At 45.7% G+C, this 70,403-nt stretch overlaps 5 protein-coding genes and 1 non-coding gene across 20 annotated transcripts in view; 3 read left to right on the top strand and 3 right to left on the bottom strand.

Annotated features, from left to right (window-relative positions):
* Positions 1–7,914, top strand: part of LOC120617018 (zinc finger protein 501-like) — a 39,967-nt gene extending 32,053 nt beyond the window's left edge. For 4 of the 11 annotated variants that reach the window (XM_039880576.1, XM_039880575.1, XM_039880574.1 and 1 more), the window contains 4 exons: positions 2,417–2,455; positions 2,909–3,024; positions 3,760–3,886; positions 5,005–7,914. In XM_039880576.1, the coding sequence (XP_039736510.1) occupies positions 2,953–3,024; positions 3,760–3,886; positions 5,005–6,338 (1,533 nt within the window). In that variant the 5' untranslated portion in view covers positions 2,417–2,455; positions 2,909–2,952 and the 3' untranslated portion in view covers positions 6,339–7,914. The remainder of the gene's footprint in view (positions 1–2,416; positions 2,456–2,908; positions 3,025–3,759; positions 3,887–5,004) is intronic. The other 7 variants (XM_039880580.1, XM_039880581.1, XM_039880579.1 and 4 more) reach the window with 2 other exon arrangements.
* Positions 7,915–18,695: 10,781 nt separating this feature from the next.
* On the top strand, positions 18,696–18,798 carry LOC120617075 (small nucleolar RNA U13). The gene has a single exon (XR_005656767.1). It is a non-coding gene; the product is annotated as a small nucleolar RNA U13 (small nucleolar RNA).
* A 7,170-nt stretch (positions 18,799–25,968) lies between these two features.
* ZNF772 (zinc finger protein 772) lies at positions 25,969–31,978 on the bottom strand. 5 transcript variants are annotated; one of them, XM_039880588.1, is made up of 6 exons: positions 31,825–31,978; positions 31,684–31,722; positions 31,074–31,112; positions 29,638–29,764; positions 29,030–29,152; positions 25,969–28,402 (listed from the first exon to the last, which is right to left on the bottom strand). In XM_039880588.1, the coding sequence occupies exons 2-6, from the start codon at positions 31,714–31,716 to the stop codon at positions 27,255–27,257; spliced, it is 1,470 nt and encodes a 489-aa protein (XP_039736522.1). In that variant the 5' UTR covers positions 31,717–31,722; positions 31,825–31,978; the 3' UTR covers positions 25,969–27,254. The 5 variants fall into 5 exon arrangements, with proteins under 5 accessions (XP_039736522.1, XP_039736524.1, XP_039736523.1 ...); XM_039880590.1 differs by having other exon boundaries at positions 29,638–29,758; XM_039880589.1 differs by having other exon boundaries at positions 31,684–31,964.
* A 2,169-nt stretch (positions 31,979–34,147) lies between these two features.
* LOC120617021 (zinc finger protein 773-like) lies at positions 34,148–43,680 on the top strand. The gene is given in 6 exon segments (XM_039880586.1): positions 34,148–34,468; positions 35,910–35,996; positions 37,862–37,988; positions 38,491–38,589; positions 41,423–42,116; positions 42,118–43,680. Coding segments are annotated over 6 exon segments (1,488 nt in total). The 5' UTR covers positions 34,148–34,378; the 3' UTR covers positions 42,509–43,680.
* A 5,212-nt stretch (positions 43,681–48,892) lies between these two features.
* LOC120617024 (zinc finger protein 599-like) lies at positions 48,893–62,640 on the bottom strand. Its single transcript, XM_039880592.1, has 4 exons — positions 62,136–62,640; positions 58,027–58,153; positions 55,508–55,603; positions 48,893–52,747 (listed from the first exon to the last, which is right to left on the bottom strand). Exons 1-4 carry the CDS (start codon positions 62,169–62,171, stop codon positions 51,720–51,722), a joined length of 1,287 nt encoding a protein of 428 aa, XP_039736526.1. The 5' UTR covers positions 62,172–62,640; the 3' UTR covers positions 48,893–51,719.
* Positions 62,641–67,076: 4,436 nt separating this feature from the next.
* LOC120617025 (vomeronasal type-1 receptor 1-like) lies at positions 67,077–68,821 on the bottom strand. The gene is given in 2 exon segments (XM_039880593.1): positions 67,077–68,257; positions 68,259–68,821. Coding segments are annotated over 2 exon segments (942 nt in total). The 5' UTR covers positions 68,820–68,821; the 3' UTR covers positions 67,077–67,876.
* Between the last annotated feature and the right edge of the window lie 1,582 nt (positions 68,822–70,403).

Raw genomic sequence — 70,403 nt, 5'->3', positions numbered from 1 at the left:
TCAACATATGGCCTATCTTCGAGAAGGTACATTCTGTCACTTTGGTGTAGAAAATTCTAAAAATACCAGTTAAGAAGTGCATAGGGTTTGATGTGTCATTTAAGGCCAATATTCCTTATTGACTTTCTGTCTGGATATCTAGCCACTGCTGTCTCTGGGGGCAGTCAAGTCAGTTTCTCCCTTTAGGTCTGTCAGTACAGGTTGGGTGCATATCTGTTGATAAGTGTCATGTCTTCTCGATGAATTGTTACCTTCATCATTATAAAATGTTCGTTTCAGCCTGATATTAGGTACAGCTACATGTGTTTTTCTCAGGATGCCGTTTGCATGAAATCTCATCTTCTATCCCTTCACTTTGAGCCTCTGTTTTGTCTTTGGAGCTGAGAGGAGTCTGCAGGCCACATGCAGTTCATCTTGTTCATCCATCCTGACACTCTGTGCCTTTTCAGTGGGGACTTCATTCCATTTACATTTAGGATGATTACGGCTCTGTGAGAACTTACTTAAAATGCCTGGAATATCTTGTGTTTTCTGGTTACTCTGTATCTTTTTATTTTTATGACTTCATGTGCCTTTTATAGTTTGGCGGTTTTCTGTTTTTTTTTTTTCCTCCTCCATATCCTAGCTCTAGGTTTTTGTTTTGTGGTTTACCATTTGGTTTGTGTAAAATGTTTCCTACATACACAGTCCTTTTTCTCCTGAGTGCCTCTATCTGCATTTGCTCAATCCTTTTTTCTCCCTGTGTCACAAATTATTCCCTGATGTACATTCAGTACAAATTGCAGTAGTTAGTTATTTTTAATACCCATTTCCGCCATCACCTTTACATCAAAATTAAATGCCAGTGTTCTTTGAAGTAGAGTTGCAATTTTCTGCTTCTGTCAATTCATCTTACTGAAAAGTTTTGCATACTTTTGTTTCAACATTTTTTATAATGCAGGTCCCGTGCTGGTAAATTTTCTCCACTGCCATTTGTTTGGGAAAGCCTTGATTCTCCTTTAGAGTTCTCCTTCATACCTAAAAGGGTAACTTTCTTGAATGTATTCTGCTGGGCTGATGGTTCTCTTTCAGTATTTTCTTCCCCCTCTCCTGAAAAATCTGCTGATAACAGTGCTATTTCCTTTATAGAAGATTACAGTCTATTTTTTTCCTGGCTGCTTTGAGAATTCTTTCTTTGTCATTAATTTTTGACAGGTTAAATAAAAGTGTCTGGGAGAAAGATCTTGTTGATAAAATTTGGTGTTTTTGATAGTATCTGCTATTCTAAAGTCCAGGGTTTTTTTTTTTCCCCAAGATCGTTAGTGCCCATGGCATCAGATAGTTCTCATAGAGTTCTTTTCATTTTTAAGTTTCTCTCTTCATGCCCACTCCTTCTTTCTTCCAACTGTCTATGTTTCTCATGTTTTCTCTGATGCATTTCCTCATCTCATTTATTGAGTTCTTCGGCTCCAGAATTTCTGTTTGGTTGTCTTTTTATATGATTTTGGTAAAATCTTCTGTTCATTAGCTTTCTTCCTGAGCTCATTGAATTTTGTCTTTCAGGGATCTCTCTTGTCTGCTTGAGCTTCATAACTAGAATCTCAAATTCTGTCATATAAATCACAGTCTTCGCGTGACTTGAGTTCGGTTTCTGGAGTCTTCATTTTCTTTCTGTGTTCCCAAGTTACCTTGATTGTTCATGCCTTTAGATGTTTCTCTGGGCATTTCAGGTTGTATAGTGAGCTCTTTTCTTGCTTAGGTACCATTTTGCTCTCAATGACTCAGCAAGAGGGTACTTCTTTTGATTTTCCAGTAGATGGTTCTGTAGGCACAAGGTTTTTCGCTTCCCAGCACTGTTTGCAGCTCTGGGATTGTGTGGAGGGACGTCGCTTCAGTTAAGGAAAATGTCACGGGGATAGTGGGTATCCCTCGGTTACAGGCTGTGGAGAATTGGTTTTCCAACAATTCCCAGAGCTACCTCTTTTTTCTATTGTGTTTTTGATTTACTGGGTTGTGCCAGGTGTGTGGGGTAGAGGAGGCAAGTACACGATCTCACAGCATTGTACCCCTTCCTCAAGTAAAGGTGGCAGCTTCCTAGCCACCTCTGCCCAGCTCTGACATGATGCGGAGGGGAAGGAGTAAGGAGGGGGAGACAGATCTTTTCCCATGAAAGAAGCAGCTTCTGATCTCCTTTTGCTTGAGGCCGCAGTGGGCACTAAAGTGCATCTGTAGTTTCTCTTCTGGCTGCTCATTGGGATCCAGCCACTGCAGCCTTGTGGATGCTACTACTTGGCACACTGAGTATTCTGACGCAACTCCATAACATGTCTTCCGCTCTCCTCCATGTTTTATTTCCCAGTCACCTAAAATGTCAAGTCTTTTAACACTTCTGTTCCTGAGGGGGAATTAAAATGACATGGCCTTGATCTTTCCCTAGGTTCCGCTGTCAGCAGAGGCACTTATGGACCCTGCACTGGTGAGTATTGGGGGTCCGGCAACCCCCAAACCCAGGTTTTAAGTCAAGGCCAGAGTTTCCTGTTTTGGCAACCAGTGGAACAAAGTGTCTTAGGTACACAGACTGGAAGATGAGACTGAGATGGGCATGTTTGTTGTAGGACTTCTGGGCTGGAGTCAGGCCCGGAGTGTTGGCAGCCATGGACATTTTGGAGAGGAGAAAAGTGATCTGTCTTCCACCTTAGTGCAGAACACAGTAGGGAGAATAGGAACCAAGGAGGTGGGAGAAATGTTTGGCATTTGGACTTGTTTTGAAAGTCGGGCTCGGGTTGACCACATTTTACTTGTGGAGGGTGACAGAGAAGTCACAGATGACTGGAAAGATGGAAAGTGTCATCAACTAAAATGGCAAATCAGTGGTGGGAGTACCTTTCAGGGAGATAGTAGGAACGAGGTTTTGGCCATGTTGTCTCAGATGTTCCAGAGACACCCAACTACAGAGGATGAGTGCACAGCTGGATGGAATCTGGAGTGCTGGGCAAGCTTCAGGATGGAGACAACCAAACTGCAGCATCCAGCATGTGGGCCAAGGTGGAACTTGGGGTCTGATATAGAGGGGGCTGTGTTCAGATCATGGTGGCCTTATCATTAGGGGACAAGGGAAGACAGTTTTTTGCTAAGGTAAGTGGTGAGGGTGGTGAATGTCACAAAGACAAGACTAGTTGGTCACTAGGGAAGGGGAAAGTCTAGCAGGTGGCCCAGGTCTTCATGGGGGATGGAGATGCTTTCAAACGCCGCTCTGCACACACCAGGCTTTGGTGTCAGAACATCAGCTTAGCTTACTTCATGTGTCAGGTGGCTGTTACGTGGACATAGATTGTAAAAGACAGGACCAGAATGTGTGGACCTGCACAGGGTCATGAGTAAGGTTGAAGTCAACCTGGCACTGTATGAGTGCCACGTACAGGAGGGTATGTGAGGAGGCTGGGAACTGCTGCCTTGTGGGTCAGGTGTGTGATGCAGCCTGGTGCATGATGTGCACACAGAAGAGGAATGTGAGCCCCAGGGCCCTAGACTGGGAGCTGTTAAAGATGGGACCAACTTTGGTCATGTCTGGAAGGCATGATCAGGGACTCTCAGGCTGTGAAGGAAAGGGACTCTTAGAGAGTGTGGAGAGGGATGGGGGCCCCATCTCTCGGGTGCAGAGCTTAGATGGCACCCAGGCTGGCCCCTTGTTGCTTAGGTTGGACCCAGCAGTCAGAGAGCAAATGTCAGTAGGGCTAGAGTAAGAACTGCTTAAGGACACAACTGTCCCCCTCCTCACAGGGCTCTGTGACCTTTGAGGATGTGGCTGTCTACTTTTCCCAGGAGGAGTGGAGGCTTCTTGATGAGGCTCAGAGGCTCCTGTACCGCGATGTGATGCTGGAGGTCTTTGCACTTGCTGTGTCGTTGGGTAAGGCCCTCACCTCCCACCCCAGGCCTGTCTGTCTTTCCCGTTTTCCAGGGACGGCTCTATTGTTTTCACAGCTGGGCAACATCCTGGTTCCCTGTTGCAGGTTCTAACTAAGGCTGGCCACGTACCCTGTGCCTCTTTTTACAGTATCCCTGGTAGCAGCTGCTCTGAGACTTTTTCAGTGCAGTTGTTTTTTGTGGGTCGAGAGACTGTCCCACAAAAGGTTCTATCTGCTTTAGCCACTCCCTACACCCCTGTCACCTGTGTGCTCCAGAGTCTTCTTCCTTCTAGCTGACGTTCATGGGGCCTCAGTGTAGCAGGAATTGCAGGGACTCAATGTGATCACACTATTTTTGGAGGTCACCTGGCTGTTTGGCTTCTAGGAGACCCTCCTCAGAGAGCTAAATGTGATATTTCTTCCCCTGTGGTTGTTTTGGGGTTGGATTGCCCTGACCCTGTGCTGACTCCATCTTGTTTTTCCCTTAGGACTTGCCTCTTCCAGGTCCCATAATATCCAGGTGGAGCTGGGAGAAGCCTGGGTACAGGACAGAGTAGACAAGATTGTATGCACAGCAAGAGGGGCTGAAAGTGGGCCTGGCAGTTGGTATCTCAGGGAGGATGTGGACATGGTGGGGCTCAGGGCATGTCAGAACCATGCCCTGCGCCCAGCGCTGTTTTGGTGCCCAGGCCAGGACTGTCTCATTATCTTCCCTCACCATTCTTGACACTCTGCCCACCTCTTGTTTTCACTCTGACTTCTGACCCAGGATTCACTCCCTTCCTCTCTTCCTCCACTCAACATGTCATGGGGGTCTGCATCTCCCTAAAATAGCCCTTGAGACACCATCTACAGTGGCAGTTGGGTCCTCCTGGGCCCTGGACCCACCTTTCCCCCTAGCACACACATGTCCCTCTAGCAGCCCATCCTTGTGTCTTTTGCCTGACCCCTATCCTGTGACATTTACATGTCCAATACTGCACAAAGTTTTCTCAGCCTGCCTCCAGAACCCTCATTGTGGAAATCTCATGGATTTATAACCTTGGTTGTATGACACGGTTGTGATGGGGCTGCCTCCGCACTCACTTTACATGAAGTTCACCTGCAGTTCCTCTTTCAGGTACTTGGCATGGAACAGAGTCACCTTCTGAGCAAAATGGTTTTGAAGAAGAGTCACAGGAAAATACTTCACAGGCCTGTCCCTGGAAACTGTGTGGCCTGGCCTTGGAAAGTGACCTGCACCTAGCTGATAACCTGAGAACAAACCCTGGGCAGAAACTGTCGGAGGCACGTGGGAAATTTCAGCGGCTGCAGAAGCAGCACTGTAGAGAGAATCTGTCCAGCAGGAACACAGACAAGGCCTCCTGGTTGAAGAGCTGTGTAGCCCACACACCAGAGAAGCCCTCCATGTGCTCCAAGGCTGGGAAGGACTCCACTAGTACCTTGGGCCTTTGGTGCCAGGGGAAGCCACCCAAGGACAGTGCGGGTGCAGAGGCCTCTCACCATGGGCAGTACCAGTGCAGTGACTGTGGGAAGGCCTTCTGCCGCAAGTACAGACTTGCTCAGCATCAGAGAGTCCACACTGGAGAGAGGCCATATGAGTGCAGTGAATGCAGGAAAGCCTTCAGCTACAAACACATACTTGTCCAGCACCAGCGAATTCACACAGGAGAGAGGCCTTACAACTGCAATGAGTGTGGGAAAGCGTTCAGCAACAAACCCACACTGGTCCGCCACCAACGCATCCACACGGGAGAGAAGCCTTACCAGTGCAGCGAGTGCGGGAAGTTCTTTAGCCAGAGCTCCAGCCTTAGTGAACATCAGAGGCTTCACAGTGGGTCACGGCCTTACAAATGCAGTGAGTGTGGGAAGTTTTTTACCTCCAACTCCAACCTCGTTAAACACCAGAGAGTCCACACAGGAACGAGGCCTTATGAGTGTAGTGAATGTGGCAAGTTCTTTAACCAAAGCCCCAGCCTGATCAAACATCAGAGAATTCACACTGGCGAAAGGCCTTATGAGTGTGGTGAGTGTGGGAAACTCTTTAGCCAGAGCTCCACTCTCATGAAGCACCAGAGAGTTCACACGGGAGCCAGGCCTTACAAGTGCAGCGACTGTGGGAAAGTTTTTAGCCAAAATTTTGGCCTCACTCAACACCAGAGAGTTCACAGTGGGGACAGAGGCCAGGAGGAGTGCAGGGAATGCAGAGAATTCTCTTGCCTGAGCTCCCAACTTACTCAGCACCAGAAAGTCCATGTCAGAGATGGGCCCCCAGAGTGGGGCAGGTGCGGGAACGGCTTCACTCACAGCTCTGGCTCTTCAGTCCCTCAGGGCCAGCCAGACCTACCTGATGAGTGGAGCAACTGTAGAAAAGGCTTCAGCCTCATCCAACATCAGAAAGTTCACAGGGAACAGAATGTGATGGGGCAGCAGGTACATGAGACCCATGTTTGAGCATCAACTTGAAGTTGAACGTCACATACTGTGGAATGTGGACACTGCCTCTGAGTCCAGCTTCATAGGAGATTTCTCCAGGCTCTCGTCAGCTTTCTGTCACTGAGAGTTTTGTGGTAGAAGCCATCTTGCTCTATAAGCGGCACCACTTGGTGCATCAGTCACCTCCGTGTGATCAGGGTAAGTGACCTCTGTGCTCTTCCCTCCTTCCAGGCATTGTCATCTCTTCCATCTAACTGGCCAGGACTGGCCCTAGCACCACTGACCCAGAGGATCCTGGTGGCATACAGACATTACCTTCTCATGTCCCAAGTCACCCTGCCTGAGTTTGTGTGAAAGACTTCAAGCCCCCTTACATGTTGGGGTTTCTGTTCATGGATATCATTAGGTTGAGAACAGTTGAACAGCTTGTGTGGCTGTCTCAAAACTGTGCCTCAGTGGGGATATAGTCTCACATAGCAGACACTAATTTTGCTCCCCTTTTTGGCCTGAGATAAGACTAATCGTGGATGACAGCAGGCCCGGGCTTTCAGTGTCAGAAAAACATGCGGGAGCAAAGCAGGATCCACACTTCCCAAATTAGGGTTAAAAATGGGTCACCACCATTTTATGGATCACAAGCTCACCCTGAGATGAAAGCAGAGAGAAACGACCAGTGTGTTGCCCCAGCATTGGTGAGTTGTTCTCTAAGGCCTGTGTGTCACAAGGTCCTCATATCTTGCTACAAAATTAGCTAACCTGTACGTCAGGTGGAAATAGAAACACTTGGACAGGAAGTGGACTAATTCTACATGGGATGTTGTTCTGTTTCTCAGCTTTAGGTTTTTGCCAAAATCCTGGGGAGCTACAATAATGCCTAGCATCTCTCCAGGCCATAGCTACACCAGAACCGTGGGGAAAGATGGGGTAGGCGAGAGCAGAAACCCAATCCCTGTAGTTCCAGCGTCTTTGGCAGAGCATTATGAGTTGGGAAAATAGACTTTCACATGAACCATCCATTTCTGTTAAAATTTTATTGTGTAGTGTGCAGTTTGTTGAACATAGCACCCACAATCTCGATCCCTTTCTCCCTGCATCCCTGAGCAACAAGTTTACTTTGATTTTTGTTTTCTTAAATTGTGTCTTCAGTTGCTTTTTCATGGAATGTTTATTAATAAAAAATATTCTGTCTGCTTAGATGTGTGGTTTGCTTGCAGTTTGGCTGTCACCAATAAGCTTACATGTACACAAAAGCCCTAGAGTGTTTCAGCGGGAACTAGTGTAAGCCTGAGTGAGTCCAAGGTACTTTTGCCAAGAATGGCTGTACCCCATTCCCAAACAAGGGCATAGAAAGTTCCAGTGCCTCTAAATCTTACCACTTACACACTTTTTAAATGGCCATACCATACCAAAGATTGGTGTACTCTAGGGTTTTAAAGGGTTTTTAAAAAGTGCACTTTCCTAATTAATGATTTATTATCACGAAGACATGCTCATGCTATTTTGCAAGTTCTTAGTAATGAATGTTGTCCAGTGTTCCAGTGTAATTCCATGCTTTTACTTTGCTGAGTGGAATAAATGTTTCTAAATCCTGGAAGCATGTTTCAATTGTTTCTGCTCTCACACCACACACCCTTTTAAAACTTCAAGTCCTCCCTTCATCACTTATTCTCCATCACGGCTCTCCATCCTTGCTGGACATGACAGTCCCCAAATGTAGTAGGGCAATTAGGGACAAAGTATCCTTGTGCAGTAAGTCAGCTGGCATGACTTGTCCAGCCTCTAAGGGAAGGTTTGACACTTGCCAGGACATAAACACCTCTAAAAGCCCTTGAAACATTCTTTATAAAAGTTACAAGTCTTTGCTGCTCATGGGCTTTGGCCACATTCCAGACAGTTCATACTGATAAATGAGATCTATAGACAAAGTAACTAAGGTGTTGGCCACAGAGGCTGTCTGCATGTAGATATGAAGAGAAAATCCAGCAAGGTTTGGTGGGTTGCTTAACAGTAATGCTACTTAAAGTATGTGACTCCACTGGGGGAAGACAACTGGAAGGAAGCTGCCAGGTAGTCTCTGTCATTTTTTTATTTGGCTGATTCAGGAGTACCCTTCAGTGGTAAAATCCGGGGTTGTATGTATGTAATAGGGACAGAGAGTCTTTGGGGAGAGGTTGTAGGTTCACCTCTCACCTTGTTAGAGCTCCATTTCTCATGTTCACCACATGCTTCATTTTCAGATGCAGCAGTACAGCATCCTGTTTCAGTCATATCACATTGCCTTTCTTCTATAATATCTCTCTGCCTCTTATACAAACACTTGGGATCAGGCCAACTCACCTCAAAATATACACCACACTTGCAATCTTTTTGCTAATTTGTAAGGTGCCACCCACAAGGTCCAGGAGTGAGGAAGCAGACATTGTGGGAGGATGACATTTGCTTTTTAAAATCAACTTTGTTGCAATCAGTATGCAAGTGTGTTTCATAAGCTTTTTTTACCCTTACAGTTTGTTGGAAGTTACTAGGGTCATTTAACTACCCTATTAGGATGTCGCTTATTAGGTTTCTGTTAGATTTCTCTGATACTGTTTGACATGCTGACATCATTGTTGGGGAAATGATTAAACTCTCCCAAGGCAGAAAATTTCCACTGTGGTAGAAATTTTATTACTGAATTATATAGCATGAAACTAGTGAACATGATGATTGCACCTCAGAAGGTAATCTGCTAAAGAGATTATGGGGAAACCTCACCCTTTATATATATATATAAGGCAGGAATAAAGCCCATTGAAGAGTGGACTTAATAGCACCATTCGTTAGTTCTAAATGTTACATTTTATCCTAAATGTACCTAATATGGATTATCCTCACTGGTAGCTATTTTGCCTTGATCCAAAGGAATAATATTTCTCTAATCTCTGTGACAGGTGGGTTGTTACAATTTAGAGCCAGAGCCTAAACAGGACTGGGGACACTGCAGGTGCTATCTCCCTTGATTTTACTTTACCAAAGAGGGGTGGTGGTTACTGGGATTTTAGATACTAACATTGGCTACTTGGCATCCAGTCATTCTCTGGACCTGAGCAATAAGATACCTACACTAAGAAGGTCTTGGTGACTAACAGGGCTCAAATTTAAAAGCAGAGCCTAAGCAGCCAGCCATTTTCTACACAGGCTTCTCAGACAAGCTGCACTTCAGGGAGAAGCAGCCTGTAGTAAGGTGGCCGTCTCCTGCACTGTGTTCCTGCCATCTGAGCCAGCCCTTTCCAAAGGAGTTCCTAGGACTGAGGCTCTCCCCATCCAATCAGAGCTGTGCATCTTTATCCCCAATTAGCATCTTCACAACCAATCAGAGCAGCTCCATTCTGACCTCAGACAGTGCTATTTGGTCCAATCAAACTGAGGATTTGGCATTCTCATTTGCATGAGGACAGACCCATCAAGGACTAGGGGACAGGGACTTCTCTCCTTATGTAAGTCAGCTGTCATCTGACTCAGAGAGGGCACTTTCCATTTCCCCTGAAGACTGGTTCCTGGATTGGAGTAGAGGGGGACCTCAATGGGCCACCTCCTCCTAGCAGCCTCCCCTGCTTTTTTAACTGAACTGGTTTCCCATGAACCAGTATGACAAATTGGTGATTCGTGTTGGTGTTGAATTGGCACCAACGACCATCAGAGTTAGCATATCCTCAACTAGGTAACTCTGGTGATCACCAGAACCATACTAACTGCAAGTCAGCTTCTGTCCAATGGGTGGCAGCACCAGGGCTGCACCTAGGCAGTGAGGGTCCAGTATTCAGCCAAATCCACCCAACAACCACCCTGCTAGAGCAGGTGACAGAACATTCCCCACCACTCAGGGGCAACTGATTGTCACCTGGGGAAGTGCGTGGAAACTATTGTCACAACTTGAGTTTCAGTGGTCGCGCCACTGCGTGGGAGCTGAAATCTGAGGAGAGCTGTGGCTCCTCAGACCCCAGCAGCCCAGCTTTAGGATTCCACACTGGTACCTTGACAGACATGGGAGGGATTCGCCTCCACACTAACCCCCTCCCCCCGTCTGCCGCCACATGCAGGACGAAAACGTCAGTACTGCCCGCTTCTGAAAGGTACCATCATCCACTTCCCCCAGTGTTGGAGGACTTACTTCTCAAGTCTAAACCATTCTCGTTGCCCCTGCTTGTCCCTCCTGGCAACCACAGCCCCTCGCCACAGAGGATGGAGGCTACAGAGGGAGGCAGGGAGCCTGAGGCATCTCTGGAGAGTAAAGTAGGTGCCTCTGCAGGAGCCAACAGCAGCACACCATCCAGCGCGTTCTGTGTGAGCAGAGGCCTCAAGGCCCCCAGGGTTCTGATCCCAGAGACTCTTGTGGGGCCACCGAGCAGCATATCCCTAGATGCACTGGGATACAGGGCAGCAGTCTGGAGGAGGAATAACCAGCACTCAAGGCACAGAGATGAGGCGGCCCTTGACCCACATTGATGGAGATAGAGAGACTCTAAGGCTGTGGGGAGACAGGGACAGAAGCGGCAGCAGTGAGGCACTGAGCCCCTTGTTGCTTCGTGACCACGCAGCCTCCGGTGTGCTCCTCTCTCCACACTGGTACCTTGACAGACATGGGAGGGATTCGCCTCCACACTAACCCCCTCCCCCCCATCTGCCGCCACATGCAGGACGAAAACTTCAGTACTGCCCGCTTCTGAAAGGTACCATCATCCACTTCCCCCAGTGTTGGAGGACTTACTTAACCCAGGCTACACCAGACGGTGAGGGGCCCACTGCTCTGTGTCACCGCTGCTCCTGTAAATGATCCTCTTGCAGGTTCACACAACTGGCCCAAACTGACTTGCCCTCAGGCACACACATCGGCAGGCACGGCACACCCACACACAGCGCTGCTCTCCAGCAGACACCGAGGGGCCACAGCGGCCTGGGAGGTGACGCGCACAGAGGGTGGCCCCAGGCTCGCAGCTGGAAGGAGTGCACCAGATGGCAGGCGGCGAGGGAGGCGCCGGGATGTAAAATCTCACAAAAGCCGTCTATGGAAGAAAGATACAGGTCTCACCCCAGGGGCCTAAGCATAGGTCATGTGGCACCAGAACGCGGTCTGCTCTAGGCGACTATGCTGATCCTGGAACTTTCCCGCCCCGACATCGATGTCGTGCTCTGTTGTGTGGGGGCTCCATTGGTTTCATAGCACTTCCCCAGGCACACTACAGGCTGTGAGGCCCGGAAACGACATGTCCCCTTCCAGAGAGACCGGTTTCACTCTGGGGGTTGGGGGGTACTCCAGGTGCATGCAGGTGAGGCTGCAGTTGGGGTTCCAGAAAAGGGCTTCGAGTGCAGTCAGTTCACCTGGACCCACCACCACTAGGGCGGCCCTGTGACACCTGGGAAACAGCACCTTGAGCCTCCCGTGCCTGCTGTGAGGCCATTGGCTTACTCACCATCCCAGTTCATGGGTCGCATCTCTGGGACAGTCCTGAGCGAGAGAACATGACCTGCACACCCCTACACCGCGACTCAGGACCGAGGGAGCAGGGAGCTGCCTGTGGCAAGGACGAGGTTGGACTGTGGCCTCGCCTTGGCGAGTGGTGGAGAACCGCGCGCACTCTCAGAGGCGCAGAACCAGACGCGGGCCCAGCTGACCCCCTGACTCAGCGTGAAAGGCGTGGCCCTGGGCGGCAAAGAGAGGGCCAGCCCCAGCAGCTCGGTCCCCGCCCACAAAGGACAGCACTGTGCCCACACACCATGTGAGCCTCAGCGCTGGTCATGGGGCCCTGAGATCACCCTTTCTGATCACGGCCTCTTAGGCGGCCAGACCGCAGGGCCGCTGCTCGCGCTGCAGGGAGCACCTGGCTGTCTGAATGCCCGCAGTGGGGTCTGGAGCCCGCGCGGCCTCGGACTGTCCCCTCCACTAGGGTTCTCAGGTTGCTTGTGAGTAGTGCTTTCATTATGAAAACACAAAGTTGACTCATAAGAATTGGCAAAACAGCAATGTCTGAAGATGCCTTTCTCCCATCAGTGCCTAACCGCCACGCTTGCTCCCGCAGCCCGCACACTGAGCACACTGTCAGTCTTCACGACGGGTGGGGGGGTGGAGGGGGGAATTGTGCGCTTCCCTCCCTGAGGTCTCATTCCTCAGACGCTGCTGTGGTGGCCGGAGAGGGTTGCTGGAACAGAAAGGATGTCGGCGCTCGGCCTTGGTAGCTAAGGGGCTATCTGGAGCCTCCAGAGACACCACAGAGAGCCCAGCAAGGTAACCTGACCCTTGCGGGGAGACATGACCAAGGGCCTAGCAAGGGACCACTGAGTCAGGGAATTCCATCTGCTGAGGGTGCCAACCGTTAATGCCATGAGCATGAGGCCCAGTGTGGGAGAGAGAAGTTGCCAGCTCTGCAACCTGCCATCCACTCACCGTCACCGTTGGCACCAGGAGAGGAGGGGACTGCAGAACAAATAGTGCCCGGCAGCCCACTTATTGTGAACGCCCATCTCTGCTCTGGCGCAGTTGAGGCCCAGGGAGCACAGCTGTTTGGGGAAGCCCTGAGGAAAGCAGGGAACACAGCGCCTAGAGATGTTGTGTTGGCTTCACCACCCCTTTTTCTCAGAGAAGAACTGCTGAAAATCTCAGGAGGTAATGCCTGACCAGCAACACGAAGTTCCACGTGGTGGGGTCGTCACAGCCCCACAAGATACCTGTGGTGTATAGCACACTGGGTGACAATAGTGCCACCACTCGATTCTGGAGACCAGAGGCAGTGCCACTGTCCGGGACCTGAACACAAGAGATCCAGCGTACAGGCCCACGCAGGCAAGTTCCACCAGCAAGAACAAAGCTGGCCATGAAGTAGTGGTGAACTCCACAGGCCTACATGTCCAAAGAGCCAATCTCTTCTTCCACAGCCACTGGAGACCGTGTCCACATATCTGGTGACAGAAAATACCAATTTCAGGTGGAAAATTTACTGCGCCTGATGACGGGGCCAACTCCATTACCCTATAACGGCAGCCCCACTTGGCTCCCGTGGGCAGAAGGGCACTGACAGGTGCTTGTGTAACAGTTTGGGCAGCCCCTACACATGCATGGTGAGTCGAGGCAAAGGCCATTGCCCCACATATCTTTGACTCCATATCTAGCAAATGGATGATGACACACCAATGGCCAAGAAAGGCCTGGAAATTTCTTATAGAGCCACCGGCCTCCTGGGACTCTTCCACGCACACTGTGGCCAAGTCATATACCTTTCCAATTTTCCCTGAAGCAGGAAACAAAGCAGCCACCAGGTAGCGCTCAACAACTCGTGAGAAAGTCAGCAGGAAGGACCCGGATGCAGCGTTAGCTGCCAGGTCGCCCAATATTGACCAGGCCCACATTGGAGAGCATTGCTTGCCCCGCCCAGGTGGGAGGGGCCATGGGCAAAACGATTGTTCCCGGTCTCCGTGGGTTTGGCCCGGCCAGGGGGAGTACAGGAAGCCGAGAGGGGATACTGGGTGGACAGCAACCAAAAGAGCTGCATCATCACCACCATCCCCCTTTTTCTCAAGTGAGGTCAGTAAATGACAACAGGACACCTGACACACGGTCCAGAGCCTGCAGAGTGAAGTTGCAGAGTGATCACACCAGGTACCTGCTGCAGGAAGTGCATGGGGTGGTGGCACCCTGCTGCTCTTAGGTGCCGGTATCTAGACAGCACCAGGGTAAGAGTCCCCGGCTTAAGAAAGCCCGAGCGCAGGTCCAGGCCGAATATTCGGAGCAGGGGCAGGGTTTGGTTTCGGGTCACGGTGGAACTCGCAGGACCTGGAAAGCCTGGAAAGCCAACCTCGACCTCTTCAGCCACATTCACCACATAGTCCTCTCCTATGTACCTGGAAGCAGAAAATATCAGTTTCAGGCTCGCTTGCTGAGCGAGCCAGTCCACAGGTCGTGGCAGCCTTTTGGAACTGCAGCCCGTCCACCAGCCCCACCCACCTGCTCTTGGGGCTCCCGGGGCCATCTAGTGGACTCTGGAGCTTGGCGGCCGAGGGGACTGGAGCTGGGAAGGCCAGGTCCGCTCTCGCCTGCCACTCTTGCGGGCGGGGCTCAATCCATCCATGTCTCTGAATGCAGACTTGAAAAAATTCTATGGAGGGGCCTCCGACGACAGGGCCTCACAAGAGACCGTGGAAGGTCGATGGCTTGGTCTGGCCTCCAGCTCTACAGCGGGCTTGAGTTCGGATGCGGCCCATCCTCTCCCGTTCTCTGCGGAATCCCGTTTGGCTCCTGCGGGCGGAAGGGCATCACTGCTGGTCGACGTGCCCGGGAAGCCCTAACACTCGGACTGAGTTGCAGCTATGGTCACACCACTTTCTTCTGGAACTGTGGTCAGCCCAAACCTCTGCAGATACAATCTCCAGTGAACGGTTGCAGCGCCATGCATGACCATGATGACCCTCCTAGTGCCGCCAGTGTCCTGGAACTTTGCCTCAGGCACCTGGGCCAAATCCCATCCCTTACGGATGGATGTTCCCGGAGCCCCAAAGAGAGGAAACCACGTATATAGAAGTGGCCGCCAGAGGGCGCTCGAGAACCTGCGCGATTGTCAGTTGGATGGATCTGGATCACCGGGCGGCGACGGCGCGTCCGCGGTACGCCCACATCTAGTCCCGGCGTGCCTTGGAGCGCGTCTCTCGCCCAGCTGGGCGTGGAGGAGAGGTGAAGGGTTGCAGGCAGGCCGCCCTTCATATTACTTCCGTCCATCCCCTGGCGCAGCTTAAGCCCAGCCTGGGAGAGCGCAGGCGCCACATCAACCGGTGAACAGGAAGCCCCTGGTAGACACAGCGGGAGTGGCTGCATTGGTCGAACGCGGCCTACAGCCCTGCCACATGCTTCGGAGCCCGTGGGCTGGAGGCGCCGAGAACTCACAGCGTGAGGACTCAGCCACCCTTGGGCCCTTGAACCCACTGGTGGCACCTTGGTCAAGGCCCTGGAGGCACTAGAGCAGGCGGGCAGCACCAGCAGAAGGGCAGGGCCGGGTGTCTGATCGAGGTCAAGCCCGGAGTGCAGACTGGTTCAACTTTCTTGACCACAACCACCAGAGGGCACGCCAAACTATCCGGCTGCAAAATATTTCAATTTCGTGCAAAAATATTACCACGCCTATTACGGAGCTGATCAACAGGTCACAGCGACCTTCTGGAATTGTGGTCCGCCCACAAGCTCCCCACACCACCCCATCGTCCTTGAGTTCCCAGAACCATCTGGTCGACCCCGGAGCTTCGTGGCAGAGGCCAGGAGTGTGAGCGGGCGGGCTGAGCGCAGCTTCCCTGGTTCTGCTGTGTGGGTAGCAGCTGGGTGGTTGTCTCTGGATGCGAACTTGGGAAGATTCTGCGGAGGCACCTCCGACGACCATGCCTTATGAAGGCTACAAGCTGGCCTGTGTTCCCTACCCCCGTCTCTACGTATTGCTCGGCCCGTCCCCACCTCAGAAGCGGAACCTGGAAAATTTGGTAAGTCGAACCTGATGACCATGACCTCCGTGGGTACACATTCAGGAGGGGTGCGCCCTCCCCGTCCTCCTCTGAGAGCAGGGGCCGCCCATCCACATCTTTGGTCCAGGACTTGGAAAAATTTTTAGTGCCGCTGACGCCCGGATCCCACGCGTTCCCCCGGTCGAGCCTGTTGTGCCCTCCACGGCCGCCCTGCACAGCCTGGCCTCCACCTTTAGAGCGGGCCGGCCTTCCTGCGCTAGACACTGTCTCCCTTCCCCGTCAGATCCCCAGTCGGTCACCACAGCGGAGGAGCACAGGCCAGTGCTGGTGGACCCATCTGGATGGGGCATTGAAGCAACATTCACACCCATAACCCTGCAGGTACAATCTCCAGCAAATGGATGAAGCGCCAATGCCCGTGCATGACCAGGACGATCATGAAAGTACCGCCGGCCTCCTGGAACTCCACCCCAGGATTCCCGGCCAAATCCTATCCCTTACCGAGCTCCGGACAGAGGAGAAACTACCTGTCTAAAAGTGGCCGTCAGATAACGCCTCGTGGTGCATCTCTCATCTGTCCTGGGGCGGAGAGGCGAGATGATCAGAGAGCCACGTATGCCATGAATGTCTGTTCCTCGCCTGGCGTGCCTTAAACACGGCAGAGCAGGAGCACAACATTTATCATTAATACAAAACCCCAAGGAGAGCCCGGTGAGGACACCAACACCCGGAGATGCTGCGTCAGCATCGCCACCCCTTTCTCTTGCATGGCTCAGAGTCTGTATGGTGAGAGCCCACATAGGCATCGGACGCTATAGCCTGGAGACTGCACCACGGTGGTGTCCCCGGATGCACAGATCTGGCAGTGGGGGCAGAGACGGGTGTCAGGTTGTGGTCAAGCCCAGGGCCTTGCGTCCCCAAACTTCCAACTTCTTTGACCACAGACAACGTAGAGCGTGTCGGCATCCATATAGCAAAAAAATACCAATTTCTGGCGAAAAAAAAAATTACCGCTCTTGCTGACGGGGACGATCCACAGATTACATAGCTTCCTGGCACCGCGGCTGGGCACCAGCCCCATCGCAACACCCCATGACTCCTTCCCCCGGAGCTCTTGGGGCCACCTGGCGGCCGGAGATGGAACCGCAGAGCGAGTGGAAGCGAGCGGGCCGTGCGTGCCCTCCTTGGTTAGCCTGCACGGGCTCTGTAGGGAGGAAACTATATAAAAACGGCTGCCAGAGGGCGCCCGACAACCGGCGCAAACGGCGGTGGGACGGATCCTGATCACTGGCCGGCGAGGGCGCACCGCAGGCCCGCCAGATGCTCGACCTGCACCTGGTCCACCGGGAAGTCCTATTACCAACCTTCCATCCACGAACTATGGACTGTATATTTTTACTTTCTGCCCAATAAGGGGGTGTCCTTACCTAGTTCCTTCCTGCCACCGTGGTCATAAAGGCACAGTCCCAGTTCCTCTCTTTCTGCTTTCTGACCCCCCTGCTTGTGGCAGGCCTCACGTGGCCCTACATGGCAGGCTATGCTTCTCTTTTCCAAGAAAACTATGAGTAATAAACGGTCTTTCGATGGTATTAGCCTCTTCTGTCATCACTCAGTCACCTCCATTAATTAAAATCCCAAGGGCGCGGCTTTTACACAGTTGTAAAACTGGCAAGAGGCTATACTTGCATCTCAAAGAGAAGAGAAAGAATTTAAAATTAGAAGTTGCTAAGAGAAATGCGCTACGGAAAGATTGGAGGAAAGTTTCTGTCCCCTTTTTGCACCAGGGAGATTATGTTTTTATTTTTAATTTGTTTTTTACTCTTACACCCTTTCCCCATATTTCCTGTACACTAGATATTAATGAGATGGGTGGTTCAGGTGTTGTCCAGGTGGACAGTTGTGCAACGATGACCCTCCTGGAGATACATGGGGTGAGACGGGTCTGTGATAATGACATGGAGGCCTCTGCACATACATCCCAAGGACGCTGTGACAAGTGTGACACACTGACACCCCTCAACACAGCCTACACATATATATATTAAACCACGTCTATGATAGAAGAGACATGTGATACACATGAGACACACAACGGGCATACGCAACTCCCACCAGGGGCATGTGGGAAGTGGGGGAGGTGCTGACCCACCTCAGCAGCTATGAGGACACAAATGCACAAATACTTTGGGGAGACTTGTGAGACAAGCATGAGATATGGATGCCCAAAAGCCTGGGGTGTGGATAACACACACAATCACGCAATCCCCATGAACCGAGTGTGACTAGGTGGTCTTAACCTGGCTTGGAGAGAACAACCATCCCTACACCCTATCCTTGGCCCCACCCATGCAAGTTTGATGATGCCCTGGTGGTGGTCAGACAGTGAGCCAGTGCACACCTTGGCACAACCTGGAGACACACATTTGAAGACTGAATGTCAACACAGTGACACGTAATGGGAGGAAATCAGCCCAAGCTTGAGTAGCAGGAAAACTTCACTCAGAAATGGCGGCTAAGAAGGTTCAAGAGTCAGAGTCTGGGGGGGTAGGGCTGTAGTCAGGGGAGGTTTTGGGCTCTACTGGAGGGATCAGCATGCATGAGTCGGTTGCAGGAATAGTGGACCAAGGCTGCTCTGAGAGAGGAGGAACCATTTTGGTGGGTTATTAGTTATTGTTTGGGTGGAGATGATCATATAGCAGTGTGGCCATCTCAGGCAAGACCAAATTCTTTCCTCTTTCTGGTATTTAATGGGTTATTTAATCCTGAATAGACAAGTATTCCCACAATGCTCTTATCAGTCAGGGTGTTTTGAAATGCCTCCTCTGGGGTTGCCTTCGGGGCTAATATCAAAGCTGCATGAAATAATTAATGTGAACATTGCTTTTAAAAATTATTGTCTAGATTCTTTTGTAGTTCTAAGCGTGATGATTGGGTGTTCATGCTGTTGCGTGAGATGTTCCTCCCTCAAACCTTGTTATGACATCAGCACATTACCTGTCTGATGTGAAAAAAAAATTATGTCTAGAAATATATAAAAATAATTATGTCCTCACTTTGAGCCCTCCTTAGAGCTTTTAATATAATCACATACATACTTTATGTTGCTAAAGTTGCCATGAACCCTCTTTTGTGGTGTTTTATCATTATTGAACACACCCCTTTCAGTGAACAAAATTCAATTTTTACATAATTTATAGTGTTTTCAGGATAGCGTGTACAGTTTCTATATTGTTGGAGGAAGGAAGTTGTCTTCTGATGCCCCTTCTCTCTCTGTCTCCTCTCAGAAGGACTGTCTGGGCTATAGCTGTGTCCACACACGTAGCTGAGCCCTAAGATCTGTGAGAGTCGGAGATGTTACTTTCAGGAAACACTTCTTGATTCAAAGCAGAGGGCTAGCCTTTCCATACTTTGGAGCTCTTTGGCACGAGGTGGCCCATGAAGACTGCCTGAAGCAGGAGTAAGATACGCTCCGTGGGTGAAGGACCCTTGGAGGTTTATTCTTTCATCTTCTATTTTCCTCTGTCTAGCGTTCATATATGTGGGCACTCATGGGGGCCAGCCGTGGCCTTGCTTCTATGAACCAAAGTGTCAGGAGACCTCTGTCCTTTTCCCACACAGCAAGCACTGCGTTCTCTGTAGTGCAATGATAAGCATGACAGAGATATGGGCCCCTGCCCTCGGGCAGGGAAGGAGCTCATCATTAAGTATGGGAAACACATGTGGAAACAGATGAGTGCAATGACATTCCTGCTGCTGTGACAGAAATGTATCCAGAGTTGATGAGACAGAGGAGAGTCGAACCTTCAAGTCATGGCATGGTGAGCAGGGGTAGCGTTCCCTGGAGTCTGAGAGCTTTGATTCTTGGCATGGAGAGGAATTAAAACCCTTCTAAACTTTGCCAATAACCGGGGGGGATGCCATTAACTGTTATTCTTCAAATGGAAACATCACTTGGTTGTGTCCTCCCCAGGGCTTCGTGTCATTCTCAGCAAACGTGAGAATGTGTAAGGCACAGGGAAATAGCAGACATAAATGAAAGGTAGTATAGAGGTGGAGCCCCTGAGCTGGTGTGTCTGGTAGATTATGACCTACTACGTGAGGAGGCACAAACCATCCACACGGGGGCAGCATCACGCTCCCACTTTGGGGCCCTTTTCAAAGAAGCAGCAGTTTCAATACACTTACACAGTTTTTTACTTACAGATCCCAGAAATGCAGGGGCAGGAGGCTGCAGGAGACAGATAGCTGGATAGCAAGCACCTATTACTCATAAGGTGGTTGCGGCGGTGGTCACTAATTTTTCATGGGCTCAACTCTGAGTGGTTATTTTAAAGGCTCTGGGAAAATCAAGGGGGGGATCTTGTGGTGGGAATCCTAAACTCTGCTCCTCATCTAATGTCGGGACTCTGGTGTCAGTCGGGTCGTCACACAGTGAAATGCGCAGGGGGTAACTCAGAATGGCTGTTTCCTCATCACAGGGCTGAGTTGTGTGCTCCAAATTCATGTGTGGAAGCCCACATGGGTATCTTAGAATGTGAGTGTATTGGAAGACAGGGCTATTAAAGAGGTGATTCAGTTCAAATGAGGCTAATTAGCACGGGCATTAATCCAATCTAACTGGTGCCTTACAAGAAGAAATGAGGACACACACAGACACTAGGGGTGCCTGTGCACTAAGAGGCAACAAGGTGGCAGCCAACTGCCAACCAAGGAGAGAGGCCTCTGGGGAAACCAACCCCTCCGGCACCTTGTTCTTGGACATCCAGCCTCCAGAATGATGAAGAAGTAAATTTCTGTTGTTTCGGCCACTCAGTCTGTGGTATTTTGTCATGACTATCTTAGAGAACTATTACAATTACCCATTCACTTATGGATGAGCATTTGCAGAATTTTAAAATTTTGTTACCAGCTGTTAGTTTTTATCAGGAAAGATGCTGTTGATGTGAAAATTCAAGTACAAGTATTTCTGTGGACACAGTTTTATTCTTCTTAGGGATCTATCTATAAATGACCGTTGCATGATAAGTGAATATTTAGCTTTGTGAAAATTACCACTGTGTTTTCTAAAGTGGGTGTCACATGCGGCATTCCCAGCGATGTATGGGGATTCTTTTATACAACTTCACAGACTTAGTATTGGCAGTCTTTGAATGTGACCATTCAAATGAATGTATGCCTGTGTTTTTTGTGGTTTTATTTTGTATTTCCTTATGATTAATGATGTTGAGCATATTTTCACATACTTAATCATTCACGTATCTTTGGTGAAACATGTAATCAAAATTTTTGTTGTTAAATTGGGTTTTCTTGTTATACAGTTTATTTTAAAATTCTGGATACTAGTTATTTATCAGATATATTTTGCAAATATTTTTCCGTGGGTATGGCTTGCATTTTTAACTTTATTAAATGTGTCTTTTTAATGGCAAAGTCTTAATTTTGGTAAAGTCCCAATTTATTACTTTATTTTCTCTAGATTTTGATTTTTATGTCCTTTGTAAAAACATTTTTTTTGGTCTAACTCATGTTCAAAGAGTGTTCCAATACATTATCTCCTTCATTTTATATATATCCATTTCAAGTTAATTACTAAGTTGAGTAATTCAAGTAATCAGTAAGTTAATTGGTAAATAACTTGAGGTGTTTTGAAGTTTTTTTGTTATTTGTCTTATGGATGTCATAATTTTAGAGGAATCTGTTGAAAACATTACTCTTTTAGTCTTGAAATACTTCTGTAATTTTATTGAAAATAAATTGACAATATATATGTAGTTCTATTTCTGGACTCTATTTTCTTTCTGTGTTTAGCCTTTCAGCAATATTATACTTTTCATTAGTATAGCTCTACAGTGATTCTTAAATAAGATGCAATCTTTCAAATTTGTTGTTCATTCCAAAATTTGTTTGGGGTATTTTAGGTCCTTTGAATTTCCGTATGAATTTTACTATGTTTGTCAATATTTATCCGCCCCCCCCCAAAAAAAATCACTGGTAATTTGAGAGTCGTGTGAACCTATAAGAAAATTAAGAGAAAAAAATTAAAATGTTAAGTCTTTAAATTCAGAAACGTGGTATGTCTCAGTAATGTTTTATAAATTTCAGAGTTCTTGAACATATGTCTAAATATTTCACATCTCAATACTGTTGTGAGGAGTATAGTTTTTCAATTTCCAAACATTCATTGTATATTGACATTCTATCCGGGGACCTTGATTAATTTAACTTATTAGATCTATTAAGCTTTTTGAATAGATAACGAAAGATTTTCTGAAGATAAGCATGTCATCTGTGAATGATGACAATTTTGGTTCTTCCTTTACAATTTGTACAACAATTTGTTTCCTTTCATTTATGTCACTAGCACAGAACTTCAGTACAATATTACACAGAAATTTTGAGTGGACATCCCTGTTTATTCCTAATGTTAGGGGGAAAACATTCAGACTTTCGCCATTAACTATAACCTTAGTTTTAGGTTTTTAACAGCTTCTCTATACCGGGTTAAGGACATCAATTCTCTGATACCAACTACCGAGAGTTGGCATCCGTCTCCACAGGTTTAAGGGCTCAGTCCTCCAGAAGAAAGCCTTCACTTCAGATGTCAGCTGGTAGTTACTTGCACTTCTGACCAACTGGCTATCATTTCAGGGGTTCTCATTAGCCCCTCAGGATAAATAATTTGCTAGACTAACTCATAGAACTTACTAAATGTGCTATACTTATGATTCCGCATTTGTCATAAAGAATACAACTCAGGAACAGCCAAGTGGAAAGGATGCACAGCACGAGGTCGGGGGTTTGGGGCTGGATGTACAGGTCTCATGAACTCTCCCTACTTGGTTTTGCTATCAGGGTAATATTGATTTCACAAAATTAGTTGGGAAGTGTTCTATGTTATTACTTTTTTAAAAAGTAACATCGTTTGGTTTCTTCATTAAATACTTGGTAGAATTCATTAGTGAAGCCATCTTGGCCTGAAGTTTTTAGTGAGAGGGCTTCTTACGTTTACACTACTAGTAATCTGGAAATACTAATAGTCTTTAATGAACAAAGGATTTTTCAGATCTACTTCTTGAATGAGCCTGGCTAGTTAGTATCTTTCAATCAATTTTTGTCCTCCAATCTCCCATTTACTGGAAAAGAGTTGTTTGAAATAATTACACACCATCCATTACGTTTTAAAGATATCTAGTGCTATACCTTCTTTTCTCATATTTGTCATGTGATTTCTGTCTTTTTTTCTGATGTGGCTGGAAGTTATCATCAATTTTACTAATTTTTTCAAGGTACCTGTTTGAGGAAGGTGTAGTTCATAGATTTTCTTGAAAAAAAGAAAAGGTACATAAGACTGATTCTCAATACACTGGACATGAGGCAAACAACAATGACCTACTACCTCAGGTTACTGTGAAAATAAATTCTCAGGCTGCATGCAAGGATGAGGAATTGAGGCAGCCTCCAAATGTCACCTTGAGTTAAAGAGACAAAACTTGAAGTCTGGAGTCCACAGAACACAGTACAGGAGAGAGAAAACCAGAGAAATATGGAGAGTTGCCTCCAGTACTGAGCTGAGTACTAATCTGTACATGCGTGTAGGAAACCACCAGAGGATGAGTACAGAAACACCTGAAAGGTGTTTCCAAGGCTCATTTGGAGAATGAAATAGTCCTTGTTCCAACTGGCTTGAGTGGGAAACCTCATAATTAATTCTTTAAAAAAGCATCAAGTAGAGAATGTAGAATGGTTGTGTCTCAGCAGTGGGAGGGAAAAATTAGCCTTAAGATGAATACTGCATAGTTCCATCTAAGAGTGTTTTGAATCAAGACTCTAAAAGGTCATATTGTTTCCAAGAAACTTAACCATGTAACAACAACAACAACAAAATCAAGAATATCTATAGAAATACAAAAGAGTTCAGTATCCCCAAAAGGCAAAATTCAGTGCCCAATCAAAATTATATCACATTAACAATACTGGACAAGGTAGATTTTGGAGCAAAAGATATTAAAATAAAGAGCTCTTATTCATTAAGTGGAAATATAGTAAAAAATGGTTGTACACACAATAAAAAGGCTCAACATATACAGAGCAAAACCTGATAGAACCAAACACGGACATAGACAAATCTACTTTTATATTCAAAGTTGTCAACAATGCTCTTCGAATAACTGATCGACACCAACCTCCACATCTATAAGGATAGAGGAAACATAGCATTATCAACCATCTTGATGTAGTCAACATCTGCAGAACCTGCCACCAAACAAGAATACAATCATGAAAAATGATCAAGGACAAATGAGAAATATAGACATTACCTTATCAGAAATAAGAGAGGTGGCACCACTACAAATTCTGTATTAAATAACAGAATAGTTTGAAAAATTAGACTACTTAAATAAAATAAACAAACTCCTTGAAAGACAAGAACCACATAAGCTCACTCTAGGAAAAAAAAAAAACTTTTATAGTTCTATATCCACTATGGAAATTACATTTGTAGTTACAAACCTTCCCATGAAATAAACTTTAGGCCCAGATACTTCACTGGTAAATTCTAGCAAACAAGACAGAACTGATACCAGTTCTTCACAAACTCTTCCAGAAAATTGAAGAGTAGGGACTACTTAACCAATTTATTCTGTAAAGCCAGCATTATACCAACCAAATCCAGGCATTAAATTAATGTCCCTCATTAGCATAGATGCAAAAATCTTTTTAAAACTATAGCGAATAGTCATGTGCCATTAAACAACATTTCAGTCAACAGACTGTGTATATAATGGTGGTTCAATATTATAAGAGCTAAAAAATTCCTATTGCTTAGTGATATTGTAGTCATAAATGTCAAAGCAGCACACATTACTTGTGTGTTTGTGGTGATGCTGGAGTAAACAAACCAACTGCCCTGCTAGTTGTATGTAACACATACAATTATACACACTGTATAATACTTGATAATGACTGACTACCTGATGAGGACCTTTGTCCAGGCTATTGCTGCAATTCAGGAAAGCACTGAGAAGATGCTGATGCAGATCACAACACCTACAACTACATCAAGAATCTTGCTTGGGCTTTGGGTGATGTCACCACAGAGTGTGTGACTAGCATCTCAAAGACACTCAAGAGGTTCGTCTGTGACTTCAAAGGATTTGCCAAGGATGAAGTTACAAAAATCAACAAGGCTGTAGTTGAGATGGCAAACAACCATACCCTGGGTGTGGATGAGGATGACATTGAAGAGCTCCTAGAGGTGGTTCCTGAGGAACTGACCAATAAGTTGTTGTTGGAACTGGAGCAGGAGCACAAAGCTGAAGAGGCAAGTGCAAAGGACCCTGCAGAAGAATCCTCCCCTTCCCCCAACCCCCCAAAAATCAGTAAAGGGTTTAGCAGAACCTTTTGGGAGACCTCAGAAGCTCTTAAAAAAGTTTTGAAAGCATGGACCCCCAAAGAGTTTTAATGAACATACATGGTTATTACCACCTGCTTACAAACTGCTAACTTATGACAAAAAAAAAAAAAAAAGCAAACCATCATGGGCATATTTCTGAGAAGAGGGACACCTCAAGAGCCTCAGGCAGGTCCTTTAGGTTGTATTCCAGAAGGCAGTCATCACAGATGACAGCTCGTATATTACTGGCCCTGAAGACCTTCCAGTGGGACAAGATGTAGAGGTAGGAGACAGCGATACGGATGATCTTGACCCTGTGTAGCCCGAGGCCAATATGTCTTACTTTTTAACAAAAAAGTGTAAAAAGTGAAAAAAATTTTTTTCAATAAAAGCCTATAGGACAAAGACATAAAGAAATATATAAAGAAAATATTTTTTGTACAGCAGTACAATGTTTGCCTTTTTGTCTTAAGATGTGTTGTTATATTTGAAGTTTTTTAAAAATTAAGTTTAAAAAGTACGAGTTACAGTAAGATTAACTTATTATTCAGGAAATTATAAGTATTTAAAAATAAATTTAGTGTAGTCTAAGCGTAGTGTTTATAAAGCTTACAGTAATGTACTAGGCTGTCACACTCACCACTCATACAGAACAACTTCCTGTCCTGCAAGCTAAGTGCCCTATACAGGTGTGCCAATTAAAAAAATCTCATACTAAGGAATGAACTACTGATGTACAGAACATTGATGAATCACAAATAATTATGTAGAGTCAAAGAAGCCAGATACATAAAGTGTTAAATTATTCTCTCTGTATATCCATGTATAATTCTAGGAAATACAAACAAATCTAGTAACAGAAAGCAAGATGAGTGGGTACATAGGTATGGGTGAGGGAGAGGGTTATAAAGGGAATAAAAAAATTTGGTTTACAAGTGCAAACATGTATTGAAATTTACCAAATTGTACACTATAAATATACGCAGTTTACTGCAGAAAATCTTTGGACCGATTGCTTTGACAGTGACCATAGCCATGAGACACAAATATGGGAGCCTGGAGAATTTCTGTAAGCTCTCGTACCAAAGCTACAGTGACGGAAACATTTGTGGCTACACCTTTAGAAGAGTTACATTCCCTACAGTTTGCTGCAGTCTCCAAACTCCCTATTAATCAGTGTCTCTGTGCTAATTATGATTCTTAGTCCTTTTATGGGACAGTTATGTCTGCTTACTGAATAGATTTCAGGGATGCTGGCAGGTCCCAGGAGGTCAAGTCCTCAAGAGGGCTGGGAAATATGAGGCCTTGAGCAGCAATGCCAGGTAGGCTGAAACTAGAACAGCTGTTCTTTGCAGTTCTACTCACACCACTGATACACAAGTTGGCGCTCTCACAACAGCTGCCCATGCCTTGGTGCTGGCAGAGCCCATTTCTGTTCTCATCCCAACCCACAAAGTCAACGGAACCCCAAGATTAAAGGTAGTTTAAAAAATAAGGAATTTGCTGCAAAACCAGAATATTGAGGCAGCCAATTCCCAAGGTAGGTGACCTGGAGGCTGGACAAATCTATCGGAAATGCTGTGAGACCACCAAAGTCCATGAAAACTGGGAACCCTACCTGCAAGCAGCCAGCAAAATAAAGCTTGCATCCTTCTGGCCCAAACTGGGTCATGCCTATGTTTAAACCAGCTGGGGGCGGGGACAGGAAGGAGGGAGGATATTCAATGGGTTCAGAACACTGGGGTTGGGGAAGTGCCCAGGCCTGCCTACCAAAGTGTGCTGGGTGACTTATGCACAATTGACGAACCTGCCATTGCACAGATTGGTGGCTTCTTTCAGACACTGGCAGTGATAGAACTCTGGCAAGGGCCCTGGGTGACAAAGGTGACAAAGTGCAACACTGCTCCAGAAAGCTTCTCGTGGAGCTGGCCCTCAGAAGGATCTCCCTGGGGTGGGTGTTCAAATGAATGGGGTTCAATTTCCAGTTCCTTCAAAGGCAACTCACAGAGCTTCTCCCTGGCATTAATCACTATGGTGAATGAGGAGGTGGCATACGCCCTGCTAGCCTAAGGCCTTCCTCCAGTGTGCACTTTCCAGTGTCGAATGAGGGAAGCCCTCTGTCTGAACGCTTTCCCACACTCGCTGCACTTGTATGGCCTCTCCCCAGTGTGGATTCTGTGGTGCTGGACAAGCACGTGTTTGTGGCTAAAGGCTTTCCCACACTCACCACACACATAAGGCTTTTCACCGTTGTGAACCCTCTGGTGTGCAATAAGGTCAGAGCTTTGGCTAAAGAACTTCCCGCACGCAATGCACTCATAAGGCCTTGCCCCTGTATGAACACCCCAGTGCTTAATGAGTCTATACTTGTGGCCAAAGTACTTCCCACACTCGCTGCACTCATATGGCCTCTCTCCAGTGTGGATGCTCTCATGTTGAACAAGTGTGGACTTGTGGCTGTAGGCTTTCCCACATTCGCTGCATTTGTAAGGTCTTGCTCCAGTGTGGACTCTCTGGTGCACAATAAGGTTGGAGCTGTGATTAAATACTTTCCCACATATACCACACTCATAGGGCATTTCTCCAGTGTGAATGCGCTGGTGCTGAGCAAGTATGGGTTTCCGGCTGAAGGTTTTCCCACACTCGCCGCACTTGTACGGCCTCTCTCCGGTATGGACTCTCTGGTGCTGGACAAGTGAGTCTTTGCGGTTGAAGGCCTTGCCACAGTCGCCGCACTCGTAATGCTTCTGTCCACTGTGAAATGCCTCCATGCACTTGGTGTTACTGTGCGGCTTCCACTTACTGTGAGGACTACGGTGCTGGAAAATCCCTGAGTTAGTTGAGAAGTCCTTACAATCTTCCCCAGCCATTAAGGATATTTCCAATGGTCGGACAAGGCAGCTGTTCAAAAGAAAGTCCTGGCCCTCGTCCCTTCTGAAGGGTTTTTCTCCATTGCGCTGCTTCTGGGGGTGAAGGTTTGCACTGAACCAGAACTGTTTCCCACACACTTCACATCCATATGGTTTCTGCCCAGTGTGTGTTTCCTGGTGCTCGGCCAAGTGCAAAGTGTCTTTCAAGACTGGGCCACATGTCTCACAGAGGTGGGCTTTCTGGGTTGAAGGGACTGCTTTGGGAGTCCTGATCTGTGATACGCCTTCTACAGAAACTTTCTGCTCGAAAGGTATTTCCTCTTCTTCTATTCTATGCCAGCAACCTGAAATCAGACAAATGCTGGTGAAGTGCACACTGACATTGGTGGGAGGGGTGGTCTCGTTACACATGTGTCTACGAGGACTAAGGGCAAGGTCACAGGACTGCTGTCAGGACAGAGGCCCAAGCTCAAGGTGTAAAGTTCTGCTATTCAGCAGTTGGCATCTATAGGTCACAGAAGGGAAGAGGCCTTGACTGGGAGAGGATGCAATCATGGGGTACAGCCCAGGAAAGCCAGCGGCTCCAATGAAATCATCCATAAACAATTTCAACGAGGCCTTGGCTACTGGGGACAGTTGAGAGCTGTGTAAAAGAGTGTGTCCCCTGAAGACAAACAACTGAATCGCTGGTATTAAAGGACTATTTGGGGTCCATGTACCTCCCATAACACATTAAGTACAGACCAATGTTGGGGAGCAGTTGGGGAGAGGAACAACTGAAACGTGGAGACAGAGGAAGGGAACAGCCAGAGGCCAAATGCCAGAGCATACATGACAAGAGTGTAAATGGGAAAGCAAAGACAGAAATGAAGTGTGGCCAGTGGCCTTGGCACTACAACTGTGGGCACAGAAAGATTAGAGAATGATTGGGACCCAGTCCCAACATGACACCTCTCCCCAGCTCCACTCACCAGGGCCATGCCTATCCCGAGCCTCTCTGGTCATGGCCGGAGTCATGTCTGTCCAGTGAGATACCTGGGCTTTGCCATCCAGCTCCAGGCAGGCAATCCCATGGGACACGGAAGATGCATATCCTAAGGAAAAGACCAGAAAGGTAAATGGGCAGCACTGGTCTGGGCAACCATCCCTCAAAGAAGAGAACGAAATGTTATAAAAAAGTCCAGTGGTCCCAGCAAGTAATAACTATACTGGTCCCTGAAATTCCTGACACAGGAAGGCCACTGGAAATGTCAGCTAGAGGATGGGAGAAGCTGGGGCACAAGGTTGCTGGGACAGAGGCACCCAGTCAGGTTGAAAACAAGCTGGATATGATCCACTGGGGGACTATCAGAGCCCTTAATCCTGACTCTATATATGTCAACCTTCAGGGCAGTAGGTGTTGGGACTGCTCAGGAGTCAGAGGTAGCAGTGCACACTTGGCCTCGGCAGTACCTACTCCAGGAAACTGGGGAGGGAGGCAGTGCCCATGGCTCTGATAAAGGAAGGGCCAGGCTACCCCTGGGAAACAGGGATGGGCAGAGCCCAGGCCAGGACACTGAGCCAGATGGGAGGGCCTTACCCAGTGAGGCCGTAAGCGCAAAGGTCTCCAGCATTACGTCGCGGTACAGGAGCCTCTGAGTGTCATCCAGGAGCCCCCACTCCTCCTGAGAGAAGTACACGACCACATCCTCAAACGTCACCTGCTCCTGCCACAATGAGGAGAGCTAAGTCCAGGAGCAGCCTCTCTAAGGACACCCTTTGTGCCCCCACAGGTCTCCCTCTTCCTACCTAACTCAGAGGAAATACCAGGACCAGGTGTCATGGGGTCTGCTCTGTCCTCATGATCCTTTGGTCACTGTGCCTTTGGTCACAGCAACAAAAGGCAGATGGGCAAAAAGACACCACCTAAGCTCTGGGCCTGACATGGAGGGCCACCTTGCACCTCCCTCCCAGCAGCCAGTCTCCTGGGGTTGCTAAGATCATGCTTACCAGATAACCAAAGTTGACCTCAACTTTCTCCCTTAAGCCCCCTATACCAGGGCCCACAGGCCATCAGTTCACACTCCTCTGCACATGCATATCACTCTTTTGGATTACTCTGCGTTTCACAACTCTATCCCCAACCTGGTCAGCATCCATCACCTTCCCAGCTCACTAACTGCACTGCCGTTGTGATGTGTAGATTCTCTCCTAAATCTATCTATATGCCATCGTCTACCCTTTGAACATCTTCATCCTAACCAGTCATGTGTCCAGCAGCTCACTCGACAACATGTAGTATTCTCTGGAACATCTCAGACTCTTCATATGGTCACAAATAAACTCCTGATATCCACACCGAGTAACTGCTACCATTGACTTACCCACCTCAGCCGATGGAGCATCTGCCCTTTCAGCTGAAAAGGCCAAAAACCTTGGGGTTACCTTGTTTTCTCACATCGGAAAATCTAATCCAGTCAGTTCTCCCTTGGCCCATCTGTTATTACCACCCACGTAGAATATTAAAGCAGCCTCCTCCCTGGTCTTCATTGTAACTCCCTCAACACTCACCAGTCTGCTCTCTACCTGGCATCCAGAGGACACCTCGTAAAACCTGGATGAGATGATCCCCCTCCTCTGCTCATCTGCCATGGCTACACCACCCTCAGAACAGAGGCTCACCTTGTCAGCTGGGCTTTTCAGGCTGGACTTCTGCATTTGATTCCTACCAGACATGGTGAACATCTGTAGTTTCATAAACACTACCATCTCAGTCTCACCTCCAAGTATTTGGACATGCTGATTCCTGTGCCTTGAACAACCTTTAACACCTTATTCCAATGGTTACCAGAAATGGGAACACTTCCATGTAACCCCTGGCTTGGACTCAGAACTCTGGGCCTAAGGTTTCTCCAGGGTCTTCACACTCAAGAGTTGAGAGAGTACAAGTAAAGTGTTCTAGGATTCCACAATCCTGCAAACCATGCGGTTGGGGCGGGGATGGGATGGAGGAGAGCACTGACATCCTTCCCTCACCTGCATAGGATCCATAACTACTTCCGAGTCCATGGGAACCTGTGGGAAGAGGGAGACTGTGAGACAAGAAATCATGAAGGGGTCATGCCTGTTCACTCCTCCTGCCCTGCCACAAAGACCTGGGGCGCTCTACCTTCTGAGCCTGGCCACCTAACAGCTGTGTTACCTCGGACCACATCTCACTCTTCCTGTGCCTCAGTCTTCATCATCTCCCCATCCCCACTCCAAGTCTGTTCTCTTCAGAGCAGTGTAGGGAATTAATACCCTCAGATCGTGCCTTCTTTGTTTAGAACATTTCATGACTCCTATCACCCTCAAACTGAAGGCACAGCTGCTCAGGCTGACATTCCAGACCGGACTCCTTGCATTCTTTGATCCTGTCACACACCAAGGCCCCAGGATTCCCGAACGCTCCGGCTGTGTCGCACCGCCAAGCCTACATGCTGGCCCCTCGGTACGCCCTTAGACAGCCCATCATACCGGCTGTCGGAAATGGGATCCAACCACGAGCGCCCCCATCGTTTGGATACAGGGGCCCTCGTGGCCCTCATTCGAGGGCTTAGATTTCAGAGATTGAGGTTGGCGGAAGAGCCGGAGGCGCAGCACCTACCTGCGCCGGGTCCATCAGCGCAGCCTCCGCCATCAGAACCTGAGGAGAAGAAAGGGGATAACTTGCGGGAGACAATTGGGAGGAGCGAGGCTCGGGCGGCTGGGTCACCTGGGAGGTGTCACAGCCGATCCTCAGGCCTACCTCTGTTCACAGAAGTACCGCCTCCTCACGCGTTTCCCTCTGGTGTCACCTCTAGTCTAACCCTGCGTCAGGGAGACGGATGTTGTGAATTAACCAAAAGCAAACAAAATGTCCGCCCAAAAAGGAAACGGGAAGTCCCGCCCTAACATCTTCTGCAAGATCAGAAACGCCTCTTCCCTGGGCCTTCATTGGCCTGACGCCGCCGACGTCTCTAGGTAATGTAGTACCCACAGTACCAACGATGGAGATGCACATCGCGCGAGACCTCCAGGGAAAAGGTCAACCCGCAGAACTGGGGAATGTTTAGTTTTGAGACGTAGGCGGAGCTTCGTTTCCTCTTATGAGAAGCCGCAGCCATATTTCCAGGGAGCGTAGTCTGTAACTTATCCCAGAAATGCTTAGGAACATGTTGTTTCAAGCTTCTTCATGCAAAGAATGCTCACCAAAAAATCAAATGGACGCACGCATGCTAATTTCACTCTGACCTCTAATAACTGGAAGTTCGTAAATAGTATGTTGTTAGCAAATAAACACATGTAGCCTGAAGCTCTAGAGTTACTTTTGTGAGCATCAGCATTTTGGATCAGGACCAACAGAGAAAAGACTCTAGACACGGACACTATGTGAAACATGGAGTGGGGATGCTGGGATCTGCTGAAGTCTGTGGACAATGCTTGTGTCTCTGGTTATTTCAGAAAACATTTCTGCCTGTGTAATTATGTCAAAGCCAGTGAATAACACTTTTTTTTTTTTTTTACAGGACAATACTTCTTACTCCGTATAGAGATGTACGCAATTCCATTTATGTATCTTACAAATATCTGAAAAGAAAGGCGATATACCAAATGTCATTTGGCAATTATGTGGGCAAGAACAAGTCAGTGCAGAAGAAATAACCACCAAACTAAATTTCTATATGCAGTAAGAATGCCTTTCAAGAAACTGACATAAGACTATTTGAGGCCAAAAATAAGGAATGCAGTGGAAAAGAAATCCACAGGAAATAAAATTCTAAACATAATATTCAAGTCTAAAGAAGGCTGAACCCAGACGAAAGGTCTGCAATGAGAGAAAGAATGAGGATTAAGAGACGTACATCTTTTGATTAAAATAACTGTTCATTTGCTGTGTAAAGCATGACTATATCTCCTTATGGAGTTAAGATGATGGACTTTCCATGCACAACCACAGAACATACATTGAGAGGAGGCTAATTTATTAATTGATAAATCTCTTATGTTTCCAGGTAACTGATATAAGGACAAGGATGAGTCTTGTCCCAGAAACACCAGCCTTCAGCTTTATTTATTCTCTAAACGTGTTTCCTGGGCACCTACTAAGAAATCAGAACAGGAAAAGCCCTGCCAGCCCACACAGAGGGTGGGGTTGGGGGACTGTCATTACCTGAGCCTTGCTTCATCATTCCAACCACCCACAGGTCCTGTCACTTCTGCTTCCAACATCTCCAACTCCATTCCTTCGGGGCAGTCTACCCACAACACATTTCGGACTATACTAAAGCCTCTGTCCTGCCTCCAACATCAGGTCTTGCTCTGCCTCAACTCATTCTCCACACATCAGACAGAAGGTGATTTCAAAACAAATCAGGTTCTGTTTGGTAGATTCGGTGGATTAGAGCACATTGGTGGCCAGAGAGACAAGGGCCTGAGTCTTCTCTGTTACCTGCTCTTCAATTTTAGCCTCAGGGTTGGTAACATGCTCCCCATCATCAGTTAGCATCGTTTATGCATGACCTTGCCCTGTCTGTGGTCAGCCTCATTGTATATACCGGGACAAAATCCAAGAGAGGCCAAGCAGCTCCTTGAAGTCCCGCACAACCTACATGACGCCAATGCGGATACGTAGCCCATGTTCCCTTCTCTAGTGCCCTCCTAAACATTGAGGGCTTTCAGGAATGGAGCTGTAGACTTCACCCAGGAGTAGCAGCTGTTTAGTTTTATCTCACTTCAGGTATTGCTTCATCACCGTGTGTTTGACACTGGGCGTCCCCTTGGCAGGGGGAATTTGGTAATGGTTGACTGGTTCTGTCCAAGGAAACCACTTTATTGTGGCTCTCAAGATGGTTTTTAGGTACTAAAAGAAAAGGAAAGACTAGAGCCTCAGCTGCTCAGGGGAACTGATATCCAGGTCCATCGACAACAAGGATAGTCTCTAGATGAGTGTCTGACGGAGTTTTGGACCCTTATTTCTCCTCCACCACCACTTCTGCAGCTCTTTCCACTTTCCCTACGTTTGGCGCTTTGGGAACTACATTGCCCAGAAGGCGCGGCGCCCTGAGGCGTCAGTGCTCGGCCAATGAAAACGGCTCTTTCCGTGTGTGAGAAACACTCTGGGCACTTTTGATGTAGCCTCAGAGGCAGTGATTTTGGGGTCTCTGGGGTCCCTCCGTATCATCAGAAGCTCCTGAAAACTGTTTTTGAGCTGACAAGAAGGGACGACGCGAGAGCAGGCAGGTGTTGTCTCCGTTGCACAGAGGTGGTTCCGAGGCTCGGCATTGGCGCCCGGGCGACCCATTTCCGGGTCGGGGACGGGGATGCCCGGGGCCCGACCTGGCCCTTGGCTCCTGGCCCCGCTCTGTCCACAAGGTCTGATGGCGGCGGCCGCGCTGGGGGGCCCGGTTCAGGTGAGTGCGCGTCCCCTCGGCCCTCACCGCTTTCAACCTACCCGGACCCTAAAGCCCCGAGCGAGCGTCCCCTGCTCAAGGAAGTCAATGCAATAGACTAATAGAGAGTTCTGGTGGGGACTGGAGGCAGTAGAGCCAGGAGGAATAGTAAGATCTGGGAGGCATTTAAAAAAACCGAGCAGACAGGTAATGAAAGACTATCCCTTTTCTGTTTGCATTTTTGTCTGTTTCCTGAGTATCTGGAAGGATGGAGATGGGGAAGTCAGCGCAGGGAGCAGGCTTCAGAAAGATTAGGAGTTGGATTTTGGACAGGTAACCCTGAGATGTTCCAGTGTGGCAGTGTCACACTGGTAGCTTGCTCACTCACGTCTAGGCTCTGGGGAGGGCTGGAGATATCCAAGGGATGGTGGGTAGTGGCCTGGACCAGTGCAAGGCCTGTGACTCATTTAGGAGGGAGAATCTTAAAGTTCTTATTTCAGATGGGCCTGGAAGGTGGGGCTGCTTCCACAGGGGTGGTTTCCTGTTGTGGGCAGTGGTTCTGGCTGGTGTGTGTAGGAATGGAGGGTCGTAGTGTGTGAGAACCAGGATGGGGATGGAGACTGAGATATTCAGTGGTATAGATGTGCCACTACAGGCTCAGCAGGCTCTCATGTCCACTCCTTGTGGAGAAAAGGAAAAGTCAGCTGGGCTAGTAGAGCAGCCCCTTTGGGGCATAAGTTCCCCAGCCTTCAAGGCAGGAGGGATGAGCAACTGTTCCAATGGAAGGCAGCAGGATTGCCTTCAGGAGAGTGTGTACTGGGCAGCCAAGCTGCCAACAGGACTAGTATCGACTCAGTTTCCTCAGGCCCAACCCCTCACTTTATTAACTTGTGATTTTAAGAAGTATTTATTTAAACACTAGTTAATAAAAGTACATATGTGTACATGTGTATATATACACATATATGTGTATATACATGTGTATACATATAGGTGATTAAAGTAACATGGATTTAACAAGTTAAAATCACATAAGCAGTTAGTAATTGGTTGAAGTCTTAATGTACTGCTAAGCATTTGATTAAAATCAAACATTTTAACTATCACATTTTCTTAGTTAAAAGGCATATAAAAACCCCTCCATTTTCAATACCTACCAGTTCATTTGCACTGAAAATGTTGACAGAAGTGTTCATTATGAGGGCCGGAAGAATCAATACTTAGTACTTGGCACATAGGAATGAGTTTGATACAAACAATAGGCCTATTGGGTCAGCCCCATTATCATCCGCATTTTACAGATGATAACACTGAGGCACAGGGAAGTCAAGTACTTGTCCAAAGTCACACAGCTGGTAAGAGGCATTACCGAGGACTGAAACCCAGCTGGTATGAGGGGGCTTGGATGAACCTTTGGGACCCAACATTGTTGCCTGCTTTTTATGGTCTTGCTTTTCCATAGGTTCCTGTGGCTGCAGAATTGCTTCCAGATCGTGCAAAGACAAAAGAAGGTGTCCCCTCCTCCACTCCCACCTGCTTGAGCTCCCAGGTATTCTGGGACTCTTTGCATGCTATTCTCCCTACCCTTCCATCTGAGATCCCTGGAAGGTGCTCACCCAAGATCAGGGGCTTGAGTCCAGACTAGGGATTATATGGGTTGGTTCCCATTTCTGGCAACCAGTGGCATGATGCTTAGAAGATACTACATTCACAGTGATCAAGAAATGCTGGAGGTGAGGTTGAGATGAGAATGCTCAGGCAACCTTAGGTCTTCTTTATGTTTGGTGGAAACAGCAGGAATCAGGAATTAGACCTCGAATAGCAGCCTGAGGAGCTGAGCCTCTATTCTTAAGGTGGTGGGAGCCAGAGAAGATTTGGAGCAGAGGAAGGAGGTGATCTGACCCTGACTTAACAAGCTTTTTCTGCTGCAGAGTAGAGAGCAGACTCTTGGGTTGCAGGGAGACTAGGGAGGAGGATACTGAAATAGTCCAGGCGAGTGTTGGTGGTGACTGGACCAGAGCGGTGGCTGTGGAGGTTGGAGACATGTTGGAGTCTGGCTGGTTTTTAAGTAGGTCTGAGCAGACTCTCTGATGTGGAGGGTGGGAGAGAAGTGGAAGAGTCAGGGGAGACTCTGAGGTGTGTGGCCTTGTAGTTGTCAAAGTTGATGGTAAGAGTAATTTTCAGTGGAGATGTTAGGAGTCATTTGGGACCATCTTGAACTGAGATGTTCTAGAGACATGTAAGTGGATTTGTCAAGTGGGCACCTGGAGTTCAAGTGAAGAGTTCAGATTGGCGACACCCACAACAATGATGGTGTGTGGACCAGGATGGAGCTATGGGTCAGATTTGGCAGGGGGCACGTTCAGTTCTGGTGGCAATGCCATTAGGTAACAAAGGAGGGGAACGAATCTCTTGCTGGACACCTTGATAGGGGTGGTGGGCTTCACAAAGACACATGAGGGAGAATAATGGCATGGTGACAGGGTATAGGAGTGAGGAGGGTCTGGCTGGTGGCCGGGGTTTCATGGGGAGTGGACATGAGATGGAAACAAGGCAGCAAGATGACAGTAAAGCTGGTGGCTCCCCAGGCTCTGACCCTTGCTGGGACCTGGGATTAGCTCCAGATTAAATAGGACCCTCTGAGAGAATCAGTAGGCATGATGTGAAAGACAAGTGAGTCTGGCCTTCCAATCAGCATCAGAGGAAGCTGAGGCTGGTGAAGGGACACTTTTGTGACAGAAATGTGGAAGAGGGCTGAGGGGTCTGAAATCTGCATGTGGTTCCAGGTGGCTGAAGATGAAACAAAGATCAGGATCAGGTAGGGAGGCCTTCGAAGCAGGCTTGGAGGTTGCCCCGGGCAGTCAGGGCCATTGGAGGCCTGTACAGGATGGGATTCTGATCACATTTCCCTAGTACCCTCTGGATGCCATGTGCACACTGGCACATGGTGAGGCCAGGGAGAGATGCATGATGTGGTATAGGGGATGGTGGTGGCTGTGAGGGGTTGAGGATATAAAGAGAGGTGTGGTAAGAAGAATGATGTGCATGTTGGGAGGGAGTGTAAACTGGTGGCCCCAGGCCCTTGTATTGGAGGCTGAGGGGAGAACAGTGACCCAAGTTTGGTTGGGTTTGGGAAGCACAATCTGGAGAACTCCGGGTGAATTATCTGGCAGGTAAAGGGTGAGGACCTGCAGGCCAGGCCCAGAGCTTAGATGACATCTGTCTACCCATCTGCTTGTTGTCAAGGGCTGAACAGTGTTTAATGGGACTGTGAGGAGAGGCTGGGCATCAGTGGCACCAGGGCCTGCTATCTCCTCTGAGGAGGAGAGCAAGGAAGGAGGGAGGATGATTGGAGAGATGCCTAGTCCTGGGAAAGACGGTTGTACATAAACTCAACTGTCTCCATCTTGGCAGGGCTGTGTGACTTTTGAGGACGTGGCTGTCTACTTCTCCTGGGAGGAGTGGGGGCTCCTTGATGAGGCCCAGAGACTTCTGTACCGCAGTGTGATGCTGGAGAACTTCGCACTGATGGCCTCTCTGGGTAAGGTCCTCCCAACCCACTCCAGTATCCTGGCCTGTACTCTGCTCTTCCGCTTTTCTCCCAAGCTGGATCATGGGCACTATTTCCTTCTCCGTGTTCTGGAGTGGGTGTTGTGTGGGCACTTAGCTCATGCCTGGGCTGTGTGCACTATGCCTTCTCTCCTTGAGCTGCCTTGATGCTTGCTGCCCCAGAGCCTTGTGGGAAAGGGCTTGGGGATTAGGAGTCTTGCGGTCAGCCTAATGTATCACACTGGTGGCCTCTCCCTGGCCTGGTGACACTGTGAAGATCCAGGGCTGTTCTGTGCCCCAGGTTCTGCCTTCTTCCTCTGGCTGACATACAGGATCTGCCTGTGGCAGGAATTGAGGCACCAACATGGCCACTCTTGACTGGGTTGTTCCTGTGAGACCCTCCTCCAACATTCTTTGTGTAATGTTTAGTTTTCTTTCCTGTGGTCTGTCATGGGGTGGGTCACTTTGACCCATCTGTCTTGTTTCTCCCTTAGGACTTGCATCTTCTGGGACCCAGGACATTACCCAATTGCAGCGGTGGGGAGAGCCCTTTTTGCCTGCCAGAGAAGTCATAACTGTAGCCGTGCCAAGAGGTACTTGGAGGGAGGAGCTAGACAGGCATGAGAACTCATGGAGGGGTTCAGATAGTACTAGAGTCTTTCCAGTGGACACTGATGTTTTCTATCAAGGCAAGAAGCCATGGATTTCCATCTTTTCTTTCCCAGTTGCCTGAAGTCTACTCTGATTTCTGACCCAGAGCTATCCCCGCCTCCTCTGTATCACACCTGGCTCTTTCCACTGCTTCCTCTACAGTGCTCTCCAACAGTGGCCGTGTTTTGTGTTCTTTTATGAGATGGTCCGTCAGGTGTGGCCACAAGAGGACACACAGGTGAAGCTTAGGAAAAAACAAAATTTGTTGTGCTCAACAGGTCCAGAGAGACAGTCACTGCATGCCAAGTGTTGGGGGCGGAGGGGAGTCACATCAAAATAGTTACCAGGTGCCCTTTGGAGCTCCTCATTTAATTCGATTACGTTAGGTATCAGAGCATTGATGGGGGAAACAAAGCATTGAGATTTCGATAATCAACAGTTAAGTGCCACTGCTGGTAGAAGGCTTAAGCCTGGCCAAGTAGTACTACCGAAAGGAGAAACAGTGGGGATAACTGCCTCTCTTTTAGTAGATCTTGGACAAGCAGCAGAAGGCCTGCAGTACCTTGGCACACAGTGACTGTCTCTCTGGACCTGTTGAGCACAACAAATTTTCAGGAACAGTTGTGGTGTGCTCACCACTTTCACTAGAGGGGCCGCTCTGCGGGTTCTCACTTTATGGTTCTGCCTAGCAGAGCTGGGACTCTGGCTCATTCCAGCGTTGTAGGAGGCAGGCAGTGGCATCTCTGTCTACAACAGGAAAACTCAGAGCATCAGAGGTCACCATGATGGGCAGCTGTTTAATAAAGACTGTTGTAATATCCCTTTAGTTTGAATGGGTCACCTGGAATGATGGTAATTTGGGCTCTTATATCCAGTAAAGCTATGAAATGTGTATTTTTCGAGTTCTAATGAGCCACCAGTTGTTTATGGGTGATTGTCCCTGGGTGGTGTGACAAGGCCTGGGGACTGAATCCCCAGTGGCGAGTCTTTGGTGGTTGCCAGGTTCTAAGCTGGAGGTATTTTTGGGTGGGCTTGGAGCAGCTCCCTGAGCTACTAGATCTGTGGGTAATAGGTAAGGCTCTTTTAATAATATCTCCTTTGGTTGTAATTTGGGGGTATTTTGCCTAGTAATTTGTTCATGAGACAGTAGGGGTCATCAGCAAATCAGGAAAGGAGCAGGCTGAATGGGTGTGATGAGCTGGACTCTGAGTCAGGTGAATGCAGCTCTCATGGCACATCATATCAGTTCCATTTGTGGCCTCCCATTTGGTGTGAATATGTGGATAAGGAAACGCTGCCCTGTATCAGAGGCGCCTGCAAAGACAACTGCTGGACTCTGTGACAAAGGGGACCTCTTCTGAATTAGAAAAGTGTTTAGGGTTTTCCTTGTCTGAATGTTCAAAGAACTGGTGTGTCCGTGAACCGCTGCAGTTTCTGTGGAGAAGCATGCGGGCCTCTGTGATACTTTTCCATCAGCATCTCCAGGCCATGAGAATCCACCTCAATGATGGCAGGGCTTCTGAATTCCAAGATGGGATAGAGGTTTCAGGTTCCTCATCTGAAGCTTTTATAATTTTATCAAAAGTCCCAGCCTCTGTCCTCCTGGGTACCTTCAGCCCTGAAATACCACGTAAGAATTGAACGCGGAGTGTCAAAGGACCTTTATATAAATTATGTATCTTGAGCTGTTTAGTAATGCCGGCAGCTGCCTCATCACTGGGGTTGTCTGAGCAAGAGCTGCAAGTCCCGTATTAACTGCTCTCAGTTACCAATCCCCTGGTGTGAATATGTGGATAAAGCTCCCTTTCCCAATGTCTTTGAATAAAATCTTTAAGAATAGCTTGGATTTCTAGTCTTGTAAAATAATAAATTTGGTTTCTAATTCTTTGTGATCTCAGGGTACAGCCACAGGGTATTCTAGAAAGATAAGATTCACAATTTAGAGCAGAAAGTTGTGGCTGTGCCTGAGAGAGGTAACACAAAGCAGTTCAAACTGGCGCAGGACATCGATGTAACACTGGGTGATGGAAGAGCCCAACTGAGACAGCCAGTTAGTAAGTCAAGCAGTTAAGAGGCATCTCCTAAGTCCTCCCTTGCCTGTGACTAGACCATCCTGTTCGTGATGCCAACCGCTTTTTATTCTTTTATGAGATGGTCAGTTAGATGTGGTCAAAGAGGAGACACAGGAGAGGTGTGGGAATAAACAAAGTTTATTATACTCACCAGTCCCAGAGAGACAGAGTCACTGCATGCTGAAGATGGGTCACCTGGGAGGGAATGCCAGGGGAATGAACGCAATCAAGCAGGGGAGAAGTAGAGAGAACCTGTGGGTAAGTGCCTTTATTGGAGATACACTAGAAAAGATGCGTGGGGCTTTCATTGGTGCATTTGAAGGGGGGTGGGTAGCCTCGCAGTCCTTAAACACTAGCTATTCAGTTGCATTCAGTTTTTCTGGGTGAACATACCCTTTTGTATTCATTCCTGTGTAACGAGCAGCTGGGGCCCTGCTGAAAGCCATTTGCAGGGGAGACTGCCTCTCCTTCATGAACTATATGTCATCCTGTGTCCTTGCTGCTCATGAGGCCCCCGCTGAGCTGGGAGCCTATCAGGTCCAACACTGCATAGCAGGCCCTTCCTCATGCTGACCTCTGTGGCTCCTTGATCTGTAGTGGTCCCAGGGTCTCCTGACTGGGTGTGTCAGACACACATTTGTAAGGGGGCTGCCCACTCCCACTGAAGTCTACATGCACTTCATCAGCATTTCTGTACCCTCAGGAAGCTGGTGTGGAGCGGAGATTGAGGAGGCACCTTCTGAACAGAGTGTTGATGCAGGAGTGCTCAGAGCAAACTTTCATCAACACCAGAAGCTGCGCTGTGGAGAGAAACCTGTAAGAAAAGAGGCGGGGCAACATGAGAAGGACTTCCTGACCAGCTCTGGCCTTGACTGTCAGGTGACTCACAACAGTGAAGAGTTACACAGGAACACAGAAAGTGGGGAGGGCTTTCACCCCAGAAAAAGGCATTACAAGTGCGGTGAATGTGGGAAAGCCTTTGGTCAGAAATATTTACTCATTCAGCACCAGAGACTACACACTGGAGAAAAGCCTTATGGATGCAGCGAATGTGGGAAATTATTTAGCCATAAATCCAACCTTTTTATACACCAAATAGTTCACACTGGTGAAAGGCCTTATGGGTGTAGTGACTGTGGAAAATCCTTTAGCCGCAACGCGGACCTCATTCAACACCAGAGAGTTCACACTGGAGAGAAGCCTTTCACGTGCAGTGAATGTGGGAAAGCCTTCAGGCATAATTCTACACTTGTTCAGCACCATAGAATCCACACTGGAGTAAGGCCTTATGAGTGCAGCGAATGTGGGAAATTCTTTAGCTTCAACTCGAGCCTCATGAAACATCAGAGAGTTCACACTGGAGAAAGGCCTTATGAGTGCAGTGAATGTGGGAAATTCCCACAAGTCAAGCCTTATTAATCATTGGCGAGTTCACACCGGAGAAAGGCCTTATGAGTGCAGGGAATGTGGGAAATTTTTCAGCCAAAGCTCTAGCCTCATGCAACACCGAAAAGTTCACACTGGAGAAAAGCCTTTTAAGTGCAATGAATGCGGAAGATTCTTTAGCGAGAATTCCAGCCTCGTTAAACACCAGAGGGTTCACACTGGAGCAAGACCCTATGAGTGCAGGGAATGTGGGAAATTTTTTCGCCACAGCTCCAGCCTTGTTAAACATCGGAGGAGTCACACTGGGGAAATGCCATATGAGTGCAGTGATTGTGGAAAATCATTTAGCCAGCGTTTCAACCTCCTTCAACACCAGAAAGTTCACAGAGGAGAGAAGTCTTGAATGCAGCTAATGTAGAAAGACCTTTAACCAAAGGTCTGCTCTGATTCAGCAACAGAAAATTCATAACCCAGATAGGCCTTATGAATACAGGGAACATGAAGAAAGGCTTCAGCCAAAGGCTTAATATAACCTTGTTGGGCACCAGAAAGTTGAGACTAGAGAAGGGCCTTCGGAATACAGGGCATGCTGTCTCCTGGCCAACCTAACATGACACAGAAACTTTGAGAGTAGCCTTTATCACAGAGCCAGCAGTTGCACATCATTCATCAAGTTCGCACACTGGGGGCAGGATAAGTATTGCTGGCATCAAGCGCCTCCTGAGGAGACAGCCCTCAGCCTGGGAGCATTAGGGAGGGGGTGCCCTGTGTTCTTGGCTGCCTCATTCTGGAGCAGAGTTCTCATATCCCTGAGTTTGGAGGAGGGAGAGAGGAAGTGGTCTTGGTTCAAATGTGACTGGCTCTAGCTGTTTTTACTGATTAGACTTTTCTTGAATAAATGTTTCTTAATTTGCTGTATATCTTAGGACCATTTCTAGAGACTTTAAAATGTGTTTTCATAATTTCCTCCAGTCTTAATGTGAAGCAGGCCCTCAAAGCTTCTCACAGTCATGCTCGAAGTTGATCCAAATATATAACTTTTTAAGAACTTGCCAAATTGTGTTCTAAATGATTATGCCATTTCATATTTCCTCTTGAGTGTATTAGATTTCCAGTTTCTTCACCTCCTCCTGACCTTTGTAGGTAAGACAAAGACCATTCATTTTAGCCATTCTCATAGGTGTTTAGCAGTACTTCATTGTTTCAATTCATATTTCCCTAATGACTTGGTATTGAGGATTTCCCCTGTGTTCATTTGCCATCCATATGTCTTATTTAGTGAATTATCTGTTCAAATCTTTGACCTACTACTAAAAGAATTGTTTTGCAACTTCTCATATATTCTGGATATTAGTTCCTCATTTGATATATGCTTTATCAATATTCTCTCACAGTCTATGGTTTTAGTTTTCATTTCTTAAGAGTATCTTTGCTTAGAGCAGAATTTCTTAATTTTCACAAAGCCCAATTTACTTATTTGTTCTTTTATTGACTGTGTATTTGGCATTGTATCCTTTTTCTCTTACAAAGTTTGGTATCTTTGCCTGTCAATAAAAGCCTTATCTGAGTATGCTATTGGAGTCTTATGAGTCTTTAAATATCCAATCTTGTGAAATCTTTAGATTTAAATGCAGATAATGAACTCAACATTTATACATATCTCCCATCTCTTCAGAGACAGCCTACAAACCAGTGACATTCCAGTAGCTGTAAGTAAATTTAATGCCTAGTTATTAGCTTATACACTTAACTTTTTCAATAAAAAGAACCAGAATTCCTTAGAAAAGAGGCTACTTACAGGTTGGGGCAGGAAAGGCACAACATGAGTCTAGGAAATATTCTTTCATTAGAAAGTAAGGAAACTCTCACAGAATAATGTTGATACATTAGCTTTCTATTGCTATCCTAACAAATTACCACAAACCTATGGCTTATACAACACAAATTATATTACAGTTATGTAGGTTGTAAGTTCAACATGGGCTGGATATCACTGGGCTAACATCAAGGTGTTGGCAGAGAGTCTGAGGGAGATTCTGCTCCCTGCTTGTTTGAGTTGTAGGATGATTTCAGCTCCCTGTGGACATAGGACTGATAGTCCTGGTTTTTTTTTTTTTGTTTTTGTTTTTGTTTGTGGCTGGCAGCTGAGGATCACCCTTGGAACATGTAAGAACTTTTACAGAATATTTAAAGATTAAACTACCAATTATATACAAACTCTTCCAAAACAAGGCTCAAACACTTCCCGATCAACTAAATGAACCCAGCACAAACATGATACCAAAAGCGATGACGTTAAAACAACTTACAGACCGATATCCACATGAATGTAGCTACAACAAAACTAACAAAATGTTAGCAAACTGAATCTGGTGACGTACATATATAAACACTAATAAATCATAACAGTGTGGTTTGCTGGGAATGCAAGGTTTTAACAATCGAATCTATAATATAACCTACATTAACAGACCAAAATAAAAACAATCATTTCACAGATGTAATGAAAGCATTTCACAGATATAGTGAAAGCATTTCACAGAATTCAAAACCACTGTATAATAAAAATTCTTGAGACTAGTGCAGCAGTGCAGGGGGCAGAGAGGGCAGTGCAGGATGCCGAGTAGGTTGTGTTCCAGAGAGATGGGGTAGCAGGGCTAACACTTTGACAGCTAGCTGGAAAGAGCGCAGAGTCAGCGCTTGGGGGAGCATGAGGACAGGTTCGGGAAAAGTTAGCTTTATCGGTCTAAGTAAGAACACAGAAATCTGCACAGACCTCATCACAGATTCTATGGAGGAAAAAAACATTGGGAGGACCACCTAGGTTTTTGCCACACGTGGTAGTGTATATTTGGGGAATTTGACTGTGCAGCTCTTGAAAGGCGAGACACTTGTGTACACTTAACTTTTTATTCCATAAAACATGAAGGACAAACCTAAAAATAAAAATGTACTTCAAGAGAATGACCACAAAAATCCTACCCCTTGTCCTTTCCTGAAAGGAGGTTTTAGACACTTTATTGTTTGGGGTTTTACCATTGTTGGGATTTGTTGTTGTTGTTATCAGGGGGATATCTGGGGGAAAATTATTTTTAAGTGAAAGCTTCTAGCAAGCCCCACCCCCGTTCCAATCAACTTCTTGCTTTATTCTTTAAAAAAGAAAAGAGAAAGAAAAAGACCAAAAAAGGCATGCTGTCTATGTCTATCTGCACCCAATCTGTTCCACCAGAAAAGCTAGTCTATGTGTGAGCTCTCATGCTGTCTTTGTAGCCATCTTAAAAAATAAAAAATAATAATAGTAAACAGGAAGGTTTACAAAAAAATTCTCAGCAAATTAAGATTAGATGAGAATTTCCTCAACTTGATAAAGGGCAGCTATGAAAAACCAACAGCTAACATAATATTTGCTGGTGAAAGCCTGAATGTTTCCCCTGGTACTAGGAATAATGCAAATACGTTCCTGCTCATCACTCCTACTGAACATTGTACTAGAGGTCTGTGTTAGTGATGGAAGGAAAAAAGGTCTAAAGATTGTAAAGGGAGAACCAAAACTATCTATTAACAAATGACACGATTATGTTGAGAATTCTAAATTATCCACTAAAAAGCTACCACATCTAAATGATTGAGTTTAGCAAGGTCCCAGGATAAAAAGGCCAATATACAAAAATTATTTTTTTTATACATACTAGTAATAAATGGTAACTGAAAAAAAAATCTTTTACAATAGCATCAAAATATGAAGTATTTAGAAATAAATTTAATAAAATATGTTCAATAACTATGAGAAACTATCAAACATTGTTGAGAGATATTAAAAGCCTAACTAGTTTCACTGAATTCTGCAAAATATTTAGACTAAATAATACCACAATAATACATCCTCTCAGAAAATGGAAGATCAAATGCTTTCCAACTCATTTTGAGAGGCCAGCATAACTCTGAAAACCTATTGAGTATAACAACAAATTACAAAAACTATAGTCTTAATTAATACAAATGAAAAACCCTTAACAAAATATCACAAATCAAATCCAGGAAAAAAAGTACAAGTAATAAAATACAAATCACTGGGTTGTATCAAAGAATATGGTTGGTTGAACACTAGGGAGACAATCAACCCTTACCCCACAGTCTGTTTTCCTCTCTGCTGCCAGAGGGGGCCTGTGAAGACCTGAGTCAGAGCGTCTCCCTCCTTGGCTCTAAACCTTCTATGGCTCCCACTAACTCAGGAGAGGGGCCCAGCTCCTCACTAGGGCTGATTTCTGCCCACCTGCTCACTGGTCCCAATGGACATAGTGTAGATCTGCAACTTCACGGTCATTCCTAGTTCAGTGTCACAGCCAAGCATAGGCGCATGCTAATTCTTGTCCCCAGAACACCCGTCTCACCTCATCTGACTGGGCTCCAGAAAGTGGAAGCGCTCCATACAATCCCTGGTCTCCATTAAGGGCCATGGGCCAAGAGTGAGTCACCTCTGGGGTCCCCACACTTGAGGGCAGGAGAGGGGAAGGAGGAAAGTCCTAGACAACAGCATCTTCTACTTTGGGGCCCTAAGGCCAGCGGGGCGTGGGTCTCAGTGACTGGGGGCCTGAGGCAGGTCTACTCACCTGCACGCAGCCAGCAACGCCTCCAACGTAACCTGTGCACCGAGCAGGGACCGGGCGGGTCCCTCCAGCTTAGTCTAGTCCACATCTCGCCCAGGGTGTGACCTCGGCTGACCACACTCTGGGCCTCAGTTTCCCTCGTGTAAGAGGCACACCACCTCAGGCATCTGGAGGAAGAAGCGCGGGTGCGGCCCGGGAGAGAGCAGCCCGCGGGGTCACAGCTCGATGAAGGCACTGAAGTGGGTCTACTCTGTTCCATCTTCCTCATTCGGGTCTTGAGAGCCGCCTGGGAGTCCCACCCAGGGGTGCACAGACCTGCCACAGTCACTGTGAAGTACCCAGGGGTCCCGTGCCCACACTCTTCTGCGTCGTCATTGGATGAGTGCCTGCCACCGAAGCACAAGCATAGCCTTCTGGGTAATGTAGGTCCTAGTGCTCCATCCTAACCGGGGAAGGATGGGCCCTTCTCAGTCACAGCAATGAACACACCGCTTGTGAGAATCCCTAGGAAATAATGCTCCACGGTTTCAAATGCAGTGACTTTGGCTAGACTTCTGTGGCCGCGGTGGGCAAAGCCCCATCTTGAGCTATTAGGAGGCCCCTACCTGTGCAGCCTTAGGCAAGCTGTTTCCACCTCTCAGACCCTCAGGAAAAATATATAATTAAAAAACATAATAAATATAAAATAAGTCTGTTGTGGCGCGACTGATTCTGAGACCCACGGAGCCAATTGAGATTAATTATGAGCCTTTATTAGCCTGCCGGCGACTGACTCTCTACCACGGGTTAGAGGAGATCAGCCCCAAGCTTCCAGAGGAGGCAGCTTATAAAGCCTCCTACTACATCCTTGAATAAGCAGATTACAAGAAGCAGAAGTTAGCCATTAACGTTTTGTACAAAGATAAATGTATCCGGGGAACTCTCAGATCAAACAGGGCCTAGTAGACAGTTTTATTATTTTCACCTTGGAATGTTGCACTTCTCCTGGGGCTGGCGTCTGGAGATATCACCTCCCTGTAACTGAGTTACTGCTCTCCCTGGGGGCTGGTGTCTGGAGATACTACCTCCCTGAAACTGGAGAATTTCCACTTTTTACAAGTCCTGAGGATGTAATGTACAGTGTGGTGTCTATGGTTAATACTGTATTGGTTTCTGTGTTACTTTTTTGTTTCATGTTCCACCTATGGGTGAAATCATAGGGCCAAAGTGTAACAAATGAACAAAACAGAAATATAGATACAGGCAACAGAATGGTGGTTACCAGAAGGGAAAGGGGTTGGGGAGAAGAAGAATTGGGTAAAGAAGGTCAACTATAAGGTGATGGAAGGAAGTCAGACTTTTGGTGGTGAGCACATAATAGAGTATATAGATATCAAATTATAAAGTTGTACACCTGAAATTTGTTATTAACCAATATTACCTCAATAAATAATTTAAAAAGTATTAACAAATAAAAGACTTAGGTAATAGAAAGATGGTAACTTGCTTGCATTGTCTCTGTGTACTAACATTAAATGGTACTCTAATTCAGTGGTTCCCAAACCAGTACATCAGCATCATCTGGGAATTTGTGAAAAATGCATGTACAAGGGCCCCACCCTACCATAAGTCCATGGCCTGAACCTACAGCTCCCAAGAGAGTACTAAATCCTGGGGAAGTGGGAAAACTAAAATCACAGGCCCAAGGAGATATCCCTATGGAGGAGTACAAATGAGAAAACAATTAAGAAATATTTCACAATCACTTCCACTTATATTCTGTTGCCCAAAACTCATTTACATGACCCATGTAAGGGAAGCTGGTATCCATAAAGAGAAAACTGGATCGGAGAGCAACTACCCAGTTTCCGGTATAATCCACCAGCTACCCATATTATACTCCACCTACACAGTTAGCATTATTACCCTGTGGGTGATAACCCCAAACCCTGATGCCTCCATCTTAACATTAGTATTTCTGTTCCTAACCTGAAAGCACAAGCTATAAAACAAAATAAGTTACTTGTTGTCACTCACTCCAATATAATTATGGCTCTGGAACACAGTGGAAGGACCTATTCAAGGATCTGCTGAAGAAAAAACCTAGATTTCTATATGTGGCAAAACTGTCAAGAAAGTATAACATAAGACCATTTCAAGACAAAAAGGAGAAATATAATGGAATAGTAACACACATTAAATAAAATTCTAAGGTTATATTTAAGGACTTTGGAAAGTGATCCCAGATGAAATATTGGCAGTGATAGAAAGAATGGGGACCTAAGAGGGGAGTTCATATGTGGATTGACATACTGCTCATTATTTGCATCAAGCATGAATAACATTTCCTTGTGGAGTTACAATAATGTAATTAACATGCATAGTCTCAACACATACACTGAGATAGGGCATTGGTCCCTTATATTGCCTAGGAAGAAAATAACATATTTATAACTCTGTGCTGTTTTAAGTAAATGTCTGTAAATTTTAGCTTAAACAATAACAAAAAGAATCAGACTATTATGCTTTCCAAACCAGAATAAAGAAAACCTAGATTGTAAATAATTAATAGAAAGTTTTTTAAAAAGGATCAGAAAAAGAAGTGAGGCAAAGAAAGCTACAAAATAAGAGGACAGGTCCTCTCAGTGCCTTTACTATCTCACTATCTCTCTCACTGTCCCTCTCACTCTCTGCCTCTGAGAGACCATACTCTGTCTGTGGAGTGTTATCCCTTTTCTAATAAACTTTCCTTTTGACTTCAGAAAAAAAATAAGAGGACATATTTAAATCCAAATATATCAATTATCAACTGGTAAGTATGGAATGAACTAAATTAGCACTCAGTACTTTTTGATGGCTAAAAACTCCCTTCGCAAGGGATTTAATTTTCATCAATAAATTTCAAGCACAGGTTTTCAATTTCCACTCAAAGCACACCTAACATTCCATGACATCCTCAGCCACCCCACCTCCACTAGCTGGTGGGGAATCAAGACCTTATGCTTGAGGTCACCAGAACCCCTAATCAAGCTTCCTAAGGCCTGAAATCAGCTGAGATGTCATTGGGACCTCCAGTATATTTTTACCAGCAAATCCCATCCTGGTGAAGAAGGAATAGGATGGCACAAAGGGTAAAATAAGAGTGACAATACTTTTAACAATATCTGACATTTAAGCATATCCACATACCCAATACCATGATAGATACTTTCCAACAGAGTCCTTTAACCTGAATAACAACCTGGTGAGGTGGGTCAGTCAACACTCTTGTTTCATAGACAATGAAGTGGAGGCTTCCAAAGGCTGTCAAATCACACAGTTTACAGGGATCCAACTACCCAAAGGGTCCCTGAATAGCCCTGAGTCATGGCCATTGCTAAGTAGCACAGCTAAGAATGGTGCACGCAGGGACACAGGTCTCTTTACTGCCCTACACGGCCTCCTGCCAAAAGCCATCTAATCTGGGCAGGGCTAGGGCTCTTTCTGAGCCTGAGACATAAGGCCATGGAAAATTCAACTGCCCATGTAACTATCATGGTGACAAGGAGGAGTCCTGCCTTTTCCATGTTCAAGAAAGGGAGGCTTCAGCTTCACTCTGTCAATACACATGCTAGATGCTGGTCGAGAAACTAGAACTCAAAGACAGACCATATGTCACATTCCCATGGATGCGAAGGGCTCTCTCTTGAGGGCTGAGTGGGGGGGAAAGTCATTCCCTGAGGCTCACTTATCATTCCCATTATGCACATGTTCTGTTGGCTCTGCCTTCTAATATGTCCCTGGCCATCCCCTTTCCACCATCTCCAATGCCACCATCCTGGGCCAGTCCACTGTCCACACACTCCTGGACTACATAGTGGCCTCTGTACTCTCTCCTACTTCGGTTCTTGACCTTCTTCAGTGCACTCTCCATACAGCGAAGGGAGGTTTAAAGACAAATAAGGTCATTCCACTGTCCTGCTGAATCCCTTCCATAGCCTCCCAGAGAGTCAGAATAAAATCCGTATTTCTCATGATGGCCTACAAAACTCTGTGCATCCAGACCTGCTCCCTCCATCTCACTGTACTTCTTCTCTCTCCTCCAGACACACTGGCCTTCAGCTGTTTCTAGCAACAGGCCCAGCTACTGCCTGCCTCAGAGTCTTGGCATATGCTGTCCCCTTTGCCAAGAATGCTCTTTTCCATCTTCAACCATGGCTATAGATCCTCCAACCTTCATGGGTCTGCATGGTTCAATCATTGTCTGCTCTTCTTCCCATGCTTTACATTTTCATATATATCTTCTCACTTTTACAGACAAGAAGAGAAGCCTGTGGACAAGTGACATGACCAAGGTCACCCAGTTGGTAATGGAAACAGCTCAGAAGTGCTGGATTCCCAATTGTCCCAAGTCCAAGCACTTAGCTAGTGGACCACTCTTCCCGATGCCTGTTTGTTCTCCATGCCTGAGCTCTGACCTTGCTCTTCATTATGCCTCATGGGAATGACAGACACATTATTATCAGAGCAGCAGAGTTCCAGACCTCGCCTCTGTGTTATCAAGTGTTATTAAGCAGCAAGACCCATTTCTCAGTCTCCCGTGTATCTCTGCGACTCAGGATATTATGTGGGGGAATGGAGATGAAGGGTGGGGTTCTCACAATGTCTGCCCATTATTCAGCAGGGTCCTCCACACACAGAGATTGAGATGGGGAGACATGGACCATGAAGGAAGGGGGTCCTTCACCCATTGGAATGCACATTACTCTTGCTTTGGGACAAATTGAGGCTCAGGTCTCTGTGTGTGCCATGTGGTAGCAGAGTTCTCAGGTGTGGAAAGAAGGTCTCTCTGCTGAGACCCAAGTCATGTTTCAGGAGAGATTGGTCTGCAGTCTGACCAGTGCAAGGGCTCAGTTACAGGTAAAGGTCATTCCATGGCCATGGCATAAACTGTGCAGGCGAGGAAGGACAAGGTTTCTCTTGGATATGAACTCCTAGGTGCCAAGGACTATTGTTCCTCTGGCCAAACGATTTGCTACAGTAGTGACTTTAAGTAGGCTTGTCCCCAGTATGAGTTTGCTGATGTTGGCTGAGGTCTGCCTTCTGGTCAAAGGCCTTCCCACACCTCTTACACTTGTAAGATTTCATTCTGCTGTGACTCTTCTGATGGGTCATGAGGGTTGAGCTGTAGCTATAGGTCCTTCCACACTCACTGCACTCATAGGGCTTCTCCCTGGAGTGACACCGCATGTGTCGAGTTACGGAAGAGCTGTCACAAAAGGCTTTCCCACATTCTTGGCACTCAAAGGGTTTTTCTCCACTGTGGATTCTACTATGCCGAATAAAGTCAGAGTGGTGGGCAAAGGCCTTCCCACACTCACTGCACACGTGGGGCTTCTCTCCGCTGTGAATGCGCTGGTGCTCTGTGAGGTGGGACCTGCGGCTGAAAGCCTTCCCACACTCCCTGCACTTGTAAGGCTTCTCTCCAGTGTGGATCCGCTGGTGTTCCATGAGGTGTGACCTGCGGCTGAAAGCCTTCCTGCACTCGAAGCACTCATAGGGTTTTTCCCTGACATGAATGCTGTAATGTCTAGTGAAGTCTGCCTTCTTGAGAAAAGCTTTCCCGCACTTTTCGCATTTATAGGATTTCTCTCCAGTGTGAATCCGCTGATGTTGAAGAAGGAAGCGATTCTCCATAAACTTTTCCCCACATTCCTTGCATTTATAGTTCTTCTCTCCATGAATCAAGGGGTCTTTCCTTGATTGGCGTGATTCACACTCACGGACAGCATCTTCAGGAGAGACTCGCACCTGTAAATCCTCTGAGCACAGACTGTCACCTGTTCCCAAACCATCACAGTCAGAGCTTATCTTTCTATGGAGGATTTCCATGTGGGGGACTGTCCCTGTCCACAGGAGCGCTCCCTGTTTTTCTGATGGTCCTTTTTGTTCCGTGGCTCGCCCCAGCTTGGAAACACTGGAGTCTTCATGAGTCGGTGACCTGTGGAGTAAGCATCCCTTGGACGAGGCTGGCTGAGAAGCAGGAGGTTCTGCAGTCTTGGTTTTTGCTTTGTCACCTAAAAAACGTCCAATACGCAAGAGAAGCCTATTAGCAATGCTAACATAGAAGAAACGAAATCACTGAGCCAGTGGAAAAGGAAGATGGAAATGATGCCACTGACACCTGCTGGGTTTCCACATATCTGAAACTTTGATTTGTGTATTTTTCCATTGGTCCTTGGATTCTTGATACCTTTAAAGGAACAACCTGAGGAGAATCTGGGGCAGGAGCCAGAGTGGAGTCCCTACCTCACTGTCCAAAGGGGAGAGAAATGACAACACTCTGTGTGCTGTGTTTGTTACAAGAAAGGACATCATGTAGTGCTATGGGAACACCAGGGGCATCTAACCCAGCTGAAATGAGAGAGACAATGGGGGATGCTTCCCAGGAGAGGTGTCCTGAGATCTGAGTCCTAAAGAGGCAAGACGATTTACCAAAAATAGAAAGTGAGAGGGCACCGAGGCTGAAGGAGACAGAGTCTAGAGAGAATCCTGGATGTCCAGGGTAGTTCAGGGATGAGAGGATGGCAAGGATGCAGATAGAGATGCAGAGATGCAGAGAGGGTGCTATTTACAGGGTTTGGATGAGTGACACGGAGGACAGCCAAGGCTACTCTTAGAATAGGGCCTTGCCAAAGGAGACATATGAAGTCCACTGCACATGAAGAACAGCCAGGGGACTATAAAATAGAGGTGACCCAGTTAGAAAAATTTGAAGTGTTTACTTCACGATATTAAAGAGAATCGATAGAAATGGAGACATTAATAACAAAGTTGTCAATTCTCCTCAAGTCTATCCATAAGCTCATTACCACTCCAGATAACAGGATTGTCAATGAAACTTGATAGATTGATTCCAGAACTTACATAGAAGAGTAAAAGGCCAAGAATATTACTGAATAAAGAAGAGTAAGGAGAAGGAACTTGCCCTCCCAGGCGTTAGGGCAGTAAATTTACAGACATCAAGACAGTGTGGTATTGACACAGATATAAGAAAAACTAGTAATAGAAAACAATAGTGCTCAGAAACAGACTCATGGATGTAAGAAGTGGCATAACAGATCAGTGGGAAAAGAAGAGACGACATAACAAAACTGGAGCTAAAAAACTGGTATACCACATGGAGAAAAAAGTTATTGCATTTCTACCTCCCACCATACGCAAACTTAATTCCAGATTCATTACAACGTAAGTGGCAGAAGTCAAATTTAAAACATTTATATAAGCAACAGAAGATGAATATCTTTTTGACCTTGATGTAGGGAAAGATTTTTTAGCAAGACATGAAAGGCAGTAACCATAAAACAAAAGATAGACTGATCTGACTAAACAAAACATGAAAATTTATTTTAATCAAAAGATACCTTAAAGAAAATGAAAAGACAAGCTAAATTCTAGAATACAACTGCAGCACATATGATGGGTAAAAGGTCAGTATCAGGAATGCACAAAAAATCTGAGAAATCAAAAAGAACCACCATCTTAATAAAAAAATGAGCAAGAAAATCATGAACTGACATTTCAAAAAGAAGATACCCACGCGGCCACTAACGAACAGAACAGAACATATTTCTTAGTAACAAAGGCTGCAAAACAAACTACAGTGAGCTATTCATTTATATCTATTTTACTGACAAGAATGAAGGAGCCTGGCAATATCAGATGCTGGAGAAAATATGAATCAATGGCATCTCTCTGTCATTGCTGGTGGAAGTAAAAATTATTATAACCACTTTAGAAAATAACTGGGTATCTTAGTGTTCCAAGTCCGTAGTTATCCAAAATTCAAGAACAGTGAGAACTCACTGATAGTGTCTGAGCATCATGGTCGCCTTTGTAGGAGGTGATGTGGACTGGTGGGGGTCTATGAAGAGTATCCTAAGGTTTTTATCTTAACCTGAATGGAGGTTACTTGGATTTATTCATGTATAAAAATTTATCAAGCTAAACTCTTTTAAGATTCTTAAGCGCATTAAGGTATGTTAATTACACTTTGGTTAAAAAAAAATGAAAAGAGAAGAAACAGAGTAAAGGGAATATATGGAAATCCAGTGTAGACATTTCTTCTAAGAATAAAACATCTCCAAGAAGTTGATTGTATAGACAGTCACACCAATTAGAAGCAATTTAAGAGCAAAGGAAGGAAATAAGAAAACAGTTCCTGAGAAGTAGGAGGTGCAACCTGGACCCGGGTGCAGGGACTGGTCACGGCTGGGGTGAGACTCCTCTGCAGAAGTGACAATAGAGACTGCAGGCAGCAAGCAGATGCATATGAGTCTGAAAGGGCTGATAAGCAAGCATGTAAGCAGTCTTTATTTCCAACATGCATTTTGTCATTGGCTGAGACCTCAATGGCTGGGGGGTAGTGAAGATTTGGAATAAGGTGAGCAGCTGGAACAGCGGGTGCAGGAGACAGCTGGATGAAGGTGTGGGGCATATGTGGAGAGACAAGAACCAAGTGTTAGCATCATTTAGACAAGACACAATGAGAGTGCTGGACCATGGCACTGGAAGTGTTCAGGGAGGGGATAGCAGGACAAACTCAGATGTGGGAGATATACAATAAGCTAGACTTGGGGATAGCTGGGTGACAGGTCTGATGAAGACAGAGGAACAGAGGGCTTGTTCAAGGTTGTTTCTGGCCTTCTCCACCTCTTAGATGGCAGGGCGATTCACTAAAACTGGTGCCCCAAGGAGGTCCCAACAAGCAGCTCCTGTGGTCTCCTCCCGATCTGCAGGCTGCAGTGACCCCCCCACTGCAGCTCTTGGCTACTCACCTGGGGAGGTGCTCTGGGCAAGGCCTCTCTTCACCGTCCACAGCTCCTGCCCAGGCTCCAGTAGGCAGATCAGTTCTGGTTTGGGAACAGGGTACCCTGTTATGGAGACACAGGACAAAGGTGTCTTGTAAAGACAAAAAAGAAGCTCTCTATAGGTGCAGTGTTTGAGACAGGGGGGATTTCAGAATGATGGTGCTCCCGTGAATGCAAAGATAATGTTGACCTATGACCTGGAAACCAAGGCGCAAACACTATCCCTGTGTGAAAAGGCTGCAGAGGGCAATCTGCACAGTACCCTCCAGCCTACAGAACTCAACACTGTTCAGGTGCACACCCCTTTCACACACAGCCAAAGGACCCTGGGAAGATGACCCCCCACCCCCCGTCCTAGCTGTTTTCTAATTAACCTAATTCAGTGGGTCTCACTCTCCGAGTCTCACCATATGCCTGGCTCTCACCAAACTCCACATCAAACCAGGTTTCTGAGGCGAGGCCTGAGTACCAATAGTTTCTGAAGTCCCCTGGGTGATTCCAGTGTCCAGGGAGCAATGAAGGCCCTGATCTCCACCAGCCTCCAAGTGGGACCTGCAGTCATCAGCACTTGGAGGCAGACAGGTGACTGAAGCCTGTCACTTACTCAGAAGATAAAATCTTGACCCCTGCACCAGGGAGAGGGAGCAGGAAAATAGAGCATGGGGCTGGCCTCAGTAACGTGCCACAGTCCACAGGCAGCTGAGCTGGGACTGGACACCAGGCAGCCTGGTTTTGAAGCCTGGCCTGCTGAGCACTGCACTGGGTAGAAAAGGGCTCACGGGCCCTGTTTGGGGCCAACAGCAAGAGAAAGTAGACCACTGAGAGGGGTTGGGGGGAATACAAGGGAGGATTTAACTGCCCAGGACCAGGGGATGGTGGGAGGGGCTGACTTGGTGATGCCTAAACTTGTGCACTGCAGAAATCACAAAAAAAGCAGACATAGGGAAACCCGCATAGTGACTTGGATAGATGAGGACAGTTACAAAACATCAACTATCATCTTTCTCAGCATCGTTTCACATAGGTAAGGGCTTGTACCATCAAGGAGGGTAGAGGGTGACATCTCACCATGAAGGGGCATCTTCTAAGTTAAGATTAAACTTCAGCATTTTAGCTATCTGTGACATTCACTGCAAAGGCCGTATTTTACATACACAGTGGGGTGGAAGAGCCTGCTAGGGGCTGGGAATGTTCCCAAGATGGACCTGGTGAAAGTCACACTGGTAGGTACTCAAGTAAAACATGCACTGGCTGAGTGCTTAAGACTATTCACTTTACTGAAATAATGTTAGAAATAGAATCATAACACTGAATAATATATAAGTGAATTAAAGTAATCATAATGAATTTTTTTGCTCCAAAATTTGATTGTGATCTTTGGGGAGGAGGTCCCCAGAGAGGAGAGAATTGCGTTTGGAATCGGGCAGCTTTGGGAAACCACTGAACCTCACAGGACCTAGCGAGGATTCAATGGGTAGAGCAATGAAATGGACTGGAACAGGCCTGACTCGTTGTCAGAGGACATTAGCTGTGACTACTAATTATTACTCATGACATCTCTTTAAACCAAACTACTTTTTATTTTTCTGAAATCAATTTCTTCAAAAAGAGAATCTTGTATCACTCCGGAAAATGGGGAAAAGTTTCCCTCACCAAAAATGGAAGGTTGCCACCAAAAGACAATGATGACATCGAAACCATGTCATGAAGTCCCAGAGTTCACACCTGCTCGGGGCTTCATGTGAGCTGCAGGCTATTGGATGCAAAGGATGCTGAAGCAGACACCAAGGGCCAAAGCAGCCTTGTAATTGAAACCGCGTTGTTTACAAAGATGATGGTGGCACTGATGGCAAATGCCCCCTGGGGGCCTGCCTGACTTTGCCCCTTCTCGAAGAATCTTCTCATCATCTGTGAGCCTGCTAAGTGGGCTGTGAAGTCACTTGAGCCAACCAGGCTGGGCCATTTGGATCCCTCTCATGGAATCTTAATAACTGCCCTCGGCTGAGTCTGTGCTGGACACTGGGGTGAGAAGTCGAGAGACATGTGGGCTCAACTGGTCACTTCCCTCCACGAAAGTACCACACAGAGAAGGCATGATATAAACACGCAGAGAAAAGTAGAGATAAGAAATCTGAGGGTCTCGGAGACCAAGGACTGAGGTACCTATGCCTACCAACCAAAAGCTGTTGTGAAAAGACAGTCACACGAGCATACCCACAGAGAGAAGCCAGGACAAGACCCAGAGCTGGGCACAACCTTGCTTCCTCTCAGCTACTGAATACAGTTCCTCACGGGGATGGGCTGGACATCCTGCTCCTGGGTTCTGCCTGACACCCCATGTCCTTCCACAGGAAGTGAGCCCAGAACATGGCGGGGATGGTGAGGAGGAGGCATGTGGTTGCAGAGGCCTCCTACACCAGCCAGGCCTTGAAAGAGAGGATGGAGGCAAGGAAGAGGTTCCCCGCAGAGGTGAGAAGAAGCCTTACCCAGTGAGACCAAGAGCTTACAGGTCTCCAGTATCACCTTCCGGTACAGGGTCTTCTGAGCTGGGTAGAGGAATTCCCACTCCTCCCGGGTGAAGGTCACGAACACATCCTTGAAGGTCAATGGTGCCTGGAAAGTCAAACACAGTAGCATCGTGTGCTTCAGGGTTGTTGGGTGGGATCAAAGCCTGTTACTCAGTCACTGCTGAAGGTGCAGAGACCCAGGCCCGAATCACCAAGGCCTCCTGAGGGCCGAGCTCTGTGCGGAGTTCAAGAGGGAGGCTGACGTGGCTAAGGAAAAAGCCTTCAGTGGTGGAAACAATGGCGATGACACAGATGATGGTAGTCTCGTAGGACTGTGGGGCAAACAGCAAGTGCTCTGGGAGGTTGGAGGAATAAAAAGAAACGATCATGATGACAATTCCAACACTGGAAACAGCAGCAGTGGTGGCCAGGTGAAGGGATTAGATGTCCCCAGCTTCGGGGCCAGATGCCCGGGTTTGAATTCAAACTCTTGAATCCAATGCCTGCCTGCTGTGTGATGTCAAGGAAGCCACTTTGATTCTCTGAACTGTGATTTCCCCCATCAGTATAATAATTCTTACCTCATAGGCTATTGTAATAATTCCAGAGAAAACGTTCACACAGCAAACACGGAGTCCCTGGCTCATGACAGTGCTCTGTATATTTTGTTACTTTTATGAATTCTTCCACAGCCATGAAGGTAAACATTGTCATCAGCTCCATGTCACTGTCAGTGAGCTGGGGCTCAGGGAGCTCTGGTGAGTCCTCCAGAGTCACCAGTCTACACAACAGATGGGATCTGAACCCAGGTCCTTCTGGTCTAGGGTCTATGGTAACCCTCACTCTCCTCCATTACCAGACTGAACTCTCAGTGACAACCGTTGCTGTTATATCCATGTCAGCCACCCCTGAATATATTTCTGGGGACATGCACAGAGGATCAGAGCGTTCCTCACTCACCTCATGGGACAGGCACTGAGGAGGATGCCACTTGCCCTGGGAGTGGCAGGGCCTGGACCAGCTTTCCGCACCCACTTGGGTCCCCCAGCCCTCGCAGACTTCCCAGGAGACTCCACAATGAGCCGTCAGTCAGTTTTCCTTCATGAGTCCTGATGCACGTGTGTCTCAGGCACAGATACCTTAAGGGCCAGGAAACCCAAGTGCGTGAAGACAAGGCAGCCTCTGACTGGCCAGAATGTGTCTTGGGTGAGGGTGAGTTGACCATACACTCTCCCCTCCCCTAGACACATCTCAGCAGGTAGTGGAGCCCTTGGTGACGAGACCCTCTCGTGCCTCCTTAAATAACTCTGTCCTCACTGCCTCTGTCCATCAGGATCCCTCTGCTCAGGATGGCTTCCCTAGCCCTCTTTGTCCCAAAGCTCACCTGAAGGAGAAGGCCCTCTCAGGGCCATCCTAACCCACTGTGGTTAGGGAAAAAAGGCTCTGGTTGCCAATGGACAAGGTGTGAACTTCAATGACTTAAGAGCAGTGTGAGCTTGGACAGGTAACTTAAGTCTCTGAGCCTCAAACTCCTGTTCTGTAAAGCAGGAATGAAAATGGAACCTAACTCTGAAAAGGTGGCGACTGAATGAGATGAAACATAGTAATTGTCTCTCAGAACAAATCAAGTGCCTAGTGAAAGCCAGCCCTTATGGTTGTTTTGTTATGATTATTTTCCTCTTTGTTCCTCAAGCACCAAGGAATTTCTCACCTAAGCACTCCATTCTGCACAAAAACGTCAGCACAAAAACGTCAGCTCCCAAGCATGCAGGTGCAGCGGTACTTTAACTCAAACTAGAGAAATCAGAAAATACATGTAGAAAGAGGTGGCATTTGAGCAGAGGCCTGCAGAGTTCTGGAGACAGCATCCGGGAAGAGGGAACTGCAAAGGCAGCGGCTGGGAAGTAGGTAGGAGCTTGACAAGTAAAGACTGGCGGAGCTGGAAAACAGTGAGCAAAGGAAGAACAGAGGGGAAGAAGACGCATGGGTAGACAGAAGTCAGAGGAACAGCTGCAGCAGGCCATGGTGGGCTTTGAACTTACTCTGAGTGTGACCGTGGAGACTCCTGCATTCTCCAAACAGCTACTGAGCCCCCTGTTACAGGTCTGGCCCTGTTCTAGGTCTGGGCACAGAGCAGCAAACAGGAATTCACACCACAGGACTGGAGACAGACTCTCAACCAGGACCTGAATGACTGCACCAGACAACGCCTAATGGCCCTAAGGATTCTGATGACAAGAAACCAAAGGGAGGCAATTAGAGAGTTTATCAGCAGCTTTACAAGAAGAAACCAGGGAAGGCTTCTCTGAGGAGGGGCCACTGGAACACAGCTGGAATGAGGGGAGGGGGCCACATGATGACAACCACAGATGCTGACTGAGGCTATGACAGGAGTCCACACGGTCACAAGCTAGAGGGAAATCTAGACTGTTGTGTGTTGACATCCACGTGCACAATGTGTTCCTGCACACTCTTCACATGACAGTAAATGCCTTAAACAGAAATGAATTTACTACTCCAAGTTGCAAGCCAACCACGACACAAGCTTGGCTTGGGTGGGTGACTGAAGGCAATACAGGGAACAGAGGAGTCCGAGTGCTGCGTGGAGGTAGCAGGGAGCCCCATCCCTTCTGTCTCTGATTCCTCACCCCTAGTCTGCTCTCCACTCCACTAGGGAAGCCTATTAAAACCTAAATCAGAATGTCACACTCCTCTACCCCGAATCTTTCATGGCGCCCACAAACTTTAAAAGAGGCCCGGTTCCCAGAGGACCCAAATAGATATTATCCACAGAGGGCATACAGGTGGGTCAACGGGCATGTGAAAAGATGCTCAACATCACTCATCATCAGAGAAATGCAAATTGAAACCACAATCAGATACCACCTCACACCTATCAGAATGGCTATCATCAATAAACCTATAAATAATAAGTGCTGGTGAGAAGGTGGAGAAAAGGAAGCCCTCTGGAACTGTTGGTGAGATTGTAAACTGGTGCACCCACTATGGAAAACAGTATGGAGGTTCCTCAAAAAATTGAAAAAAGACCTACCTTATGACCAAGCAATTCCACTTCTGGGTATTTAGCCAAAGCTCTCCAAAAAATGGACTTGAAAAGATATATGCACCTCTAAGTACACTGCAGGATTATTTACAATAACGAAGATATAGAAACCATCTATGTGTCCATCAATAGACAAATGGATATAGAAGTGGTATAAATATATATATATATGTATATATATATATATATATATATATATATATATATATTTATATATATATATATATATATATATATATATATATATATATATATACACACATACATACATACATACATATACATATACATACAATGGACGGACTATTACTCAGCCATAAAAAATGAAATCTTACCCATTTGTGACAACATGAAGGGATCCAGAGGTCCCTAAAGGTTCCCCATTATGCTGAGTGAATTAAGTCAGAGACAAATACTATATGATTTCACATATACGTGGAATCAAAAAGAGCAAAACAAATGAAAAATAAGAACAGAGCGATATAGAAGAAAAGATGATGGTTACCAAAGGGGAGAGGAGTGGGGGTTTGGAATAAAAAATGGTGGAGAGACAATAAGTAAATAAAATTGATTTTTAAAAAGACATGCACAAATGACACACTAGGACACTTTTAGATTCAGACAATCAGTAAAAAAAAAAAAATTAATTAAAAAAAAAAAGAGGCCTCGTTCCTCAGCCTGTCATTCCACACCTAGCTCCTGTCTCAGTGCTCTCTGTTCTTGGCAGGCAAAACAAAGACAGGCGATTCCATCCAGCTCAGCCTCGCCTTCCAGAATCTGCACCTATTGGGTTCTTGTGCCCAAGACATCCCTCCACACCTCACTGATTACCTGATGGAGTTGGAGATGCTTCCCTATCCACCACAGCCTGGATTCAGGCCCAGGTTGACTGGCCTTCGTGGCCCCCACACTTCAAGGTAGAGTTAGGGGAAGCAAAGAAACCCAGGACGACTACGCTCTATATGGGGGTGCAGGAACCCTGTGCTAGGGGGATCCAAGAGGCCTGAGGGGGCCATCTACTCACCTGTGCTGGATCCATCTGCGTCTCTGCGGCCTCCATGGGGCCGACCCGAGGCCATGCAAACTGGGAGACCAGGGCGGGTCTCAATGGCTTAGCTGACCCCGACCCCGTTCTCGTTCAACCCTCGGCCCCGTCTCTGTGCAGCGGGGCGATGCCGCTTCTGAAGACTCACTGCTCACTTGTCCTTGAACCCCCTAGGCCCCCAGGGCAGTGCTCTAGATGACAAAAGCCGCCAATGTACCCTCCACGAGGAAACGTCAGAAGTCTCGCGGGACACGAGATCCCAGTTCTGCACCGTCATTGGCCCAGAGCTACCGCCTCTTGCTGCTGTGCCTGCTGCGTAATAAGGTTCCCACAGCTCTGCAAGCTTCCTCGAAAGGCGCCCTTCCGGAAGTCTCCACGAAAGACCAATGGTGCCCGCGCTTGTGTCAGGGACCCTCGGAAATGACGTCACTAGGCCCTGGGCGGGTGCGGCAAGGCTCCTTCAGTTCTTAAACGGCTCCCCGCCTATTTCTGGAGCCAGTCTTCTGCAACTGAGAGACAGGTTGACACATGTTATTTCATATGTGCCCAAAGGCTAAAAGTCCAAAGAGACATGCCAGACCATGTCACTCAGGTAGAAAATGAGTCCACGCAAAGTTTAGACCTAATAAATATTGTCTTGCTGCTCTTCAATGACAGGGAGACTGAAGCTTAAGAGTCAATTCTCTAGAGACAATGGAGAAGAGACTCAGAGAGGAGATGGCAGAGATGACAACAGCAGCCTTGAATGACATGGCCAAGTTTCTTTCCTGCTTGTATACTCACGGATGGTATCCCTGTCTAACTCAGTGTGCAGCACTGCCTCATTACTATGGTGTTTTATACTCCATAAACCAAGGCATATTCCATTTGTTTTAGTAGTGCGACACCTGACATCTATTGGAAAAGGAGAGGTATTCACATTTCATTTTGTGCCCAGACAAGGGCCATCTGAATCCCGACACGAATGCATTTTCTTGATCTCTATCTATTTGCTGTAATTGCAAAGATAGTACCTACTGGGGGGATTGAAATGATCTCCGAAACGCCATGTGCGAACAGCAAAGTACTCCCACCAGTCTTTGAGCAAGATTATGCACAATGTCACCAATTGCTCCCTGTCATAAATTAATATTTATTCAGTAAAACTTCACTCTGAGAAGATGCCCGGTAGTATTCTCATTATATAGCATCTCCATTACAGAGGATCTGTACGTGATTGTGGTTACATCACTCCATGTCCTCAGATCAGAACAGGGCCTCGCAACCCCCAGTCAGCCTCACTGTGTCACACCACAATGGTCAAGGATGACCCAAAGTTTGTGTCTCAGCTGGGAGGATGAAGTTATCATTACTGACATGAGAAGAGGGGGTGGTGGTACAGATCGATGAACTTAAAAGGAAAAATTAGGATCTCACTTTTGAACATATTTGTTGTAGAATCTATCAAACATTCACGTGAAGCAGACTGTAAGCATTTCAATACGGAACTCTATATTGATAAAAAATGTCAGCATTTTTATTCATCGATAGATTGATTTTTAGAATGTCCATAGCTACACAATCCAGACTTCTCGACAGAAGAAATTAATATTCAGAAATAACACAAAGTAATATGTTTCATATATGGATTTGTGCAGTTACAGGTAAGTCCAGTGTTTTGGAGAAAGTAAATACAGAAGGCAGTTTTTTTTACACAGACCTGGAGTGTCTTAAGGTAGGACCAACACATGATACCATTTGCATGCTAGAGCTCCATGTGGGATCACGCTGAGGTCGGATATGGCCAAACCCTTGCTTTGTTCTTCATCCTTCTGTTTCACCTGATAATTTCTCCTCAATAAATCACATGTTGTTGGACCCTGTGCTAGGTTCTGCTTCTACTAAACCCAATCTTAGGCAGGACACATTTAGTCAAAACATAAAATCTTAATCATATAAAATATATTAGGGATATTAAGGCTTCTTTTCCATATGAAGATGAGCAAAAGAGGTCAGGAAAACTTGCTTAAATGGTCCCACTGTGAACCAGGCTCTGCAATTTTAAAGGAGGATTAGAATGTGATGGTGAACTTCTCTTTTAGTGTGTGGGGTGCCTGTCCCCTGGCCAGTTCCTGATCAGCATGGAACACGGTGTTGTCTGCTGTGGACTTTATATTTGGTATGGATGTCAAATCCCTGGCAGCATCGGAATCATTGGGAAAATAAGAATACAGCTCCCAGTTCACTGAAGTAATTATGAGGAGGGTTAGAATGTGATGGTGAACTCTTCAGGAAAGGACCCGAGCATTTGTGTTGATACCAAGGTCCCTACATGATTGTGAAATGACATGGTTTGAGTACCTCAGCTCTCAGAGAGTCCCAAAGTAAGAGTGAAGTTTAATTTAATGAAAACACATAGAATTTTTAAAACAGAACCTGAAAGGGCCTTAAATTGTTGTTGCTGTTTGTGTAGTAATGTAAGACTATACAGGTACTTACAAGTAGGAGGGCATTTTGTGGATTATTAACTTGCAGCCTACGTTTCTTAGAAGGCACTCTGCAAGTTCAAGAGAAAGCATAGGGTGGAGAACGAATCATCCAACCTTCCAGACAGAGGTTTCTTGGACAAGAATGATGAATTCCTAGCAGGTCAACTGCTTCTACAGAGGATGATTGCATTTCCTGTTGAGTTCTAGGCTGAATGGGAGAGAACTGAATTTCCCAGGCTCGAAAAGGAACTTCAGGACCAAATAAAGTGTTTATTGATTTGCATCAGGGATAAGCTGCCAAATGTTGCATTGTCAAGCAGATACCCAATCACAGTCATGAACTGTAAAGTAACACCATATAAAAGTTAGAAATGAGCTTGAATTCTGAAGATAGAGGTGTCAGATATCCTGAGTATTCACCTTCCTACCTCACACATCCTCATTCTGCCTTTTTCTTTTTCAAAGACCCAGTATTGCTGTGCAGGAAACACAATAATTCCCAAACCCATGAGCTAATATATTTTATTGGCCAGATTTTTGCCCTTAATTATTTATAATTTATAATCCCACTGTTCTTTCTTTTCTAGATACAAAGCTAAAGACACCTGCATGTGTGATTACTGGGCTGTTGTTGGTAAATGAAACCTGTTGATAAAAGAGATGTCAGTGCTTAATTCTACCTTCACCTTGGGCCCTTATCCACCCACAATTGACTAAATTTGTTTTGTATCACCCTTCATTTCCCTGATCCTTGTCTCTTTCACTGTGAGCTGAGCACTGGTGAGTACCACAGCTTTGTTGTGAGTTGTGAGAAAAGGGACACTATTGTATCAAGTGGTTGGAGGAAAAGAAAGACTCAGGGCCACTGTCACTTCCTCAGTGGAAATGGCTGGGGCTGAATCACTGTCCTCATGGTAGATTTCCCAAGTGATCCATGGATACCAATTAGTAAATTCCACAGGGGGAATTCAGAGAAAGAATTTGTTTGGCAGATGGTCATGCATGGGGAGTTAAGAGAGACCTTGCACAATATTTGCAAATAACGTACAATGGTTTTGAAAGCATCTTCATCAATTGTGGACAGTATTCCTTCTTGGGTTGAGGAGATAAGTAGAGGGAATTGGAGGTAGTATGTTAGTGTGCATATTCACTTTGACTTTATACATATGTGGATCACTTCAAATATTCACAGAAAATCTCATTTTAATTGAACAATAAAAAGATGAAGAGAATTGAAGATATCACTAGTATAATAAAAATATATGCTAGAACTAGAACAAAGAAGCAAAATAAAGGAGAAAATGAAAAAATGGGGATCATGGGGAAGAGAAATAAAATAAATTGAAAAAAAAAGGCAGTATAACAATAGACATGGCAATTTCTTTCATCAATTTCTTCAAGTTCTTTCATCCATTTAAAAAATAATTTTTAATGTACAAGTATTTCACCTCATGGGTTAAATTTATTCTTGAGTATTTTATTTTTTGATGTAATTTAAACTATAATACTCTTTAAAGAATTACTTTTGTAATTTAAAATGCAAATGTTCAGCTCTTGCCTGTTGTAAGTGCTCACTCAAACCTCCATCACTTTCCTTTCTTGTTTCATAGCTGTTCTCCCCACCTCTCTGTACTCTAAACACATAGCATCTCTCCTAACTTGACAAGGTTCCTAGGGTATTTCCAAGTGATTTTCCTTCTGTTGGAAAGAACCAAACCCACTTATGTTTCAAATATGTTTAAAAAAATGATTTCCCCACAGCTAACATCATACTTAATGGTGAAAAAGCTAAGAGTGTTTTTCTTAACATCAGGAACAAGATAAGGATGTCTACTTTCATCACTTTTATTCAACATAGTATTGGGAGTCCTAATCACAGCAACCAGACAAGAAAAAGAAATTAAAGGCATCCAAATTGGAATGGAGAAGTAAAACTGTGATTATGTGTAGATGATATGATACTATATGGAAAATTCTAAATATTCCACTAGAAAGCTATTAGAACTGAAAAATAAATTCAGTAAAATTGCAGGAGACAAAATTAATATTCAGAAATTAATCGCATTTTTATACAGAAATAATGAACTCTCAGAAAGAGAAATTAAGAAAACAATCCTATTTACATTGTATTAAAAAAAAAATACCTAGGAATAATTTTATCCAAGGAGGTAAAAGACTTGCACTCAGAAAATTATAAGATATTAAAAAAGAAATTGAAGAAGATACAAATAAATGGAAGCATATACATTGTTCATGAATAGGAAAAATTAACATTGTTAAAATGTCCACTACTGAAAACAATCTATAGATTCGATGCAATCCTTATGAAAACACCAATGGTGTTTTTCACAGAACTAGAACAAATAATCCTAAAATTTATATCGAACCGAAAAAGATCCTGAATAGCCGCAGCAATCTTGAGAAAGAAAAATAAAGTTGGAGGTATTATACTGCCTGATATTAAACTATACTACAAGGCTATAGTAATCAAAACAGTATGGCACTGGCATAAAAACAGATACATAGAGCAATGGAACACACTAGAGATCCCAGAAATAAGCCCACATCTATATGGTTAATAAATCTATGACAAAGGATGGAAAAACATAAAATGAGGTAAAGACAGCCTTTTCAATAAATAGTGTAGGAAAACTGAACAGATACATACAAAATAATACTTATACTACATTCAAGAGTAAACTGAAAATAGAGTAAAGACTTAAGTGTAAGACCCCAAACCACAAAACTTCTAGTAAAAAATACAGGCAGTATTTGAGATTGCTCTTAGTAATTTTTCTTGGATATGTCTCCTTGACTAAAGCTGTCGTAGAAATAATATTTTCCCGAGGGAATAATGTATAGTTTATATCACATTTATTTTCATTTTGTTTTATTTTATTAAGTCACTATCTTTCAATCCTTAAAATAAAAACCACATTCATGTATCTTCATAATTCCCAAACTGGGAAATTTTCCCAAATTTCCTAAACTTAAAAATTTCCTCCTTTTACACTATTTTAATATTCCCTGAACTTCTTCTCTAAAGATTCTAATCCAGTTAGAGTGGGTAACGTTTGTATAACTTCAGGAAGTGACGTTCATTTTTACCTCCATGATAAGATCCAGGGGGCAGTATTGGCCTTATCTGTCACAGCATCATAATTTCCTAGCACACAATAGTTAATTAAATGTTAAGAAATGTTGAAATGAATGATTTAATTGCCTGAAGAGAACAGACTCACAGCCCTGTGATCAGCTTATAAAAATACTTCGTCTTTGACCAGCAGACAAAGAAAATTTAGAGACTCGGATGTCAATGACCATGAGCACATAGGAGCTGAATGCTGGAAAACATGATGACACAAGCACAGAGCTGTTCAGCACCCACCATCCTGGATTTGCAACTATAGTCATCCAAAAAGTCAAAATGCTATAGACAGAATAAAAGGTAACATAGAAGCATACCAAAATCAAGATGATGTATGTGGCTCTGGCCTCATGGGAGGGTCTGGGGGAAAGTCTGTTGCTATGAATGTGTTGGACTCGCTGCTTGTGCCTGAGCAGGACAAGGACCATGGAGCCACTGGCATACACCATGAAGCCCAAACTCAGAAAGTGGGAGAAATAATGCAATACAGCAATAATACACAACTGTATATAACAAGCTTAATTTCTCTGCCATTGTCCATTGATAGGGTACATAATTGTTTTCCCCACTAAGGTTCTCGCTATTCAATGGACCACTTATCTCAGTGAGAAGACATGTATTTATCCAGAGGTGTAGGATCCAGCAGAGGAAACAGCAGAAAACAATGCACTTTGGTAATCTAATCTTGAGCTCCATCCACCTACAAATGTTGGGGTTCAGCTTAAAGGCCTGAAAGCCATTGAGGAGACAGATAGTGCTGAAGGAAGCCCCTATGCCCACTTTGTGAAAATAAAACATACATTTACATCCAGCATCATCCAGAAAATACTTTAAATTAAAAGCCACCATTGTTTAAGGAATCCCTTTGGAGAAAAGGACCAGGTTGTTGGCTAAGACCAGCTGGTTGAGAATCAGGTCTGTGGTTCTCAACTTGTGTCCAGCAAGCAAGGAGAAGTTATATAAACCAAGGAGGGAGGAATTTTCCAGAATCTCAACTGCAGTCTGAGTGAGGAAGATAATCCCCAAGTCCAATTTTCCAGAACCCATTGCATCAGAATCTACAGGTGTTGACTGTAATCAAATTCAGAAGAATGAGAAAAAAAAGCAGAAATAAATGACTTGCCATCACTATATAGAGTACTTTTTAGCATTATCCTAAACCATATTTTCTCATTTTAAGCAGGCTGTAACATTTTATGCTCTTTTTTGTACAAAGGTAATTCACAGATGAATAACATTAGAAATAATCTCAGATGACAATCAAACTTGTGAAGCAACTAGAATTTAATTATTCTAACCCAATAAAAGAAAGAAAAATTACAAAAAATTACATACGATGATAGAGGTGCTAATTATTGATACAATGGCAATTATGTTACAACATATATGTATCAAATTATGTCCATTAAAATATGTCAAAATCATTTCAAAAATATAAAATCTGTTAAAATAAAAAGAAAGGAGGAAAGACAACTGCCAAGTGAGCAAAACAAACAAACAAATAAATAAAGAAGCAAACAAAAGAAATACCCTGGGTATCCATGTGTCCTGGTCTGAGTGAATGAACACTGCGCACAGTTCTCCACAGATACAGAGATGGGTAAAGGTGATCTCTGTACAATGAGCCTATCGGTATTGTTTAAATTTTTTTTCCAGTATGATTCAGAAACCAGGAAACATCTTGGGCAAATTTTATTTGCTCTTGTGTGTTTTTTCATATCCAAGGAAAATTAAATGAATGAAGAAAACGACATTTAGCTGCCAAACCATGCAGGCATACAAAAAATGAACTAAGGACACAACTTACAACATGTACCAGGCACCCCACTGCCTGGTACATGTTGTCTTTGTGTACTGTAGTTCATATACCCACTGCCATGGTAAAACTTTCTGCCTCGGTCTATTTATGTACTTGTTTATTATGATGCTTTTTAATTAAATTTATTGGGGTGACATTGGTTAATAAAATTATATGGGTTTCAGGTATACAATTCAATAATATGTCATATGTATATTGCATTGTGTGTTCATATCCAAAGTTAAATTTTCTTTCATCATCATATATTTGACCTTCCTAACCATTATCTACCTCTCCCCCCATCCCCCGCCCTACCATCACCTTTCTCTCTGGTAACCACTAAACTGCTGTCTGTGCCTATGAGTTTTTGTTTGTTTGTCTTGTTCATTTGTTGCTTTCAGCTTTATATCCCACATATAAGTAAAACCATATGGTTGTCACCTTTTTCTGTCTGTCTTATTTCCCTTAGCATGATAATTTTAATATCTATCCATGTAGTTGCAGATGTCAGTATCATCTTTTCTTATGAATGAATAATATTCCATTTTTTATTATGCTTCTTGTTTTGTGCCATTGACTTTTCTACTTTGTTCCATTTTAGCCTAAAGCTTTCATTACTACACATCATCTTCATTCTCCTTTAGTTTGAATTTATTTTTTTATTATGCATTTACTTGAGAAATGTTGGAAACATTATGATTTGGATTAGAATCATGTTAAAAATGTACCTATATTGTAATAATAATTTTATGAATATAATCTTGGGCTGCAGTTTCTATTGGCTGGTTTATTTCTGATCCTAATATTTTAAGATTTTAAGTTTTGCTTTAGTT

The sequence above is a fragment of the Pteropus medius genome, unplaced genomic scaffold (assembly GCF_902729225.1).
Source record: "Pteropus medius unplaced genomic scaffold, Ma_sr-lr_union100, whole genome shotgun sequence".
Taxonomy (NCBI): Eukaryota; Metazoa; Chordata; class Mammalia; order Chiroptera; family Pteropodidae; genus Pteropus; species Pteropus medius.
Note: the sequence above shows the minus strand (reverse complement) of the source record. Positions and strands in the feature narration are given on the sequence as shown.

Coding starts and splice junctions, on each gene's coding strand:
- ZNF772 (XM_039880587.1), bottom strand. CDS start 30,806: ATGGTAGTGTTTATGAAACTACAGATGTTCACCATGTCTGGTAGGAAT. Junction 29,759..30,719: donor TGAAAAGCCCAGCTGACAAG/GTGAGCCTCTGT, acceptor TGGCAGGAGCAG/GTGACGTTTGAGGATGTGGT. Junction 29,153..29,637: donor TGCGCTTACGGCCTCACTGG/GTAAGGCCCTCC, acceptor TCTTTTCCTTAG/GATATGCATCTTCCGTGTCC.
- LOC120617024 (XM_039880592.1), bottom strand. CDS start 62,171: ATGGAGGCCGCAGAGACGCAGATGGATCCAGCACAG. Junction 55,604..58,026: donor TAAGCTCTTGGTCTCACTGG/GTAAGGCTTCTT, acceptor TCTCCATAACAG/GGTACCCTGTTCCCAAACCA. Junction 52,748..55,507: donor TGCCCAGAGCACCTCCCCAG/GTGAGTAGCCAA, acceptor GACGTTTTTTAG/GTGACAAAGCAAAAACCAAG.